This window comes from Miscanthus floridulus, chromosome 1 (assembly GCF_019320115.1).
Source record: "Miscanthus floridulus cultivar M001 chromosome 1, ASM1932011v1, whole genome shotgun sequence".
NCBI classification, from domain to species: Eukaryota; Viridiplantae; Streptophyta; class Magnoliopsida; order Poales; family Poaceae; genus Miscanthus; species Miscanthus floridulus.
In genome coordinates, this window is record NC_089580.1 from 38,816,204 (window position 1) to 38,888,292 (window position 72,089).

Genomic DNA, 72,089 nt, shown 5'->3' on the forward strand with positions numbered 1-72,089 from the left:
TAGTCGCCCAGTATTCAACACCGGGCGAACCTCAGCAGAATGGAGTAGCTGAAAGGCGTAACCGTACCCTGATGGATATGGTGCGTAGTATGATAAGTTACTCCACTTTACCCATGAGTCTGTGGATGGAGGCGTTAAAAACCGCCATTCATATTCTCAATAGAGTACCAAGTAAGTCGGTGCCCAAAACACCGTATGAGTTGTGGACAGGAAGAGTACCCTCACTTAACCACTTGCGTGTGTGGGGGAGCCCTGCTGAGGCTAAAGTTTTTAACCCAAACATTGGGAAGCTAGATCCCAAAACAGTGAGTTGCCATTTCATTGGCTACCTAGAAAAGTCAAAAGGTTTTCGTTTCTACTGTCCTAACAGACATACGAAGTTTGTGGAAACGAGACACGCTGTCTTCCTAGAGGATGAAATGATTAGGGGGAGCATGGTAGCTCGAGAAATTGACCTTGAAGAGAAGCAGGTGTATGCACCCACTCCGATCATTCATGAGCCATTTTTCTCACTACCTACTATTGCTGCACCAACAGGACAAGACACTGTGGTGCCAGCACCTGTTGTTATCCCGCCTGTGGCAACAATGAATGAAGATGAGGAAACTGTGCCTCAAGATCCTATAGAACCTATTGCCACACATGAGGGGGAGCAACAACAGCCTCAAACAGAAAATGTGTCAATTGAGGAGGCCCCTAGAAGGTCTCAAAGAGTTAGAAAATCAGCTATTCCTGCTGATTATGAAGTATACAACACTGAAGAATTTCAAATGGAGGATGATCCCACCTCATTTGAAGAAGCCATGAAAAGTGATCATTCATCAAAGTGGCTTGAGGCCATGGAAGATGAGATGAGATCAATGAATGCAAATAAAGTTTGGGATTTAGAAATAATTCCTAAAGGAGCCAAAACAGTAGGCTGTAAATGGGTCTACAAAACAAAACTTGATTCTCAAGAGAATATAGAGAGATATAAAGCCCGACTTGTGGCAAAAGGCTTTACACAAAGAGAAGGGATTGATTACAACGAGACCTTTTCTCCAGTCTCATGTAAGGATTCTTTCAGAATCATAATGGCATTAGTGGCACATTACGATTTGGAATTACATCAGATGGATGTAAAAACGGCATTTCTCAACGGAGACTTAGATGAAAATGTTTACATGGCACAACCGAAAGGTTTTGTCATGGAAGGAAAAGAACGTTTGGGATGCCGCCTAAAGAAATCTATTTATGGATTAAAACAAGCTTCAAGACAGTGGTACTTGAAGTTTGATCAGACAATAAAGAATTTTGGGTTTAAAGATAATGTTGAGGACAATTGTGTCTACGCAAAGTTTAAGAATGGGAAGTTTATCTTCCTTGTCCTGTATATGGATGATATCTTACTTGCTAGTAGTGATGTCAGTCTACTACTGGAAACAAAGAAGTTTTTGTCCTCAAAGTTTGATATGAAAGATCTTGGTGAAGCTTTGTTCGTTCTAGGGATCGAGATTCACCGAGATAGAAGTAAAGGGGTATTAGGACTGTCACAAAAGACATACATAGAAAAAGTCTTAAAGAAATTCAGTATGCACAAATGTAGTCCCTCACCTGCTCCTATAGTCAAGGGCGACAGATATGGGGATTTTCAATGCCCTAGGAACCAATATGAGATCGATCAAATGAAAGTGGTTCCATATGCTTCAGCTGTCGGAAGCTTGCAATATGCTCAAGTATGTACGCGCCCTGACTTGGCATTTGTTACCGGGTTACTTGGCAGATTTCAGAGCAATCCTGGAATAGAACACTGGAAATTGGTAAAGAAAGTCTTGCGTTATTTGCAAGGAACGAAAGGCCTCATGATGACGTATAGAAGATCTGATTCACTCCATATAGTGGGATATTCAGATTCTGATTATGCGGGAGATAATAGAAAATCCACGTCTGGATATGTGTTTACTCTCGCAGGGGGAGCTATTTCATGGAAAAGCTCAAAACAAACCGTCACTACATCGTCCACAATATATGCCGAGTTTGTAGCGTGTTATGAGGCAACGGGGCAGGTGAACTGGCTAAAGAAGTTCATACCCGGTTTGAAGGTGGTTGACGACATCAATAGACCACTGAAATTATACTGCGATAATAATCCAGCAGTACAGTATGCTCACAACAATAGGTCAAGTGGTGCTGCCAAACACATTGACATAAAGTATTATGTTGTGAAGGATAAAGTCCGGGATCAGATGATAAGTCTTGAGCATATAAGTACCGAAAAGATGCTCGCGGATCCGCTTACAAAAGGCTTACCACCCAACGTGTTCAGAGAACATGTAGCCGGCATGGATTTAAGGGAAAGCCTATGATTCCTGGACTATAAAGGGCCCAAAAGTTAAAGTAACTATTTCAGATCAGAGACGTGCATTGTAGCTGTTAAATCTATCGGCGATTGACCGTGACGATGAGACATGCTCTATGCATCATCTGTGAAGAAATGAGTAAGGATAAAAGGATTGAAGTTTTAAAGTTTAAAGATAAAAGTAATAGTGAGATCAAGGGGGAGAATGTTAGATTGATCTCATGACCAATAAGCCCAACGGCCTATTGAGCCTTGGTCTTGCGCCCTGATCGGGGGCGCCCAACCCTACATGGTTGGTGGGCCCCCGTCGCACTGCGCTATATAGAGAGGTGGGGGCCGGCGGCTCAAAGTACGAGGTTCGCCGTGAGCCGCAAACCCACCGACAAAACCCTAGACCGATCTAAGAGGGCGCGCAGCCAGCGACGGGAAGCTCCGCTGATCCTCGCCGTCGTCACTGCTACGCCCGACCGCACTGCATCGACGTCCGTGCAACCTCTACTCCACCCGTCGCTGCCCGTGTGCTGCCTCCATCACCGAACCCACGATGGCCAGCACAACCGCGACATCATCTGGAGGCTCAGGTTCATCACCAGCCCCTCTCTCCCCTATCTCCCTCTCGGTGTAGTGTTCTAGGTCTAAACGTGCATGTGTTTCATGGATCTATGAGTTCATCCGCCTAGATCTACCCTAGTCGATCCAAAGAAAGTTGACAAAGGCTAGTCAGGCTGCAGCGCAACCGCCGAGCGAGAAGGCGCAGCCCCACTCCCAGCGTGATGCTACGCCTCCTCGTCCCCTCCGTTAATTGGGGTTGATGGATGGCGGAGAGGTACCTTTGTGCTGCTAGTCATTGAGGAGCTTCTACAGAAATGTTGGAGTTAGAGTTGGTCAATGTTGGAGTTTTCAGTGGGATCTGGATCTGTCCTGGTTCCCATTTTATTTGGAAATAAGCTCCACAACAATCATTCACCAACCACCTCAACCACGCTACCGCGACAGCTGCAACACCGCTTGCCTCAGCAGCGCTGCTCGGACGGACCTATTCTACTACGAATTGTTAGACAGGCCGGTTGGACAAATCAGTAGTTAACCCGACTCAAGACGAATAGAATTCGATATGTAAGATGGGTTGATCAATCGTCATAATAATCTTTTTAATGTATTGGTTTTCTTTATTTTTAAAATAATAAGTACAGCTGGTCATATAAATACATTCCTGAAGTTGTCTTAAATTAAACTTTTTACACATTGACCAAATTTATAGAAAAAAAACGTTAAGATTCATGTATCAAATTAGTATCATTATATTTACCATAGAATATATTTTTATAAAATGCTCATTTTATAACATAGATGTTGTTACTTTTTTCTATATAAAGTTAGCCAAATTTAAAAAAGCTTGACTAGCACATATATTTTTATTTATATATGTTTTTTTATGGAGATACAATTTTTGAAATCAGAATTCAGCCAAACGATTTTCTAAGGTGATTCAGTTGAGAAACGTTTCAATCCCTACTAACAGGTCCTTAAGGTGAACTATGTTTTTCTTTTCTGCCCAATCAATTCAAGCTTCATTACAATTCATAATTTTAACACCTAAAGGATACTAATTACGATCATATTTTTAAAACGTAAAGGCAATTGATTGCTATTGCTATATTCCGCGCGTGTTCGTGTTTATATTATACCCATACTGACTTCCGCTACGAGGGTTCGTCGGTGTGCCACCTTGGCCTGAAGTGGGGGCAGAGTAACAGGTTACGAGTGACACTTCAATTCTTTGCAGAGGCCGGTTCCTGTGACTGTTCGTGGGGTCCCGTGGACTGCATGAACATTCGGCGTGTTCGCTAGTTGGTTTCTGGGCTGACTAGTGCTGGTTTGTTGTGAGAGAAAAACACTGTTGGCTGGTTGAATAAGCCTGGCTGAAACCAACAAGCGAACAGGGTGATTGTTCTGGTGGACCCTTTATAGATATCCATGAATTATTCGTCGGACACTACGAAGACATGATTGCAAAACTAGTTATTTATAACTGAACCAATTGTGTCTTCCTACAGTGTTCGACGAGTAGTTCAAGGATATCCATAGACGGTCCATCAGAACAATGTTCATACGACGATGTTGAGAGGCGGCAGTTGGCATTGTAGCTCTCTTGATTCAATAGACAGCTCTCTTGATTCAATAGATATGAGAATCTGAATTGAAAATGCATGGCAGACACTATATGATGGTGCTGAGAGGCGGCGGTTGGTTCGAGAGAGAGAACATGGCCGGAGATAAAAGAGGAAGGAGACAATGTGAGAATAATTTGTGCCCCGTGATTTTTCCTTTTTTTTACTTTTTTCTAAGTGGTTTGCCATCAGCTTGTTCGTTTCGGCTGGATTGGCTTATAAACCATGGCTGAAAGTACCGCTGTCTAGTTTGGTGTAAGAGAAAAATAATATTTAAGCCATGGATTATAAGCCAGATACAAATAATCCAGTCGAAACGAACAAGCTCATGTCTTCTCCATGTGCGCTTAGGCGCGTGCCAAAAGCCCAAAACTACTATACATCTGTTATCTGTTACCACTTAAAAAATACCAATCACTTTCGTCAAAAAAACTTTTCGTGCGCGCGCCCCAAATCATCCTATGCCGATTCGGAAAACTAGAAGCCACGCTAGGAACGTGAGAGCCAGCTGTGCAGCCCGTTGTTGCTGAGCGCCAGGAACGTGAGAGCCCTGACGCGGGTGAGGGTGGACGGGACGCCGCCGGTGAGTTTGTTGGAACTGAGGTCCAGCCTCTGCACCACCGGGAACGTCATCGTGTCCTTGCACGTCGGGTTGGGCAGCACCCCCGGACTCCATGACGCGGAGCAGCGTCTCCCGCTCGGCGGGGTCCATGGCTGCGGCCGCCACGGCGACCTACGGGAACAAGGCGAGGAGGGAGAGGAGATACAGGACGGCGGGGGTGCCGCCGTTATTGGCACCGGGAGTAGTCTCGGGCCTGCAATCGAGCCCCGGCCACGGTGAGCTGCAGGGGTCGTCGCCGGCGGCCTCACGCCAGTGGCGATCTGTCGACGAAATATGGTCGGCAGTCCACCGAGGGGGGTGCCCGTGGTGGTAGATTATTGGTAGACGGTGCGTGTAATCAGAAACCAGATGGTTACAGAGGCACAAGACACAAGATTTATATAGGTTCGGCCACCGTGTTGGCGTAATACCTACGTCCTGTGTCTCATTATTCTGTATTGATTGAGTTTAGATGGATTGTCCCCTTTGAGGGGGACCCCTACCTCTCCTTATATAGTCGGGAGGAGGAGGGTTACAAGTAAAGTATCATATTTGGTACTATTACAATATCTAGTACAACTTGTAATCTTGCTGTGCACGCCTCGATCTTACGGGCCGGGCCACCTCAGATGGTGCGGCCCATGTACCATCTTGTGGTACCCGGGGTATATCCCCCACATGGTCGGCGAAGACGGACTCCATGACAGGAAGCAACGTCTCTATTAGATCTTGCTCGCTGCTGTGAGGATCTAGCTAGAGAACAACTACTTTCTACCAGAGTTGAGGGAGAGGGGCAACGTCTGCCGGCAAGGTGCCGGGGAGAGGAAAGTAGATAACAGAGTAGATTGTTTTGGTTTTGCTTACATACTCGATCCTTCTCTCCACTACTTATCCTCGCTGCCACTCTTCTTCACTGAGCAGGCCGAGCAAGTCCACTCCGGCCTAGTAACTCTTACGTTGGCCCGCCTGGCCCGCCTTCCTCTTCTAGGCTTCGGTATCACCTAGGGATCCCCTGGATGGCTAGATGGGGAGTGCTGACGCCCCCCCTCTGGCTTGTCCCCAAGCCAGAGTGGCTGGGAAGTGCTGCTTGATGAAGTCTACATCTTCCCAGGTCGCAAGCTCGGCGTCAAGTCCTGTCCACTTGATCAACAGTTGTGGAACCACTTGTGTACCACGCAGATGAAGACGGCGCTGCAAGATCTTCTCTGGAACCTAGAAGGCATCGTCAGGTTCTGGAAGCTCGGTGGAGACGGACGTAGATGAAGGAGGCGTCGACTTGAGCAACAAAACATGGAAAACTAGATGGATTGACGAAGAGGGAGGCACCTCCAGCTTGTAAGCGACGGTCCCGATCTTGTCGATGATCTTGAATGGGCCGAAGTACTTGAAACATAGTTTATAGTGGGAGGATTAGACATATGGCTGGAGGCGAAGGAAGACGATGTCGCCCACCTGGAAGGTATGCTCTGAGCGATTCTTGTCGGTCTGATGCTTCATGCGCTATTGCGCGCGCAGCAGGTGTTGGTGCACATCACCCAACATAGTTTTGTGCTCGGCCATCATGGAAGCAACATTAGGGATAGGAGAAATAGCTTCGTTAGTAATGTCGAAATGTTTGGGAGCATGACCGTAGGGTACCTCAAAGGGGATTTGCCCAAAGCCGAGTGGAGACTGGTCTTATACCAATATTCAGCCAATGAAATCCATCGTAGCCACTGACGGGGACAAGAGTGTAAGAAGCAACGGAGATAAGTCTCAAGGCATTGATTTACTCTTTCCCGTCAGACTGTGGATGGTAAGCTGAGCTTAAACACAGCTAAACCTAAGCCAAACGAAAGAGTTCCTTTCAAAATAGACTTGTAAATATAGGATCTCTATAAGATATTATGTGAGTGGGCATGCCATGCAACCGGTAAACAGAATCTAGGAAGACTTTGTTATGACTGTAGGATCAACTAGGCATAGATCTAGCGGATACAACTTGACTAAAACATGATGAACAAACCCTAGAACATGAACTATAGGATCTAGATGAAGGAGAAGGGAGAGGGGCAGTGGTCTCTGACCGTCAGAGGGCTTGGCGGAGGAGCTGCTGGAGCCGTCCATGGTGATGGTGGTGGTACGGTCCGAGTCGGTGAAGGCGGTGGCGATGTAGCAGTGAAGTCCGGTGAGGCAGCCTGGTGGCGGCGAGGCAATGGAGCTTCACGTCACTGGCTGCGCAACCTCTAGATCAGATTAGGGTCTGTTGGTAGGGCGACTGTGGCTGCCCACGGTGAACCTCGTGAAGAGAGCCGCCAGCCTCCACCTCTATTTTTATAGCATAGTGTGACGAGGACCCACCAACCATATAGGGTTGGGCGCCCCCGATCAAGGCGCGGATCCAAGGGCTCAATTGGTCGTTGGGGCAATTGGTGGAGATCATCTAACATTCTCCCCCTTGATCTCACCTTATTATTTAAACTCAACTTACTTACTTTATCTTGTTCCCATTTCATCAACTTACTTGCTATTAGATTAAACAGCTACAATACACATCTCTGTTTTAAAACAGATTCTTAACTAGGCCCTTATTGTCCAGAAATCATAGGCTTTCCCTTAAACCCATGCTGGCTAAGTGTTCTCAGAATACGTTGGGTGGTAAGCCTTTTGTAAGGCAGAGGGTTGTCAAGTTGAAGCTTTTTTCTTCTAAGGATAGAATGTCTCTCCTTATGCTTTCAGCCCCCATTTTGCCAATCGTTGCTCATACTGAAGCTTTTTCTGATCTTGCTTCTATTCCTGTGATCTGTGAGTTTCTAGATATATTTCCTAAAGATCTACCTAGGTTATCTCCAGATAGGGATGTGGAGTTTTCCATTGAACTAGAACCTGGTACTGCTCCTATTTCACAGCGTCCCTATCGCATGGCTCCAAAGGAAGTAGCTGAGATAAAGAAATAGTTGGAAGAATTATTGGAGAAGGGGTTCATCTATCCTAGTTCTTCTCCATGGGGTTGTCCAGCTATTTTTGTGAAGAAGAAGGACATCACTCTTCGGATGTGTATGGATTATCGCCCTCTCAATGCAGTAACCATTAAGAATAAGTATCATTTACCTTGTATTGATACTTTGTTCGATCAGTTGGCTAGTGCAAAAGTGTTTTCAAAGATTGATCTTCGTTCTGGGTATCACCAAAATAAGATCTGGCCACAAGATATACCAAAGATAGTTTTCTCTACTAGGTATGGCCTTTATGAATACCTAGTCCTATCTTTTGGTCTCACTAATGCTCCTGCATTCTTCATGTACCTCGTGAACTCAGTCTTTATGTCGGACTTAGATAAGTTTCTAGTGGTGTTCAATGATGATATTTTGATATACTCCAAGAACAATGAAGAGCATGTACAACATCTTCGGATAGTATTGACTCGGTTAAGAGAACACAAGCTATATGTCAAATTCAGCAAGTGTGAGTTTTAGTTGGATCGAGTTCAGTTTTTGGGATATGTCCTAACACCTGAAGGCATCTCTGTGGATCCTGGCAAGGTGCATGACGTGTTAAATTGGAAATCTCCAAAGTCAGTGCATCAGATTCGTCAGTTCCTTGGTCTTGCTAGGTATTATCGGCACTTTATTCCTGATTTTTCTAAAATAGCTCAACTAATGACCAAGTGGCTCTAGAAGGATGTCAAGTTTGTATGGAGTCCGGCTTATGAAGAAGCTTTCTAAGCCCTGAAGAAGTTTCTCACCTCTGCTTCTATTCTTGCCCAACCAGATATTGATAGGTCGTTTAATGTATATTGTGATGCCTCTAGGACTAGACTAGGATGTGTGCTTATGCAAGGCGGACGTGTGATCGCTTATTCTTCATGTCAGGTGAAAAAGCACGAGTTGAATTATCCCATCCATGATTTAGAGCTGGCTGCAATGGTGCACGCTCTAAAAATCTAGAGACATTACCTGTTGGAAAATAAAGTACACATTTTTATAGATCACAAGAGCCTCAAATATATTTTCACTCAATCTGAGTTGAATATGAAGCAACGGAGGTTGCTTGAGTTAATCAAAGATTATAACTTAGAAGTTCATTATCACCCTGAAAAAGCTAATATGGTAGTTGATGCCTTAAGTCGAAAGTCGTAACAAGTTGAAGAAGAATCTTTGTCTCTTAACTATTCTGAGGTGTTAGCCCATATTGCTCTAGTCTCGAATTTACTTGAGCGAATTATTATAGAGCAAAGGCAAGATGCTTTTGAAATTCTGCATATCAAGAAGTTAATTGCCAAAGGGCAGTGGTCCTTATTTCAGTGTTGATGATCAAGGTATGGTGAAGTTCAAGAACCGTTTGGTGGTTCCCTCAAGTGATGAGCTTAGGAGAAAAATTTTGGATGAAGCTCACAATTCCAAATTATCCATTCATCTGGGAAGTAACAAGATGTATCATGATTTGCGTCACTTGTATTGGTGGCCAAATATAAAATAGGATATTACCAAATACATCTCAGAATGTGATATTTGTGGAAGGGTTAAGGCGGACCATATGCGTATGCCTAGATTTCTACAGCCCTTGCCTGTCCCTGTTTGAAAAATGAGAGGATATTTCTATGGACTTTGTTGTGGGTTTGCCCCCACATAGCAAAAGGGTATGACTCTATTTGGGTTATTATGGATCACCTTACCAAGTTTGCTCATTTCCTCCTTGTGGATATAAGGTATTCAACCAAGAAGTATGCCAAGTTGTATTTTGGTCGGGTTGTGACCCTACATGGAGTTTCTCTTACCATTGTTTCTGATAGAGGGTCAATCTTTGTCTCTCGTTTTTGGGAGCAACTTCAGAAATGTCTTGATACTCGTCTCCTCAGAAGTTCAACTTATCATTCATAAATTGATGGACAGACAAAAAGAGTCAATCAAGTACTTGAAGACATGTTGAGAGCTTGTGTCATCTTTTTTTCAGAAAAGTGGGACGAATGCTTGACTTTAGCTGAGTTTTCCTATAACAATAGCTATTAAGAAAGCATTCGTATGGCACCTTTTGAGACCCTGTATGGCAAGAAATGTAGGACACCTCTTAACTGGGTTGAAGTGGGTGATCGTGGGTACTTTGGACCTAATTTTATCAAGGAAGCTTGAGAGCAAGTTAGTGTTATTCAGAGTCATTTGAAGACAGCTCAGAATCGTCAGAAAACTTATGCGGACAAGCAAAGAAAGCCCTTATAGTTTTAAGTTGGTGACCATGTGTACCTAAAGGTATCCCCAATCAGAGGTGTGCATCAGTTCGGAGTACATGGATATTTTGTCAGCAGTATATAATGTCTTTCATGTTTCCTAATTAAAGAAGTGTTTACGAGTTCCTAAGAAAGTGGTGGAAATTGAAGGACTTCCCTCTCCAACCTGATCTTTCTTATATTGAGCATCCTGTCAAAATCTTGGATGAAAAAGAGAGAGTTACTACGAACAAAGTGGTGAAATTTTATAAAGTTTAGCGGCAAAATCATTCAGCGGATGAAGCAACTTAGGAGCAGGAGAGTTATATTCTGGAGCATTATCCCCATCTTCTCCCCGGTGTGTCGAGGTAATAGTTTATGTTAAAAGCTCACTCTTACCCTTTTTCCTACACTAGGCACTCACATGAAATCTCAGGACGAAATTTTGTTTAAGGGGGGAAGAGTTGTAACACCCTTAGTGTTACACCCTAAATTATTTACAAAAAATATCACGAGCATCATGTTTATGTGTTAACACATGTGATAGAATGTGTAGATAAATTTTTTGTAACTTAAAATGACTAATAAAAATGTTAAACGAAAGTTGATTCAATAGGTCCATGTATATCAAGTAGGGTTGAAAACTAATTTTTATTGAACAAAAATGCTATAGAACATACATGTGACGCGTAAATAAAGTTTGAAGTATAAACTTTGTAGATGATAGTAAAATATTTGCTGTCGAAAAATGATATTACTAGCTAATATTTCCACTAGCTTAAAAATCATAAATTGAAATCAAATTCGGCTCAAACTTAGAAAGATTCCAAGTTGTCAACAACTAGACATTGCTATGTTTAGCAAATTATTTCAAGAGATTGGGTTAAGGGTGGTGTAGTGTTATAGCTCGATTGGGTAGTCTCATATGCCTTCTTCAGCATGGTGAAGATGGTTTGGTTCTTGGAGCAACCGTTTAGTCATTTTAGACGCTTTAAAATTCGTGCACGTCACAATCTCAAGATGGTTGGTGCCGTGCGTGCGGCCACTCAGCGCCGCGCACATGGCCGCGTCCCGTGCGGCCGCTTGGGCTTAGTCAAGGTCGGCCGCAGCGAGCCGCCTTTGGTGCCCTGCCCCACGCTGCCTCCTTTGGTGCTGCCATGGCCGCGCTGCACTGCTATCGCCTTGCCACAAAGTCGACCAGCCTCGCACCGTGACGCTGCCGCTACTGTCGCATCATCGTCACGTCTGCGCCTATCCACTGTACCCCTATGCCGCTGCTGGCCCAGTTCAAGACCGCCACTGCCGCGCGCACGTGGCCGAGCCACCGTCGCCTTGTCAATTAAGGCACTACGGCTGCGTGGGCCACGCCGGTCGGACACACGCACACCTTGTCTGTAGCGCTTGCGTGTGGGGGTCCTGATCGTGCCGCTCGCATTCTGCCAAGGCGAGGACGAGCCGAGCCCACCTGCCGTGCCCTATCTCTCTCTTTCTGGCTCAAGTCGATTCGTAGTGTTGCTGGCTTCATCACACAGCTACCTAGTTGCCCGCCCCCATCCCGCCTTTAATGGCACCCGGTCGAGCTTCAATTTTGGAGCTTTTCTCCGTCATTGTGCCGATAAGGCCGAGCCCGCCCCTCATCGAGGGAAGCTCTCATCTGACCACCTTAGGCTAAATTGGTTGCACCGCTAGACTCGCCTTGAACCCCTCCTTGCCATGCACACCTAAGTCATACCTCTACTGCTGTCCCAACACTACTGGCGTGGTCGTGTTCGCCGCGGCTCATCGTCGAGCTCGCCGCGCGTACGTGGCCAGCCTTGCTCGAGGTGTCTCTGGCCAAACCATCACCTCGACCAGGTCCTTGGTGAGTCGTTGATGCTCACCCGCTACCTTTACTACTCCCTTAGAGTCGTGGCTCACCAGAACATCGTTGTTGCCACCATAGGTTGTCCGCCGACATGGAGAGGTCACCCTGCGTCGTCCTTGATCTCCAAATCACTGCCCATTGTTGCACGATGTCCCGTAGCTGAGCATCGATTCTCTAGATGGGTCGAGGGGGTCCATAGTTGGCCGGCGTAGCGGCCTAGTGCTGGTCAATGCCGCGCCAGCGAGCGTGGAGGCGTCAGGGACCTCTTCGATGTGAAGACAGGGTTATTATGAGAGTCTTCTTGAAAAACGTTGTCTGTAGAAATAGTGCACATAGTCGTCGTGTTAATAGAGGATAGTGCGGGGGCATTTCTGCAAAAGCATCGGCGCGCGTGGGCTTCCTCATCAGCGGGCCGCCTCGCGTGCGTGGGCCGATGTCGCGTGGGTCACACCGTGGGCCGCCGCGTCGCGTGGGCCACGTGGGAGAATTCGATTTTCTTTTTCATAAGGAATTAGAAATAGTTTTCTAATATAATTTTTGAGCTGATCTTTGGTAAATCATATAAAATCATGTAGATATCCAAAAATCATGAAACAAATTTTGTTAAGTTCCTAAAATTACGCTCTATCTGTTAGTGTATTTAGTTCATACATATACATATTGATACTAGGAGCTATTAAATTATTTAAAAATATTTAATATTGTTAGGAGAATTATTGTAGGATTTTTATGGTAAATTGGATGATAGCTTTAGCTCTAAAAATTTTATAGCAGCATCGTGGTATTATTATGTGATTATTGTAATTTTTGTAGCTTTAGAATAGGCTAAACATTAGGATAGTTAGATGCTCTTTATTTAAATATACATTAAATCATTAGTAGAAATAAAGATATATTCTTCATTTGTAAAGCTAGGTGTTTGTTAATGAACCCAACACTTTGCTTGGTAAAAATGATAGTTAGCTTAGTACCTTAGTCATTAGAGCTAGCTTAGTAGCTTAGTATGCGTATTCTTATTTTAAGAGTTGCTGTTGCATAAATGCTAAGTGTTGCATCATCATCGCATGCATGTAGAGAACGGTTGGCGGAGATCGTGACCACCAGCGATCATGAGTTCGAGGAAATCGTCGAGGAGTACGAGGAGGAGATTCTCGTGCAGAAGGAGGTCCTAGAGCCGCCACTGACTGACTCAGCTGACACCGTGCTTGCCCAAAGCAAGCCCCGGTGCATAACCCTTATTTTTTATAATCACATATATATATATATATATATATATATATATATATATATATATATATATATATATATATATATATGTGTGTGTGTGTGTGTGTTGTGCATTTACGTTACAGAAATTTTATGAAAACCACCTGCATAGATATAACTATCATATGAGTCCTACTAGTACAGGTTCGAGTACCTGCTATGCTTAGATTTTCAGTAGCATGAGTAACCTGTCGTTACTCACAATAGGTGATTATTATAATTACTCTCGTGATAAAATGATGAAAGGAAAAATAGAGACAGGACAGGGATATGGTATGGATATTGGTGGGTGTAACAGGTTGTGTCTCGTGGCCAACGTAGCTTAGCTTGGTTACACTGTTTTACCTGTTCGTATCGATTAAGGACCGTCCGTTGCTGAGGATGGTAGTTAGGTCACAGACTTATTATTCCGAGCACATACTTGTTTATAGAAGCGGAAAGACTCGTTACGCTCTTGTCGTGGGTTCTGGTTCTTTTCGGACCGACTGATTGAAGATAGAAAAAGGTGGAGGTCGAAGCACCATACTAAGATCGGGTCTCAAGTGTGGAGGGCTTAGAGTCAAAGTTTGGACGAGGACCTAGACCCTGTGATAGGAGTGGAATGGGTTGGTCTTATTTGTGCCTAGGGTACAAACGGGCCGTGTGTTTCAGGGTACCCAACTGGGATACATTGGTTCACGAATTGTCATTTTCGTGAGACGGTACAGCTTGGCTATGGTCTAGCTCCGTAGTAAGAACTTGAAGATAAAAGATGGTAAAATGGTTCTGATGACTCAACTCTTGCTTGAAAGTAGAACATGTGCTTACCTAGAATGGTTAGCTAATGAAGTAATCATGACTACCAATAAAACTTTACTGTAAGAATGAAGTATTAGTAATGCTTTTCGCAAACAAAAAAAAACAACAAATCCATATTGCCTATCATACTCCTTGGAGTCAAGAAGCTATTCCTACTAGTCGGATAAGTCTTACGAGTACATTATGTACTTAGGGTTTATTTTACCTCTGTTGTAGGTGCAGCTTGAGGAGTAGCTCTTGTATAGGAGAATTCTTCTGGTAGGCACAGATAGATCCTTGTATCATTTTTGCTAGATGTTTATTTTTATTCGCTGTTTAATTATCGTACTCTGAACTCTAAGCATTGTAACAAATAATTTCTAAGAACTCTTGTTGTATGAAATGGACTAAATATTGTAAGCTTGTTATTGGATTCTAGATGTAAAATTTGGATTGTTTCGAGTTCTCTCTTGAGGTGTGCTCGACGGAACTGTCCGATATAGCTAACTTTCGGGGTGCTTAGTGTGTAGTAAAAGACAGGACGCCTCCGAAAGCGTGTTATTTCGGATGGTTCTGCCACAGTGAATAGGCCTATCAAAATAAACACTCAAATTTTTTTATCAAATTTACCCTGCGACACTGACGTTCTAGAGGGCGGTACTACCGGACTGTAGGCACTGTCGGACCAGAACAGCGGCACTGCCGCACCTACAGACAACTTCGAGTCATAGTTCAAAATCAGTGAATGAAAATTTAGATTGAAGAAATTTCTCAGCCTACCGCAGATATGATAGTCACAGACTAAAAGCTAAAAGTTGTAGAAACACCGCACATAAGTAGATCGATTAGAAGCCATAGAAATCACCTCAACCAATAATATGAAATGCAAGTAATGTAAATCAAGCACAAGTGACACAATAATTTATCCCGTAGTTCGGCTTGCCACCAAAGCTTGCCTACTTCCATGTTGTCGTGGTTAGCCACTAAGGCTTAGGGCTTTCCAACCCTTCCTTATTCTTAAGTCAAGAGACTTAACTCTTGAGATGAGTGATGAGTATACTAGCTTCAAGAAATGATTACAAACCTTTCGGGGGCTACCACACAAGTTGGCAAGCTCCACAGACGACACTCTAGCCGGCTAGGAGCTAAACTCTAAGAGTAACAAACACAACCGCCGGCCAAACGTGAACCAAGTGCTCTTTTGAGTTGAGGAATCAATGGAGCTGCTCTCTAATCGAGTTTTGGAACCTTTTCTCTCAAGGATTGATAGAAAAATCAATAGATTTTCTTGAAGGGCTCAAGGTCACTAATGGAAGGAGAGAGAGCTCCTTTTTTTATTTTGGACGAAGCTAGAATGAGCAGAAGGAAGAAGATAGTCGTTCGAGGAGGAAGAGGATGGGTATAAATACCCCCTTAGCTCCAACGGGTCACTTAAGTCATGGTATTATCGTGGCTTAAGTGCAGGTAGTGTCCTCTCTTGAAGTACGGCAGTGCCGCACCTAGTCAAGATAGGAATGATAAGAGTGAAAGTTTATGCTATCTCGGCTGTGAATCTGAGGATGCATGTGTATATTTGAGCACTTGGTAGCACATGTTAGCTTAAGCATTGTGTCCCACTTTATAGTACGGTTTTTTCTATACTCAAATTCAAAATATAAAAGAATTTAAATCTCCTTTGAGTTTCAAGCCATCAACATTTATAATTGGTGGCTCCTCCATTTCGTATAGTATCCTCGGATATAAATGTTCTCTTTGTAATCTCGACAAATCTCATTAGTTTTCTAATTGCATGATCATTATGACCAAACCCACCTATTAGGGCTTGATTGCACTTTCAGTGAACTTGAGAGTAGCATTCTGTTAAAATGAAGTCATGGGAGTGACGAAAGCCTTCGTCGCGCCTGTACGCGATGTTGTCGTAGATGCTCGTCGCGAACAGGAACGGCTCCTGCGGCACCCCACCACCACGTGCAACGCTCGTAGGTTGTGCTTGCACACGTCCTTGCCAGATAGGACTATAGGAGCACGCGCTAGGACATGGGCTCGTGGAACCGCTGCACCAGCGCTAGCAGGTTCCAGCGGCCAGAAGCACGCATCCTTACCTGAGTTAAAGAAGCACACGTCCCGTAGCAGGTTCCGGTGGCCAGAAGCAGCGCATCACCTTCGCCACCGCCGGAGCCATGGCCCTATCGATGGCTTGGACGAGACCGACGAGGCGCCGAGAATGACGCAACTGCCGAGGGTGGAGCCGAAGTCGGCCTTCCACTTTAGGAGCACGCCATCGTCAGTGCCAGCTCGATGTGGAGTCGCCACAGCTGAGCGGAGCACCTCAGAGCGCCAGGAGACGCTCGCCGCGGCGGGGGATAGGATCTGGTTGAGCGCGTGGCCATGCCGTCGACCAGGATGCGTGTGAAGTGCATGAACGCGCCACGCCCGCAAGCTAGCGCCTGGTGCGGCAGGGAGCCCGATACAGAGGAGGAGGAAGAGGGCGGCGGGTCGTTGGGATGACACAGTCAACGCGGACGAAGACTGAGTCGACGAGCAGTACGAGCGCGTGGAAGCGGCGCGAGATGAGGGCGCTCTTGCTGAACGCCTTGATGTCGCCGATGTGGTTGAGTATGTCACGCTGCAGGGCCCTCCTCCTCCTCCATCCCATGTAGGTTATATGCACACAGATTGGGATCGAGGAGAGGCGTCGGTGCGGGGCAGGACCGGATGGGGCGAGAGCCGGGACAGCAAGGACGTGCGCAAGCATGGGCGCTGCGGCACGTGGTGCCAGTGGTACAGCAGGAAATCGTTTCTGTTCGCGACGAGCGTCCACGAGAACAACCCGTAAGAGCGTGACGGCGTGATGGATGCTACTTTCAGTTCTGTCACTTGTGTCACTTTATTTTAATAGAGTGTTATTTTTATTCACGGTTTAATCTTTTAATGATATTTTATAAGAATAAACTTTCGATAATATTTAACGGAGATCGCAACCAATTTGCACAAAACACTGCAACCCTTTGCCATCCCACTCCAAAACCCTCGCAAAACCCCACCTCCGCCTCCGCTTCCGCTTCCGCTTCCGCCATTCTCTTCCCCCAATGCGGCAGTAGCTCCCCGCTGCACACGGCGAAGCGATGGCCCTCTCCGCCGCGCTCCGGCTCCCGCTCCCGCGCCTCCTCGGCCCCTCCGCCTCCATCCTCGGCGCTGCATCCCGCCGCCGCGCTGCCGCCACCACCGCGCCCGCGGCCGCCCTCCGCCTCCTCGCGGCCTCGTCCCCCAGTCCCGCGTCCTTCTCCTCGCGGCCCTCGCGCGGCCTCCGCTCGCGCCGCCGCAACCGTGGCGACGATGGGCGCGCGGCGGCGGCGGCGGCCGGCGGCGCGGAGGGCAGCGGAGGTGGAGTGGCGGTCAAGGAGCGGATTCTGCCCGTAGAACTGCACAAGGAGGCCACGCAGGCCTACATGTCGTACGCGATGTCCGTGCTGCTCGGCCGTGCGCTCCCCGACGTCCGTGACGGCCTCAAGCCCGTGCACCGCAGGATACTGTGAGCTCTCGCCTTCTCCTCTCCGCGTTCCTAGTTCCATGTGTTGCCTTTTGGGAGTAGGAAATACATAGGGAGTAGGAAATACATGTGGCAGATAAGCTATTTTGAGCTGTACAGACCGCATAGATGCTACATTGTGTTTGCTTGAAGAATGGAAAAGCTCGACAGTACATATGGTGACATGGATTTGGAATAGGGCGGCCAAGTAGTGTGCACAAATTGCTCTTAGGGAAGTATATTACAGTTACAGCCCATGCTGTTGCTTGTTGGATGGTTATGAAATATCTTAGTTGTTCAAGGTATTTACTAGTTATACATGGATACTGCTCACTTTGTATAAGAGATGCCCTTTTGGCTGATGTAGCGTTGCCAACTTGCCTATGCCTCATTTGGAACGTGGGAATTCCATGGGAACAGTATATTTTTCCTGTAAAAATCCTTATTTCCAAAATGCCTATTTGCCATGACCTGTTTTCAGCTTGGCAAATAACTACTAAATATGAAGTTTGTCTGGAAAGTCTTACCTGGTCTTACACTGCCCTTCTCAACGAAGCAGAGTTGTTGTTATGTGCTGCATTTGTTTTCTGGATGTAACCTTATCTGAAATATTCTCATGTTTATTTACCATCTGCGTGTCTTCCCTATTACTTATCGTTGTTATCTAAAGGACTTATTGTCAAGGAACTTCTAATTTCAAAGAATTTTTTGGGGGCATATACAACTCTATCCATATAACTGTCTATGTACATCATACTTCCCTTATATTCCTTTTACTGACCTTGCTCCATCCCATTTGGGTGATTTCTAAAATCTGTCTGCAGCTATGCCATGCATGAGATGGGCCTTGCGTCTCGTAGGCCATTCAGAAAATGTGCCAGAGTTGTTGGTGAGGTATGCAAGCAGGAACTTGTTTTAGTTAGCTATAAATTTGTTCAATGATACTGCAGCTTTGTGTGATACCATTCTTCCTATTTGGTATTTCATTGCCGATTTTTTCCCTAATTTTTCAGGTACTAGGTAAGTTTCATCCACATGGAGATACTGCTGTTTATGAAAGCTTGGTTAGAATGGCCCAGGTAAAAATATTTTGAATGTTATTTGATTAATGAGTCAGTACATTGTTATCTGGTTGCAAGAGAGACATCTAGCAAGGTCTGAACTAAATAAAAATTGTACACTGCTGTCAGCTCTTTGCATCAAGGCTCTTAGTATGCTTGTTGTCACCATATCAGTTAATTTGAAAATAACATTAACTGTTTACTCCATGCTCGACAGAGATTTACATGTGACAGTTGTACTAAAATATAACATTATATGTCTGCTAATCATTATTATTGGGGCAAACCGTTGTTTACTACATTTGCATCCCAGCTTCCCCTAAGGTCACCCTCAACAGTTGAGCTAATATGTTAGCTTATACTTTGCCACGTCATTTTAAGTTAGTACAAGAGATGAGCAGTCCAACAGTCTAGCTCTTAAATCATCATCATGGGTCCCACCTCCTTTCTTCCCCACCCACCTTCGTCCTCTTCCTCAGGCTGCCCTCACACTGCTGCTGCCGCCCTGCGTGCTCACGGCCTCGCGCTAGGCTGCCGTCGGGCTTTGTCTGTGCCAGAGCGCTGCCACCGCGCGTGCTCGCTTTGGGTCGCCGCCACGCGTCCTTCGCGCTGGAGCGCTGCCGCACGTTCTCTGCGCCAGGAGCTCTGCTGCGTGTACCGGGGCGCCGTCGCACGTGCTCGCACCGGGCCGCCGCCACGCCGGAGCTCTGCTACCGGGCAAGTCCACTGCCCTTCTCACGGACTACTCTCCGTGCGTCTTGCATCTTCAACAGAGAAACAAGAGCCATGGCCATGCGTGCGTGAAGAGTGAAGCAAGAAAGAGAAAAAGTGAGGAACAGAGATGGGCAGGCCCACACGAGCATCTCGTAACTTGTTCGAGCTAGGCGTAGAAACAAGAGCGAGCTCCTCTTTTTCTCCCTCTTCTCTCTCTTCCAAGTAAGCAAAATGCTGAGGTGGACTTCTATGAGCTAGCTGAGGTGGACTTGTTGGAGCTGCCCTAATGTTTGTTTGTGCTCAATTATTGTTAAATGTTCCTACTTGGCTTTTCACATATCCATTCTGCAGTTAAAGTTATGTCTGTTTTGCACATTTTCTGTAAACTACAAGTTTTTTTTTGTTATGTTCTTTCAGGATTTTTCCATGAGGTACCCGCTTGTTCAAGGACATGGAAACTTTGGCTCAGTAGATGCAGACCCTCCTGCTGCTATGCGATACACGGAGTGCCGCTTGGATGTAGGTTTGGTTCAGTCGAATTTATTAACTCATATACATCCGAAATATTTTATTTGCACAAAAATGTATGGAATATTTTGTTACTCCTTAATTAGGTAACTGCTAAGTTTGTTCATTATGTACATTCATCCCTACTGAACTCCATGTTGTGAAAGACACCCAAACCATTTATTGATTTCATACTGCATTCATCCCCTACTGAGCACAGTTTTTTTTGGAAGTCACGCTAAGCACTACACATTTTTTTATGGGAATAAACGCTACTTATTGTTCTTACTAACCTCTTAGCCTTTTAACCACTTGAAATAAATGAATCTCAATATATCAAAATGATATTTACACTGCCTATCTGTTAACTACGAATGGTTTACTGTTGAATGACATTCTTGTTGTGTTGCAGTCGTTAGCAGAAGCCATGTTCTTGACTGATCTGGAGCTGAACACAGTATATCTTTTCACTCACTTCTCAGATGTCATTCTCTTTATGTGGTTGTTGCACGAGTGCGATGTTGTTCCTTTTTCTCATCCTTTCCATGCTGTTGCTTGTTATTTGACAGGTTGACTTTGTGCCAAACTTTGATAACTCACAGAAAGAGCCATCTCTGCTTCCAGCTCGTGTCCCATCTTTGTTGTTGAATGGTTCTTCCGGGATTGCTGTATGAGCTCTTATTTATTTAATTAGTTTATTACACAAGCGATACTACTAATCTGGTATTTACTTATGTACAAAAATGAAATTCTTTCTAATGTTTAAACTCAGGTTGGAATGGCAACAAATATTCCACCTCATAATCTGGGGGAGCTTGTTGATGTGCTTTCTGTTATTATTCAAAACCCTGAAGCTACAGTGAGTAATATACCACTCCCTCCATTCGGTTCTCTATCTTTTAATATCATTATACTACATATATAATTATCTTATATTACCTACCCCTTTTTGTTTGCATGTGTTGTATGTGTGTCAAAATGTCTAAGCGCTCAGCTGATAATTTTTCCCTCAGATAATTATCAACAAATCCTATATGGAGCAAGGAAGAACAACTGCTTAGCATGTGCAAATGATCACTAGGAATTTGACGCTCCGTTGCAGAATCATCGGAATTATTTTGTTAACTGTTGAAGTAGATAGCAGAACAATAATCTCATCGTGTGGTTTGCTAGCTCCCTAGATGAGTGTCACCTGTCGAGATGAGTAGGCCATATGGAATATGATTAACGCAGCTGAGCTCGTCCAGTTGTGTTACTTAAAATAAATGAATTAGACATTGTCACTGTTAAGTTATTTTTTCTTCTGAGTCTGTAGATATCTCATAATCTTAACTTCACTTTTGTGTTCTGTTTCTTGCATTTGAAAGCTCCAAGAACTACTGGAATGCATGCCTGGTCCTGACTTCCCTACAGGAGGGACAATCCTAGGAAATCAAGGGTATTTAATCCCTTTTTTCTTTGGTCTTGTTGTTGTCTCTGACTTCTGCGCTAACTTGTGTACCCACCTCCACCTCACTACCTTTCCCTCTTAAATAGTATTTTGGAAGCATATAAATCTGGACGTGGCCGCATTGTTGTAAGGGGAAAGACTGACATCGAAACAATTGACGAGAAAAGCAAGCGCACAGCTATTATTATTAAAGAGGTATGACCGTATGAGTTACAGATTTTGTTTTTGGAGTAGTGGCTGACATCTCTACTGTTGTTTGGTCGAGGGCATGAACTTACTAATTTATACATTTCCGCACAGATTCCATACCAAACTAACAAAGCCACTCTTGTACAAAAGATAGCTGAGCTTGCTGAAGATAAGGTAAGTTTATTTGGAGCAGACTTAGTTGTCTGGTTGGTCTTAACCTGAGTCTATTCTGTGATAAGTTTGATATTTTGCTAGCGCCATGATGTAAACATTAAGAATTCCTACAATTGTTGTGTTCTTATGTGCAGGTATTGGAAGGTATTAGTGATATTAGGGATGAAAGTGACCGCACTGGAATGCGTGTAGTAATTGAGGTTCGCACCACCATCTTTTATTTCTATCTGGAGTCTAGGGATTTTAACTTTTGTTTTTTATGTGGAATACTTATTTTCCTTGTACACTGCTCCAGCTGAAAAGAAGTGCAGATCCTGCCATTGTCCTGAACAACCTGTATCGTCATACAGCTCTGCAGTCTAGCTTTAGCTGCAACATGGTGGCGTAAGTACGCTTAAAGCTTTAAACCATTTCTTTACAACAATAACAACAAAGCGTTTACAATCAAAGAAAACAACCAAGCGCCCTAAGTAAGTCGGGGTAGTCTCGAATGCTTAAGCCATTTCTACAATTTAGTATTTTCACTACATTTAGTTTTATGTTAAAAAAAAACATAAAATGCGGCCACGTCCATTGTTTCGATGTCAGTCTTTCCCCTCACAACAATGCGGCCACGTCCAGATTTATATGCTTCCAAAATACTATTTTATGTTTTAGAAGGGCGGGCCTGGTGCAAGCGGTAGAGTCTTACCGCCTGTGACCGGAAGGTCCCGGGTTCGAGTCGCGGTCTCTTCGCATTGCACAGGCGAGGGTAAGGCTTGCCACTGACACCCTTCCCCAGACCCCGCACAGAGCGGGAGCTCTCTGCACTGGGTACGCCCCCTTAGTTTTATGTTTTACAGCAAATAGGAAAACAAGTTACTCGTTTTCTTGATTCTTGATGTTACTCTTTTCCTCCCAAGAGGACATGGCAGTGAATAGAAAAGTCTCTTCTCATTTCGTTCGGCCGTGGTCTTTGATTTTGTTATCCTCTTTTCTATGAGATTAATATTATCACTCATGCTAGTTAAAGCTATAGTTCTTGAATCAACAACAACAACAACAACAAAGCCTTTAAGTCCCAAACAAGTTGGGGTAGGCTAAAAGCTATAGTTCTTGAATCACAGTATAAAACTATAAATCTCTTCTCTATTTCTCCTTCATCTTGTTTCTGAATTTGGAAGTAAGATTACTGTCCTAATGTAGAATGCTTGAAATAATATCTTGTCTTGTTTCTGAATTTGGAAGTAAGATTACTGTCCTATTGTAGAATGCTTGAAATAATACGGATGAAGGAACAACTAAATTTAGGTTGTGTTTGGATGGTGATGCTAGCTGGCTACCACTTTCATGAAGGGGTAGCTTGGCTGGCCAATTTTTTGGGGAGCTGGCCAAACTTCCGCCATAACAAAATAGTAACCAAATTTTCAGGGCATGGCCAAATTTTGTCTTGGCTTGGTAGTCACAATCCTACATGTTGTCAATACCATTCGAAATGGTGCTCTCTGAACAAAATAAAATTCTGGAGTTCAGTTGTTCGGAAATAGAAAATGTTTCGATGCTTTCATTTTGACTTATCAAGTGTTGGGAATACCAAAACCTCAGATATGCATCCCTGATGACACATGCAAAATATCTTAGATGCTGATCTGCATCTTTGAGCTGCTCATGATCTTGTAGTTGAAGTGATTGCATTAGTTAGATCTTACTTCCTCCATCCCAAAAAGAATGTAGATCTTGTTTCCCGAGGAGTCAAACAATCCTGAGTCTGATTAGATTTATAGGGAATATTATCAATATTATCTTTAGATTGGTTTATTATGAAAATATATTGCATAATTAATCTAGTGATACTTATTTGACATCATAAATATTAGTAATTTTTTTATATATTTGGTGAAACCTTGCAATTGTTTGACTCCTCGGCAAGCGAGAGTTCCATTCTTTTATGGACGGAGGGATGAGGGAGTATATTGTTAGCAGTGCAATATAGGACAAGAAAAAATTTGCATTTTTGAATCTCATGTCTGTTTTATTCTTGATCTGTTCAGTATACTTGATGGGCAGCCAAAATTGATGGGACTGAAAGAAATTCTTCAGGTGCTGTTGCGTCATTTATTTATTCTTATTATGTTTTGCACAAGCAAAATATTGATTTTAGAAGCTGCATGCTAATATGCTATATATCTGATATGATGCTTGTTTTTAACTGACTAAAGGACATAAAACATAAGATACTTTAAAACTAACTAGCACTGGGCATCCTTATATACATGGATTTGTCGAGAGCTCAAATTAGATGTTCAGGAGTCTTCTTTTATAAAGAAAATATTAGATGTTGCTAGCTATCACCAGTCTGTCGAGGAGTAATCTTGCTACTAAATTGTCTAGCAATAAGCCAATAATAGGTGTTTATGCCACTTCTTTTGGATGCATTTGTGGAGGGCTCAAGTAGCCATTTCCAATATTAACTACATTCTTAGATACCAGGCTTTCAACTGAGTATTAACTGCAAGGAATGTTTATCTGTCACCAGTATACTTAATAGCAAGGGCCACAGTACTGATGGAATCAAGCTGAGCCTCTATCAATATATAATTTCATGTTGCTGAGTGCTAACAAGACACTTTGATATATAATTTAGGTTGACATCTGCACACTAATGTCATAGCCCTTACCACTTTTGTGTGCATTTAATATTTTGTATCCTTAAGTTACATTTCCTTTATACAATGTCTATGATTACTTGTACAATGATGTTGGCTCTTTATGAACGTGAGATTTAATTTCCCATTCTAAACTCTGGTTCTGCTTCAGGCGTTCCTTGACTTCCGATTCTCTGTTATTGAAAGGCGTGCAAGATATAAGCTTTCACAAGCTCTAGAAAGGAAACACATCAGTGGAGGTAAATTGATTTAGGCTGGTTAGCTTCTTTGGATGTTGAAAGGTCGATGATTAATTTACTTCTTGCAGGGAATTGTTATTGGCCTCGACAATTTGGATGCCGTGATTCAAATAATACGAGAAACATCAAATCACACTGCAGCAACAGGAGCTCTAGTGAAGGGTAATATTTTGCAGTTCTATTATGACATGCTTTGTCTGATTTAGCTACTATGCTGATCATTACATGAAACAAGTGTAGAGACATTATGTTGTAATTTGGACCACCTTAATTCTATGCTTCTTACCCTAGTCCTGCACTTCTGGTTCATCTCCCTCCTAAATCACATTGACTTAGCATGTGAGTGACATAGTGCTATGGTACTTATCTTAAACTTTGCTCCAATGAAGCAAATTGTTTATAGATTCCTAAATCCTCGATATTCCATGATGGACTCGAGCAATGATTTCCTATAACTATGGACAATCTAAAGCTGCGCAGTTTGCCATACAATGTGCCTTGGACATTATATCTTGCCTCCATAAACAAAAACACAAACTTTATGAAACGGAGATTATTATAAAAATATTATTGTAAAGCAGATTTGTTTCATATGTTTACCCTGTTCATGTGCAGAATTTGATCTATCTGAGAAACAAGCTGAAGCTCTGTTGGATATCACACTAAAGAAGCTTACTTCCCTTGAGGTTTCTACATTTGAATTTTATTGTGTTGACAGCTATTTGATTAAACTCGATTCCTCTCTCCTTCCCGAAGGAGCTGAACGGACCTCTGCTTTTTGCAGCGGAAGAAATTTGTCGATGAAGCTAAAACCTTGTCAGAGGAAATTTCTAAGTTAAATGAGCTTCTGTCAAGCAAGGAACTTATCTTCCAGGTTCGACATTTCTTCATATTTACAGAATTTGCTGTATGTTCATAATTCATGTGACACTAGTTTAAGTTTTTTTTAGCATAAAATACAGCAGGGGAAACCCCCACTGACACTAGTTTAAGTTACTGTGCATATGGCATGCTCTGAACTGTATGAACTCCTTTCCTTAGAATTGGAGGATTGCAAATGATTTTACATGGGTCTATACTTTGTGCAATGTTGGTAAAGAATTGCTATAACTTGACAGGACATGGTACTTGGCAATAAAATTGGTTGTTTTCCCATTATCTCTGACTGTAGACTGTAACAGCAAGGCTCTGGATACATGGGCAGATCATGTTTGTCCCATCAAATCTTGTCCAAACTTTTAGCTTTCTCCTATTAGAATTCCTCTTCTGCACAAGGAGCATGTGACTTCATTGCTATACATTTGGGAAATGGGAATTAAATAAAAAAAGGACGTACCAGTGCAGAGAGCTCCCGCTCATCCGTTTTGTTTGAGATAATGCCGTCAATGTTATTAGTGCTTATTTCGTTTGCAATCCAAACAACAACAACAACATAGCCTTTCAGTCCCAAGCAAGTTGGGGTAGGCTAGAGTTGAAACCCACCAAGAGCCCCAAGTCACGGTTCAGGCACTTCAATAGCTGCTTTCCAAGCACTCCTATTCAAACATAGATCTCTAGGTATATCCCAAGCTTTTAAATCTCTTTTTATTGCCTCCCCCCATGTTAATTTCGGTCTTACTCTACCTCTCCTCATATTATTAGCTTGGCTTTGGACTCCACAATGCACTGGAGCCTCTGGAGGTCTCCTTTGGACGTGGTCAAACCACCTCAACCGATGTTGGACAAGCTTTTCTTCAATTGGTGCTACCTCTAGGCGATCACGTATATCATCGTTCCAAATTCGGTCCATTCTTGTGTGACCGCAAATCCATCGCAACATACGCATTTCTGCAACACTCAGTTTTTGAACATGTCGAATCTTTGTAGGCCAACATTCTGCTCCATACAACATAGCCGGTCTAATCGCCGTTCTATAGAACTTGCCTTTTAGCTTTTGTGGTACCCTTTTGTCACAGAGAATGCCAGAAGCTTGTCGCCACTTGATCCACCTTGCTTTGATTCTATGGCTAACGTCCGCATTAATATCTCCATCCCTCTGTAGCATCGATCCCAGATACCGAAAGGTATCCTTCTTAGGCACTACTTGACATTTCAAACTCACATCTCCCTCCTCCTGTACAACTCCGCCAAAGTCGCATCTCATGTATTCGGTTTTAGTTCTGCTCAATCTAAAACCTTTAAACTCAAGGGTCTGCCGCCATAACTCTAGTTTCCTATTTACTCCCGCCTGGCTTTCGTCCACTAACACTACATCATCAGCGAACAACATACATCAAGGGATATGCCCTTGTATGTTCCTGGTAACCTCATCCATTACCAAGGCAAAGAGATACGGGCTTAAGGTTGACCTTTGATGAAGTCCTAATTTTAATCGGGAAGTAATCTGTGTTACCATCGTTTGTTCGAACACTAGTCACAACATTGTTGTACACGTCCTTGATGAGGGTCACGTACTTTGATGGGACTTTATGTTTGTCCAAAGACCACCACATAACATTTCTTGGTATCTTGTCATAAGCCTTCTCCAAGTCAATGAAAACCAAGTGGAGGTCCTTCTTCTGCTCTCTAAACCGCTCCATAACCTGTCTTATTAAGAAGATTGCTTCTGTGGTTGACCTTCCGGGCATGAAACCAAATTGGTTTGTTGATATCTGCGTCGTTCCTCGCAGGCGCTGCTCGATGACTCTCTCCCATAACTTCATATTGTGGCTCATCAATTTAATTCCCCGATAATTATTACAACTTTGGATATCTCACTTGTTCTTGTAGATTGGTAACAATATGCTTCTTCTCCACTCCTTAGGCATCTTGTTCGATCGAAAGATATTGTTGAACATCTTGGTTAGCCATACTATAGCTATATCCCCGAGACATCTCCACACCTTGATTGGGATACCATCAGGGCCTATCGCTTTTCCCCCTTTCATCCTTTTCAAGGCTTCTCTGACCTCTGATTCTTGAATCCTCCGCACAAAGCGCCTGTTAGTGTCATCAAACGAGTCGTCCAGCTGAACGGTGTTGTTCTCGTTCTCACCATTGAACAATTTATCAAAATACTCTTGCCATCTATGTCTGATCTCATCCTCCATTCACCAAGAGCTGCTCCCTCTCATCCTTTATGCACTTGACTTGGTTGAAGTCCCTTGTCTTCCTATCGCGAGCCCTAGCCACCCAATAAATCCATCTTATGGTAATATGTTTCTTCCTCGCTTGGTATCACTGCAGTGCTTTTATAGAGAGGTGATGAACCAATGTTTCGCTGCTATGTCTTGAATGTATAGTTTTTTTTTCCTTATTGAATATATAGTTGGAGCACATCCGAGGATCTTGATGTCAACAATTTCCTAGTTTTTATGTTTAAGTTCTTGAAATCTCACACTTGTGATTAAAAGTTCTATGAGTATACCCGTGTTAGCTTCCTTTGCATTTCTTATCTTACTGCGCTGCCAGTTACTAATTGTTCCTTCTGACGTTTTAGCTTATACAACAAGAAGCTGCCGATTTGAAAAACAAGTTTTCTACACCGCGGCGTTCTTTGATAGATGATTCAGTAAGAAGTGAAGTTGATGACATTGATATTATCCCTAACGAGGAAATGCTTTTGGTGCGAGCAATTGTCTATTCCTACCTTCTAATTATCCAATATAGTTTTATCCTCACTCAGTTACCCCATTTTTTCTGCCTCTCTTCACATGCCTTTACATCTAGAAGATTCTTAGTGAGAGAGGCTATGCTAAGCGAATGAATCCCAACACATTCAGTTTACAACATCGGGGAACCATAGGAAAGTCTGTTGGAAAGATGCGGATAAATGACAGCACATCAGATTTCATTGTTTGCCAGACACATGATCATGTTCTTTATTTCAGGTATGTGAACCAGGAATGAGTAAATCTTTTAGCATCTTTGGAAGTTCTTTGCTTTTAAGAACTACATAAGCTACAGTAATCTGTCAACTTCCTCCAGGTCACAGATATTAGCCCATATAAGTTTATCCTAAGTCAAAATTTGACTAGCAATATTTATAAAAGGAGTAAAATGCACCGGAGGTCCATTAACTTTCGCTGGGGTGTCATCTAGGTCCATCAACTTTGAAACTGCATTTTTTGGTCCATGAACTTTTAAAATGGTTCATTGCAGGTTCATACCCATTTATTTAATCTTAAATCCAACTTACATTTGCAGAAAACCCCCTACCTTTCTTTATCTTCTACGCGCTCACCCTTCCTGCTCAACGGTCAATGCCACTCAGTCCGGCTGAGCCGTCGGCAACGACCGCGCCTTCGCGCGCGCGTTCTGCTTCGGCGAGCGTCGCGGGTCCTCCCCCAGTGACTGCTTGAAATGCCTTGCCGCTGTCGCCCAGGACGTCACCGACGGATGCCGTGGGGCGGTCTGGCGCGCCGGCTGCTTCCTATGGTACGTGGACACCAACGCGTCCACGGCCCGCGAGGACGCGTGGTGCGGCTGGTTCTACGACGACGACACGCTGACCGCGGCGCTGGGGACATGCGTGGCCAACCGCACCGCGGCGGAGTGCTCCCGGTGTCTGAACGAGTCGGCGCAAGTGGTTCCAGCGCTGAAGGAAGGGAGGCAGCTGTCGTTGGTCCACGGCGACGTGGTGGTGGTCGTCGGCTACTCTTGCTACCTGCGCGTCCCATTATCCCCTCCAAAGATACAGTGGCCGGTGTGGGTGAACTACGGTGAGATGAAGGCGCTGTGCGGCCAGGCCGCAGCGGCGCGACGCTCGACGAAGGCGAAGATGGGCTGGCAGAACACCTGGTACGCGTCGACGAGGTGCACGATGATGGCGACGTTGGCGACGTTGAGCAGCCAGAAGGGCTCGTAGAAGCCGAATCCCGTGAGGAGGTTGTCCGGCGTGGTGTCGCCGAACGCTGCGTACCCCATGCACCCGCACAGCATGTAGAAGATGGTCGTGGTCGCCACGCTGAGACGCGTCGCCTTCTGCATCACCTTCGACTCCGACGGTGGCGGGGCCTTGATCGTGTCCTGGAGAAACAGAGCAACGTTGATTAGGAACAGAGCAATCTCTGGGTGATGGAAACAGAGGAGAGCTCTATAGAGGTCTTGATGCTTACTTGGATTTCGATGAGGATGTTGGAGAAGGAGTAGGCGAAGGCGATATTGCCGAAGGCCTGCAGGCTGTGCCAGACCTTCTGTGTGGAGGTGACGCTGGCACCGATGCTGATGCCGGTCAGGCTTCCGTTGAACCCACCATTAGCTGCAACAGTTGAAACAACCGTTTAGTAACTGAACTGAGCAACGAAATGACATCATGAATTAATATTTCTTGACAAGCTGGATTGAAGGAATGAAGGACTTACAGATGGTCTGTGCGATGCCGAGGGAGAGTCCGATGGAAGAATAGGTGAAGGACATGACGGCAGCGACGATGGAGAGCCACGAAATCTAATCGAAGTCCGGTATCTGCAAGAAGACGATCTGCACGGCGCCAAAGACGATCATGTACGGGATGCTGGAGCTGCTACACGGTTCAGCATGCCGTGGGTGTGGAAGCATCCAGCCCTCCTGATGGCCTTCATGCTGATGGACGACGCGATGGTGTACCCAATGGCGACGCCGACGAGGTTGGCGTACTGGATCACGCCGTAGAACGTGACTTTCGCGCCGCCGAGGTTGGAGCGCACGGCGTCCATGTAGGTGTAGTTGCGCTTCCTCGTCTCCGGGTCGCCCGTGCGGTAGCACTCGGCGAGCAGCGTGGCCGTGTAGTAGGTGACGAAGGCGAAGAGCAGCATGGCGGCCGGGCCGGCCACCCAGCCGAGCTGCGCGATGGCCCAGGCCAGGGAGAGCACCCCGGAGCCGATGACGGCGGTGATGATGTGCGCGCTGGCCGTCCAGAACGTGCCGGCGCGCTGGGGCCGGCCGTCGTCGTCCAGCCACGCTGGCCTCCCCGGCGTTCCCGGCCTCCACGGTGACCTCCATCGGCGCCACGCGGTTGGTGCCTTCGTGTGCCGCCATGGATCAGCCCAACCGGTCGAGCTCCCTCTCTCAGAGCAGTGAGGACTGAGGAGGCTGGGTGGCTAGCTGTGAGGCATGTGGTAGGGGGTTTTCTGCAAATGTTCTTTGGATTTAAGGTTAAATAAATGGGTATGGACCTGCAGTGAACCATTTTAAAAGTTCATGGACCCAAAAATACAGTTTCAAAGTTGATGGACCTAAATGACACTCCCATGAAAGTTAATGGACCTCCGGTGCATTTTACTCTTATAAAAGTATATCATCTTAAATTAAAAAGATTATACTATGAAGGTATTATTCATAAGAAATCTAATAATTTCAATCTCATGCTGTCAATATATATAAATTTTTAATATGCTAATGGTCAAAGTGACTTAGGACTGACCTAGATGGACTTATATTTACTATGGAAGGAAGTAGAAAGCATGTTTGAACCTATACAAATACTCCTGGAATTTACTTGTTGCATTTGAAGCTGCCCGCTTGGACTTGTACTTACTGTGGGCATGTATTCACTGTTCTATTCTCATATAATGTAATGTAATGGTGTTTATTTTCAGTGACAAGGGAATTGTATACTCAGCACGTGCTTATAAGATACCAGAATGTACTAGAACTGCTACTGGGACTCCGTTGGTACAGGTGCAGTGATAAATGTTAACTTGGACTAATGAAGCGCAGCAGGCGATATGCTAACATTTGCTACTTCGTTCTTATTTTAGCTGCTATCTTTATCTGATGGAGAGCGGATAACCTCCATCATTCCTGTGAGTGAATTTGGTGAGGACCAATGTCTAGTGATGCTCACTGTTAATGGCTATATCAAGAAAGTACCTCTTAATGCCTTTTCATCAATCAGATCCACTGGTATCATATCAATTCAACTGGTATACCATCTCATTTGCTTGCGTTTCTTACACATACCATATCATCATTAAAATTTTATATACATCTTTTATTCAATAACTACTAAATGTTAGGTTCCTGGTGATGAGCTTAAGTGGGTCCGTCGTTGTGGCAATGATGACTTGGTTGCATTGGCTTCACAGAAAGGGAGGGTTATAGTCAACTCATGTGATAAGGTATGCTACAAACACACATCTTGGTATTGATATATTGATTCCTGTACTCTAGTCAATGGGAACTGCTAGCAGATTTTATATCGCAGTGTAGCTCCTGAGAATAAAACCATTGTCACAGAAGTACAATTTTGCCTTCATTTTACAAATGGTTTTGTTATAAATATTTTAACTATGTTTGGAGTTTCAGTAAGTTCAATTTTTTATACCATTCAAGTTTTGTTTGGTTGACTATATGTGTGAAAGAGCTTGCCATTTTGGGTTGCGGTACTTACATATATTTCCTTGTTCTTATATTCACGTTTCATCCAGCTTCGTGCCCTTGGAAGGAATACCAGGGGTCTATGTGCGATGAAGCTAAAAGAGGGTGATAAGATGGCAGCCATGGACATAATTCCAGCAACGGTGCACAAAATGCCTGAAAGATATAACAGCAGGTAATTTCATCTATAGTTTGGGAAGCTGGTTAGTAATTGGCACTGTGTAGTATGGGTTTGTAAAATAGGGCCCTGTTTGGATATGAGGTATTTTTGTAGTTTTGGATTGGAAAAATACTACAGTGATAGTCTCTGCACTCCAGCAATCCACATCTAAGGGATTGCGAAGATGAGCTCCTCCATATTATTGCTCTGTTTGTAGTAGCAACATGTCTTTGCTGTTTGCTCCTCCATCTTGCTATGTGAAGATGACAGCAAATCTATTGACAAAACTATGTACCTCCCAAATTCAGTGGTGCATCATAAAGGTCCTCTATACCAACTTGTCTTAATGCTTGCTTTACAGTGTTTATATACTACATAGTATATTATATATAATATTAAAAATCCTGATATATACAGGATGACTACTCGACTAGGACCGACTAGGGTCGACTAATCGACCTGGTTGGCGACCGATCATAACTAATTGGCTGGGCGATCCCATAGCAACTAGGGTTGATTAGATGATTTGATAACATGGCCATAGTTTTCTAAAACTGCTGCATCCAAACAGACCCTTAGTAGCTTTAGAAAACGTGATAAGAATTTGAGTATATTCGAAATACTGAAAATCCAGTGATAATAGATATTGTGCTTAAGTATAGGCACTGTATCCTTCTTATAAACAACTTTATTTCATATACTAATCCTGAAACCAACCTTTTGCTTCCCTCAGAATTGGTTTATTGTCCATGAAACTTCATTTGTACTATCCTGTTTCCAAGCCATATTAGTTAATGTATATCTTCTCAGTTTGGGTAGTCCCTGTACTCCAGTGCTGACCAATTTGTCTTTATGTTATGGACACTGCTCCAGGGTCAGAGATTTGAGTCCTCCATGGTTGCTTTTCATTGCTGAAAACGGTATTGGGAAACGGGTGCCCTTAAATGCTTTCCGGCAATCAAATTTCAATGCTGTAGGTTTGCAAGGCTACAAGGTATGATCAGTTTATGGTCATCAGTTTCTGCTACCAGACATTTATGTATTCTTCAGAAGTATTCTAAAATTCAGTGCTTTTGGCTTTAAAACTGAATTCTTAAAAGGATGCATTATGTACATGAAGGGCGGGCCTGGTGCAAGCGGTAGAGTCTTACCGCCTGTGACCAGGAAGGTCCCGGGTTCGAGTCGTGGTCTCCTCGCATTGCACAGGCGAGGGTAAGGCTTGCCACTGACACCCTTCCCCAGACCCCGCACAGAGCGGGAGCTCTCTGCACTGGGTACGCCCTTTTATGAATTATGTACATACAACAGACTTTAGGAACGTGTACTTTAAAACTTTGGGTGCATTTAACCTGTTTGATTTGGTGTATTCTATTTTGTTTTGCAGCTTCCAGAAGATTGTCGTTTAGCCGCTGTATTTGTTGCTGGTCATTCACTCAGTGGTACCATTTCTGAACTTGTTTCTTCTTTCTAACTTTTAATTTGTTGTATTCCATTATATTATATGCTGTTGCCTGTGAATTCAATGGCAGAAGATGGTGAAAGTGACGAGCAGGTTGTTTTAGTTAGCCAGAGTGGCACTGTAAACAGAATCAAAGTTAAAGATATATCTGTCCAGTCTCGGCGGTCGAGGTAAGCTAGGATTCAGTGCTTTAATAAAAGTGTGTACCTGGTTCCAATTCATTACCTTATCGTTTTCCTTAATCAACTTCTTCAACCATGCTCTATCTCTGTTGGGCAACCAGGGGAGTAATTCTGATGAGGCTGGAGCATGCTGGAAAGATCCAGTCAGCGTCACTGATATCCGCTGCGGCAGCAGAAGTAACAGAAGATTAGTCCTGCACCCAAGATGCAAGTAGTTTAGTCTGAATTGAATCCCTGGTGTACGCTGCATGCCAACTGCACATTGAGCATGCATTTTTGACTGGTTTCCTGTCGCTAATAAGCGTCAGGAATCATGTAAAATTCCACGCCAAGGAATAGTCCGTAGCTTATCATTTGGTGGGTAGATTTGCGGTTGCCATTGTTCTGTGCAGGTTGTGCGGTGCCCGCTGAACTCAGCGTAATGAGGAGGCTTGACATGTATTTATTCGTGTCCGGAGTGATGGATGTAAAATGGCACTGTGGCTTGCAAAATCCTTTTAGGGTTTTCGTCTTGTGTTGGCCCTGCCCCTGAGGTATCTAATGATTGCTAGGTGTTAATTTTGGCTTGTTTGTCTGCTTTTATTTTTTGAACGTATCTACTGTAACTAAATATTCACTCCTAACAGAAACCACTGGCCTCCTGGTCGAAATAAGTCAAAATTCCGGACATGGGCGCGACAGCAAGATTCAAGTACGTCGACGCGGCTGAAACAAACGTTAGCTAAAGCAGTGGCACGCAGTCATGCATTTCAATACCCCATCAGAAGTGCAGAATCCATGCCATTGTCGAAAACGCTATCATTCTGATGTGATTGTGTTGAACATATGGACCATGAAAGAATCTCGTAATGTAATGGCAACCAATTAACTCAACTGAACGCTTTTTAGCTGCTTGGTTCAGAAACATCTCAAGGTCCAAATTACATAAAACAATTTATGCCATGCATTTCAATACACCAGCAGAAGTGCAGAATCCATGCCATTGGCGAAAACGCTATCATTCTGATGTGATTCTGTTGAACATAAGGACCAAGAAAGAATCTCGGAATGTAATGGCAACCAATAACTCAACTGAACTCTTTTTAGCTGTTTGGTTCAGAAACATCTCAAGGCCCAAATTACATAAAACAATTTAACTGTGAAATCTTAAGCAGAGCTCAATAACTGTTGAGCTCAGGGCATACATCTTACATACGAAAATATCAACTCAACCCTAAATATCCAGCACCATCATCATCCAAAAGCTCCTAGATGATCCAAACCTCGCTTGAAAATTTAGGACTGCAAGGGTCGTCAAACAGTTAAGGTGAGTAATGAAACCAACAATTTCTGTGAAATTGAGGTCACAATCAAGTAGTGGAAATATTTGCAGTCATCATCTTTTTAAAAAGTGTCTAGCAAGAAGGTGAAATCATGGCATTGGTGAGCATACCTTGCTTGCAATGTTGCTGGACAGCCAGTCTAGGCCTTCATACAATCCCTCACCAGTTGTAGCACAAGTGCTTTGAATGTACCTGTCACCAAGATTTAATGACTCTTAAGCCTCCGGCTGACTGCTCGCTAAGTACTACATTATATTACCAAGCAGAAATATGACACTACTAAAGCAATGTAATAGCATACGAGGAAAGAAAAAATCTGTTGATAGTGTATGTTACCAATGACGCTGGCGAAGTGAATGCAGTCCAAGCTTATCAGTAATCTCAGCGGCATTCATAGCATTTGGAAGATCTTGCTTGTTAGCAAACACAAGCAAGACAGCATCACGTAACTCATCCTGCAACCGTTAACATCCATAGCTGTGAGCACAGCGCACAAAATTACATAATTACATACCAGGGAAAGGATTCTCATGGGCACAAGAATTTACCTCATTCAGCATTCGGTGAAGCTCATCCCTTGCTTCAACAACACGGTCCCTATCATTGCTGTCCACAACGAAGATGAGACCCTGTGTGTTCTGGAAGTAATGCCTCCACAGCGGCCTGATCTGTTTTCAGGCAATGGGGGGAGAAAAAATCACGGCACAGTTTGAACTAAAGACAAGTAAATTCAGAAATTGAACAGCAGGACGTAGAATAATATTTTTCGAAGTGTACAAGAGAGGCACTAAGCAATATAAAATCATCTATTGGAGAAGTGAGAAGCAGGATGTAGAACCAATGCCATATTATTAAAATGTTTAGACACAAAATTCGATCGTCGATCTTACCTTGTCCTGACCCCCGACATCCCAGACAGTGAAGCTGATGTTCTTGTACTCCACAGTTTCAACATTGAATCCTGTATTTGAAGGCAAGTCAACGCTGAGAACACACAATGTCGCAACTCGCAGGTAAAGGCAGAGGCATGTTTGTGCAAACCTACCTTGTAAACAAAACAGTTTGATTTTAAGTGAACAATTTCAAAATGGAATGTGGTGTTCAAGCTGCTTTGGCAAAAAATCCCATATGCCGTGTGAAGCAAGTATTCTTTTAACAGTCACTACCTCACTATCATTCTTCCCTTCATTGTATTTGACTATTTGATTAAATTTGCTGCTCCATATGCTTGCTAAAGAGGCTTTAAATTCAGTGGAAGAGGATGAACGTCCTATGAAGTATTAACAGAAACGCATTACGCTAGCTCATCATTCTTGTTGCTCCCAGGTATTTTTATTTTTAATTAGAAAAAAAAATGATCAAAATGGTGGATATTCACGTAGTCATGTAGACAGAATTTTCAATTATTAAACTAGGTGGCCGTGGAATTATCCAATAGCTTAATCCAAGTATATATATTCACAACGTGATGCTTATGAAGGCTGGTGCGCTCACCGATGGTGGGGATGGTGGTGACGATCTCGCCGAGCTTGAGCTTGTAGAGGATGGTGGTCTTTCCGGCGGCGTCGAGCCCCACCATGAGGATCCGCATCTCCTTCTTAGCGAACAGCCGGCTGAACAGCTTGGTGAACGTGAGCCCCATCTCTCCCCTCTCGCCTGCAACAAACAAACACCAAACCCAGGCCATCAGAACGCTGATCCATCACACGCCCGTCCCTCCCGCAGCCACACGCCGCTAGATCTACGCGCACAGCACCCAGATCCACCTCGGGATCGAGCTTCCACCGCGGCGCGGGGAACCTAAGACCGCGGTACGAGATCCGCAGGCGAGGGTATCGATCCACACGCAGCCCAGCACGCACGCGCGCGCGCGCAAACCGCCGACGAGAGCTTTCTGCCTAGACTAGATCCCAGGGCGCGGCGGAGCGATCCTCCACCGGGGGGTGGGGGGGGGGGGTCTGGCTCTCACCTTGTCGGCGGATCCGATTCGCGGTGGTGGGTTCGCCGGGGACGGAGAAGGCAACGGGCGGAGACCGGGAAGGAGAGGCTCTGGGGTGATGATGCTTTCTGGCGGTGGAGCGCGTCCTCGCCTATTTTATACGGAGTCGGAGACGGAGCCCACAGGAGGGAGCCGAGCGCTGCGGGGTCGCGTCAACCGAACGCGTCTCACCTCCACCGCGTGTGTACATTCGACTGCAGGCACCGAAGGAGAGGATCGCATTTGGTTCGTTGTGTGATGCAGGTAGCCAGGTAGTAGGGTGAAAATTTAGCAAAATCCTTCGTAACAGTACGGTAAGGTTCTCAGACAGCTATGTTTGCATGCCTGCGTATTGGTTTGACATTGAACTGTATAGAGGAAGCCTCAAAAAAAAATTTGAAGGGGGTGAACAAAAGAATAGAGACTTTTTTATCTTTTTTTAACCTTAACCCCTCCTACCTAATATATATATATAGGGAGAGGCTATTCAGTAGCCGGCTACAAAATAAGTTATTCTGTAGCCACCTCCATTTACTATAATTTTATATACTAATTTACCATAATGTCAATACATATTTACGATAGTTGGGTTACTATAACACATGGGGATATTTACCATAACGTTATATTAAACCACTTAGTAAGGAGTTACTATAATCTCGTAAATTAACATAGTAATTATCATAACTCAAAGTGGCTACAGAATAAGTTATTCTGTAGCCAGCTACAGGATAGTAGTTCTATATATATATATATATATATATATATATATATATATATATATATATATATATATATATATATATATATATTTAAAATTTTAAAAGAAGGCTTAGGAGAGCTCCACGTACCCATAATCGGTAGGGGGGCTAGAGCCCTCAGCCCCACCGCTGGCTCCGTTGTTGAATATATACTCTTGGTCCAATACACTTTTCCATGTGTATTTATAACCACCATTTTTAAGATATATTCTTAAAACCATAGTAAGATTTTGTATATTTTCATATAATATACATGTACGTTTATCCTTTCATTCAAAAATTAATAGTAGTTTAAATTTTTTTTATGTTCGTACTAAATTAATCTTGTCCTAGCCATGTTTTTTTCCTTTTTTTCTTTTTGCATGGGTGAGGGGAACTGATCTTGAGGTTTTTTTTTGTAATTTTATTTATTCCACAATGCCAGTAATTTTCTCCCTGCACGGCTGCACCGCCGTTCTACTTCCAATCCTATGGGTGTCAACTTCGGCGAGGGGGCTTCCACGATTCCCTGGTTAGAGGACACTATCAGCATGTTTGCTGGTTGGTTTCTGGGCTGATAAGTCCGACTGGTGCTGATTTATTATGAGAGGAAAAACACGATTGGCTGGCTGATAAGCCCTGGCTGAAACCAACAAGCGAATATGCTGCATAAATCGAATTCGCGGCCGCCTTTTTACGGCATGGTACACTGTTTCCTACTGCCTCCTCGCCGACAACGATGGTAGCACCGTCGCCGAGCTCGTCGTCATCATCCCCACCAACATCATAACACTGCTACAGCTACTGCAAGCTCCCCACCGCCACAGGAGGAAGTGCGGGCACTGCACACTGCATGCTGGCAGCTGCAATTTGAGAACCCAGTGATGATGAGTAGAATGAAAGTCAGGGGAAAATCCTTAACTTTGTGCATTCGGAGGCACCTTTTGATAGAACTGAAAATACTTATAGACATAGATCAGTGGGTAATACTTAGCTTAGATGGGATGACTTGTTGATATACCTCACCAAAAGGGCAGTCGTGGCCATGGCGTGGCCGACGAGGTAGCAGCGACGTGGAGGCGCGGGTCTAGTGGCGGCGGCGAAGGCGATGGCGCTTCCCATCGCTTACAGCGCGCTCTTCTAGATCGGATTAGGGCTAGGACATGGTGGGGCGCTGGCGGCTGCGGTGAACCTCGTATCTCGAGCCCCAGCCCCCACATCCTATTTATTGCGCTATGCGACAGGGGCCCATCAGCCAGTAGAAAGGCTGAGCGCCCCCGATCAGGGCACGGATCAAGGGCCCAATTGACCGTTGGGCCAATTGGTGGAGATCAACCTAACATTTCTCCCCCTTGATCTCACCTTATAACTTAAACTTAACTTCCTTTTTTCTCATTCCATCACAGATCAGTGCATAGAGCGTGTCTCATCGTCAGAATCAGTTGCCATTAGATTTAACAGCTACAATGCACCTATCTGTTTTGAAACAGATACTCAACTAGGACCCTTAGTATCTAGAAATCATAGGCTTTCCCGTAAACCCATGTCGACTGTGTGTTCTCTGAACGCACTGGGTGGTAAGCCTTTGGTAAGCGGATTCAGCAAGTACTTACTCGATACTTATGTGCTCAATGCTTTCAAATGATTCTGGATTTTCTACTTTACAACATATAATTTAGTGTCAATGAGTTTGGCAGCACACTTGACCTATTGTCTTAGAAGTTAACTTACTTTAAATGGTTATTGCTTGTTGTCTACCATTGCTAAATCCGGGTACTAGTTCCCTTAACCTTCTTTTGCCTTTTTCTTAAGCCTCATATCAAGCTATACTATGGTATGCATCACTGATGACACCACAACTGTTTCTTTGAAGTTTTTCCACAATAATACTCCAACTACGAGTGTTAGCAACTACTATGAATTTCACTACACATCTCGTCAAGACTTAACATTTGTACCCTCAACTATTTGAGAGTACTTAATCTTTCTTACTCAGCATGGGGCCTATGATACTTTGTAAAATTACAAGACATTCTCAACTCTATTCCAGTGATCTATATCTAGACTAGACTTCTACCAAAATATCCCGAATACGTAAACTACGTCAGGAATAAGTTCTTACTTGTACTTGTACACTCATTAAGCTTCCAACAGCTGAAGCATATGGAACCATGTTTATTTGATCGATCTCATATCGGTTCCTAAAACACTTAAAGTTCTCAAATCTATTACCCTTGACTATAGGAGCAGGCGTAGGTTTACTCACATGCATACTTTATTTCTTTAGAATCTTTTCCAAGTATGCCTTTACGATAGTTCTAATACCCTATTTTTCTATCTCGGTGAATTTTAATTTCTACAACCAATGATGCTTCACCAAGATCATTCACATTGAAACTTAAGAACAAAACTTCTTCTCCAATGACAGATCAATATCACTACTAGTGAGTAGAATGTCATCTATTCACAGGATGTGAAAAATAAATTTTCTATTCTTGAACTTCGCATAAACGCTATTGTCCTTCTCATTTTCTTTAAACCTCAAACTTTCTTATCGTTTCATCAACTTCAAATATTACTGTCTAAAGACTTACTTTTAACCCATAAATGAATTTCTACGGGCGGCATCCCATACATTTTTTTCGTCCACTGACAAAACCTTTGGGTTGTGCCATGTTAACGTTTTCATATAAATCCCTATTGATGAATGCTGTCTTTACATCCATCTGATGTAACTCTAAATCATAATGTGCCAATAACACCATTTTGATTCTAAAGAATTTTTGCATGAGTCTGGAGAGAAAACTCTCATCGTAATCTATTTATCCTCTTTGCGTAAAGCCTTTTGCTATAAGTCATGCTTTATATCTTTCTACATTCCCTTTGGAGTCATATTTTATCTTGTAGACCCATTTACCGTTTACTGTTTTGGCTCCATTAGGAATTTCATCTAAGTTCCAAACATCGTTGGTATTCATCGAATTCATTTCAACTTCCATAGCTTCTTGCCATTTAAACGAGTAAACGTTTCTCATGGCTTCTTCAAATGAGGTGGGATCATCCTCCATTTGAATTTCTTCACTAACATAGACTTCATAGTCATTAGAAAACTAGTTTACTAATTCTTCGAGACCTTCTGGGGCCTCAACTACTAGCACTTTCATATAGGGCTGTTGTTGCTCTTCATTGCCAAGAGGCAATTGATTCTACAAGCTCCTGTATAACAAGATCCTTGTTTATATTATTTATCTTCTTCGAAGAGCAAACAACATGTGTTGTATAAGTCATACAACATCAACAGGTATTGAGAAACTTGTTGCTTTTGAGTCACTGGAGTGGGCACACAGCTCCTCTTCTCTTCAAGTCTTAGGTCTCTACATACCTCTATATACCATGCTCTCTCAAATTTTTCCATCTTTTCTAAAGATAGTGTATCTTTAAATATCTTATTTTGGGTTTAATCTGTTAAAACCTCATATGGTGCTTTAAGCATAATCTTAACATTTTTTAGGCTGACTACTGTTGACACAAAATGTGACACACTGTGCCTCACACACAGCAAGCCGGAAAGCGTGGCTTCAATCGGGTTCCCGGGTGCTTCGTGATCCGGAAGCGTGCCAGTCAGTTTGACCTGAAAACTAACAAGGGATAAAATAATTAAATACCAAAACGGAACATGTCGGGTAAGACCGGACAGTTCCACATGTATGGCCCTGAAGCCACTTACAACGACATACAGCTATAGAGAGCTGTCTGCCAACAAGTTTATAAACCATTCAGCTAATCGTAAGATGAATACACGTAAAGACCTGATTGCCGAATGCATGTGCATGGGAAGACATGTTTGAACAAGTGAAATTAATTATGAGTTAATGCACGACCAAGCTCAGCAATCTAGCCGAGTTGGGTTCCATGAAGAAGGAACATGCAAATAAACATGATTAAACTAATCTAAAACCTGCATCTGCCGCACGACATCTGGTTTCGTTAAAGCTTAAACGTAATTAACATACATGAACCCGCGACATGTGACAATCTAGATTAAAATCATTCAGCCATTATGGGCATGTTATCTATTTGCAAAGGTAATATGAAAAGCAATTGTTGTTGAAACACGAATAAAACCATAAGAGAGAGAGAGCCGAACAATATCAATCTAGATTGGGCAGAAGTGTGTTACAAATATATAAAATATTTAAAAACATGCAACACTAGATAACTTAATGAATCTATTTAGATTTGCCATATCTAATAGAGCCGATAACTATCTTGCTTTCACTAAGCATATTAAGCAAACACCTGCCGCACGGTATCTACTCATAAACAAAGCATAAGCAAAGACTTCTTGGTTGTCAAGCAAAGATCCGCCGCACGACCATTGAAAACAAACAAAACTATTTGCATCACGTCTAAATCCACCGCATGATACTAAACATGATAACAAGGTTGTCGGAACTTACGGAGGTCGACGGATCGATGACTCCTCTCGAAGAACTCGACGACACGACAAAAGGACTCGAAAGTTGGCACGGGGCCGGTTGTATTGATTTGGTTGTGAACCCCTATTACAATGGTCGAGGGTCAATATTTATACCCTAGACAAAACACGAGTCCTAGAAGACTATGATTTACAAAGGAACTTTTAAACAAACTTGGAAACTTACGATTCCTTACTCTAAACTCTCAGAGTCCTTTATTATTACAACTTTCATCTTTTCGATCGGCCTCGCCTACCATCTTCTGCTTTCCCGAACGGAGTCACCGCCTTCTGGAGTAACCGACCGCACAAGTATTTAGCCGACCGCTTGTTTTGTTTGCCGAACACCCTTCTTCCCGCATGCGGGTCCACCTGTCATCCTCCAGAATCGACCAAAATCCAGTGTTAACACATGCCCCCTCAATTTTGGGATAAAAGTTGTTTTATTCTGAAATTGACCACAAGCTCCTTCTTCCTCCTAGGTCAGCACCGTTCATCACCGCAGCCGCTGCCCAAAAATTCAAGTTTTCAGCACAACCTCGGACCTACTTCGAATCTTCAATGGCGACCCAGGATGAAATCCCAGAGGTAAACTTTACTTATATTCGGCAATTTTCATTTGATCCTCCCGTTCCTCTTTTGGCTTATTCCTCTTTGATTTCAATCACCTTCTAAAGGAATACAAGAACCAGATTTTGATCCCCTATGCTGCCAATCCTGACTCCTATTTCCTCGGTCCAATGGAAAATCCTGACCCTTCCGAAATTATCGAGAAGGAAACCCAAAGAATCCCTTTTAAATCTGGGATCACCTCGCCAAACCGATGACCAAACACATTCAAGAATTGGCCATTTCCCCCAATCGCAGGATGGCGGAATTGGTACAGGAGAATGTTGGAGAAAAGCAGCAGCCACTGGGAAAGTCAAGACATCAGTCATTGTCTGGAATTATCCTTAGCAGAAACACCCAGAAATGATTCCCTTTTGATAGCAGCTTCCCATTTTTGGTCTGACACTATCAATGCCTTCATCTTTGGTCATGGCATGATGACCATCACTCTAGCCGACGTGTTCATGATGACTGGCTTGAACGTGTCACTGCTAGTATACCCCTATAAGTACAAGAGCAAAAGTAATCAAAGAGCCATCAGCTCTGGATGTGGATGGATCAAACACATCTAGAACTACATGAATGCATCTGGCACTGTCTCTAACAAAGAGTTGAAAGCCTTCATGAATATGTGGCTATGCAGATTCATCTTCTGTGGAAAATCCAATGAACCAACCCTGAATCACATGGTGATGGCTGAAGACTTAGCTGCAGGCATTCAGATCCCACTAGGCAAATATCTTTTAGGGTCTGTTTATCATATGATACATCAGATTACTCTTCAGATGCGCCAAGGTGGAGAAATCTCTTGTGTGAATGGTCCCTGGTGGCTAATTCAAATGTGGCTCCAGCTATATATGCATCAGATAACCTCTGTGAGCCTCTTCAATCTAAGTTTTCCTTCAGTTAACTATGCTGAAGGCAGTACAGCAAAGGTTAAGGCTTGTCAGACTTATGGAGAAGCAACATCATCTATAAGCATTGACATAGACGTCGGTCATTTCTTCAAGCTGTTTTTCAAAGGATTCGGCAATGTGCTCTGGTTTCCTTACAGAGAAAATGAAAATTTGACTTTGCCCTGCAAGTTCAGCTATGAAATTGGTTGTTCAGGTTAAGAATCCATGGAGATTTTCAACTCCTTTATCAAACCTTGCACTCTGCCAGCCGAATTTCATCATGGGAGGTTAGTGCAATCCACCTATGAATTCTATTACCCAAATATGGTGGCCAGACAATTAGGATGTGGCCAACTGCCTCCAAGATTCCTCTTCTCAACAATTATAAAGTCAAGGGAAGTAATAACAGAAAGAATGAAAGCCAAGAAAATCTTTGAATTAGGATAGGAGTTGCCAACATACGAACCATCTCTATTTGGGCTAATAGATGTTGCTCATCCCTTCTTTGTCTCTTGGTGGCAAGAATGGCATGCTCATATCTTCAATATATCAGTACATTCTTTATGCAAAAACTTGCAACCTGATTTTGCTTCTGATAGTGAGGTAATTTCATTATGCTCATCATTTCTTGCTCTTGAATCCACTTCTTATTTTAACATCTGGTTATGCATAGGATCTCGAGTTTACTCTCCAGCCAAAGCAATCCAGTACTATTCGGCTGGTCCCAAGCCTGCTCTAGGGTTTGATGCTCCAAACTTAAAGGAATTCATGAAAACCCCTGCAACTTTGGATTCAGCACCTTTAAAGGCATTCATGAGAACTCCTGCTACTTCAGCTGCTGCATCTCCATGAGGAAAAAGCAAAAGGAAAACACCTGAAAGTTTTCTTTTACCCAAGAAACCAAGGACCAAGAAAGCCAAATTATCTCTTAAGGTATTAACCTTTTATTCTCTATCAGATTACCAACCTCACTTAGTAGTAAACCTGACCACCTCTACATTCATTACTTCCATTACAGCCACAAGTCGAAATTCTCACACTAGGCAATACCTCAGCACCTGTAGAACCAACCCTTGAAGTTTCTACTAAAGATAAAGAAATCCATGATAGCGAAACTTCAGAGACTCATGAAACTGAAGGTTCAAAGGCTCATAAATCTGATGAGACTATAGGTAACATTGTTCAACCAATTCTCTTTTTCTCCTTTCTCTTTTTTTCTTTTTAATAACATCTATCTCTTATGCTCATTATCATTTACTTTATTGAGAATAGATGAAATCTTAGATGAACTGGCAAGGGAGACTTCTCCTGATCAAGCTCCAAACCCGTCCCTTCCGAACCTTCACCCAAGTTCTCCAGCAAGCCGGGGTATAACATATCCTGATGATCAATCAGCTCAGCAGGTGATGCCTTGTCTTACACTATATTTTAGCAAAATTACCCAATCAGCTAACACCTCCTTTCTTCTCTTTTCATTAGAAGAACATCACTAAACCGACCACCAGTTACTCCTTCTCTATTGAGGACTACATCATTGAGAAAGGTGAAGAGATCACTTCTCATCAAACCTTATCGCTGGAAAATCAGGCTCGGCTAGAAGAGGTGATCATTCTGCTGAACAAGGATACCATTAGTCTGGTTCAGGATGCAGACCAGATAAAAGACCTCCTTGAACTCATTGATCAAGATATCCCCTCTGCTCTCAAGGCCCCCTAGAATCTGCAGCCCATCTTGATGACCACTTTGCTATGGTGAGAAGGGCAACCAAGAACATATCTTCGAGGGCTACTCTGCAGAAGGATAGATCTTTGAAAAAACTGGAGATTAAAGATCTTCACTCTCATATCCAGACTACAAGAAATTCCTTGACAACCTTGGAGCCTGAACTGAAAGCCATGGAGGATGAAAAAAACATACTAGAAGCTCAACTAGCCGAACTGAATGCCAAAATTCAGTCTCACAGGGCCCATATAGCTAATTTGCCGAAGGACATAGAAGCAGCTTCACTAAAGATAACTTCGACCATCAAAGAAGACCAGCAAATCAAAACCAAGCTATCCAGCATCCAGAGTTCTGAAGATGAAGATCAAAAAGTGCTAGATAATGTTAGCCGAATCAGGACTGAAGCCATAGAGGCAATCAATCATCTTCTAAACAAGTAGACATTGGGTTTGTAATAAACTTAAGTGTGATATCCTCTTTCCCTTGATCAACCAACTTTATGTTTACTTATTTCTATTCATTCGACAAAAGCAATCGGCCATTTTCCCTTAAATTACTCGATTAGAATGTAGCCGATTGTCTCCATTCTTCCAATAGCCGAACGAATCCTAATTTAAATGTTGTGAGGGTATAGCCGAACAATGCTGGCTCCAACAAATCAGGGAGACAGTCGAGCGATGTCCGATTTAACCCATGCCTGGCCCAGCCCAGTAGCGGTCCAGCTGAAAGGGAAAAACTCTACTCCACCGCTCGGCATTCTCGCCCCATGATTCCGTAGAATTCGCCATGACTCTTCGCTCCGGCTTATAAATAGACCCTTCCGTTAGCCTTCATCGCTATCTTCGCTTTAGCGTTCTCACATCCATCTCCTCCACTTCCTTCGTCCGATTCATTCCAGATTTCCAGAAGAAAAACCCTAACCTCCACCAAAGCAAATGGCGAACAGTGGCGACCGTGGCAAGCGTCCTGCCGACGGGGAGGCTGAAGGAAGCAGAGCATCGCGCTGCCGGCGTCGTGGGTACGATTTGGCTTTTTGCCCCCTTGCAATTTTCTTGTTCATCTCTTAGTTTCGATTTTTCTTCCTCATTCATCAGGATAAGGGTCATCAGCTCTAGCCAATATCATCTCCTTCCCCTAGCAACAGCAGCTCAACCAGGAACTCCATCATCCGGCTCCTCCAGCTCTTTAAGCTCCTATCATTCCAATCCTTGGGGCCCGACGGAACCAGCAGATGCACACCATCCGTACTCTCACGAGGAGGCGCTCAAGTTTTGCCAGGAGAGGGACGAAGCCCAGGAGGAGCTAGGCGACGTCTCTAAGAAATTTGGCATCGATCAAGCCGAATGGGAGGACCAGCGGAAGCAACTCTACGACGCCATCACCGGTTTGATATCTTCATTTGGTTCTATCATTCTGGCTTCCCTTGCTTGCCGACCCATTTTTTTTTCTTTTCTACCCAGCTCTTTCTGCGGAGAATGACCGTCTGAAGGCGGCGGCGAACAAGATTGCTGACAAGGTGAATGCCCAGGGGGAGACATCCGAGGCACGCCTTGATGCTGTGGACGGCCGTATTGATCAGGCCGTCATCCAAGGTGTGCACCTTGGCGCTTCTCTCGGGCTGGCGGCAATGACCTCCCAAACCAACGAGGACTACTCCTTCTAGCCAGTTGGCTTCATTGGAGGACGCCCGGACGAGATCGACGACATCGATGAGCGTCTGGAGGCCTACGATGATCATGCCGCTGCCCTTGCCGAAATCACAAACCCCTAGTCCGTCCTCAACAAGTTATTTGAGAAGTAGTTTGTATTAGGATGGACTTTTATGAATAATCTCGTCTTTTGGAAGAATACTTATTTCTTTGATTTTTTTTTCGGTAAAATTCTGCCTGCGACTGTCAGAAAAATGCTGAAAACAACCCAGTCTTGAATAAACATTCTTGTGCTAGAGGCGATGCAAACTGCATTGGCTATTTTGTGCTAAAGGCGATATGAACAATATCGGCTATTCTCAGTCTTATATCTGATTTTTAGGCTAAAGGCGATTTTCTCTTTATCGGCTTTTCTGATCTACATTCATGAACCAACCTCAACACTAGGGTAGTATTTCTTAAGAAATCTTCCATTGATAGCTCTGGTAAACTCCTCCCCAAATAAAGTCTTCAATATGTATGCATTGCCAGATACACATTCTACTATTCGGAAAGGACCTTCCCAATTTGGAGACCATTTGCCGAACGCTCTATCCTTTGTTCCAACTGGCAATATAGTTTTCCAAACCAAATCTCCTTCTGCGAATTGCTTCAGCCTAACCCTTTTGTTATAATACTTGGCAATGTGTATTTTATTTTTCTCAATATTTTCCAACGCCTTGAGACAAATCAAATGTAAATCTTCTAATTCATCCATCATCAGATCCTTATAATCTTCTTCTACCAATTCTTTCTGTAACACAACTCGCCTTGAACCTGACCGTAATTCCCATGGTAATACAGCATGATGCCCATAAACCAGTTCATAGGGAGATGTTCGAGTGGACCCATGACAAGCCATTTGGTAAGCCCACAATGCTTCATTAAGAACCAAGTGCCATCTCCTTGGTCTTTCATCAATCTTCTTCTGGATGATTTTAATCATAATTTTATTTGATGCTTTTGCCTAACCATTAGCTTATGCATAATAAGGAGAAGAATTATACAACTTAATCCCCATATCTTTGGCAAAATCACAGAATTCCGAAGAAGTAAACTGAGTTCCTTGATCAGTTGTTATAGTTTGAGGAATCTCGAATCTGTGAATTATATGTTCCTTAACAAAACTGATCATATTTTCTGATGTTACTTTCTTCAAAGGGATAGCTTCAACCCACTTGGTGAAATAGTCCGTGGCCAAGAGTACAAATTTGTGTCCCTTACTAGAAGAAGGATTGATCTGACCAATTAAATCTATACCCCATCCTCTGAACGGCCATGGTTTGATTATGGGATTCATAGCAGATGCTGGAACTTTTTGAATATTACCGAATTTTTGACAATTGTGACACCCTTTGTAATATTCAAAACAATCCTCCAACATAGTCGGCCAAAAATAACCAGTTCTCCTAATTATCCACTTCATCCGATAAGCTGACTGGTGTGCACCACACAATCCTTCGTGAACCTCATACATCACTTTCTTGGCCTCTTCTTGACTTAAACATTTTAGCAATACTCCATCGATGGACTTGTAATATAATTGATCATCAAGAAACACAAATTTGAGAGCTTTGTACCTGAGTTTTCGGGAAACTTTTTGAGATAGACCTTTCAGATAATTGGCAATTTTGTGTCTCCAATCACCATCTACTTGATCAATATTTAAAACACCTTCTTCTATAGCAAAAACTTCCCGACTCTCTCGATATCCAGAAGCAGCTTGAGCTAACTTATTTGCTTCTTCATTGCACTCTCTAGGGATATGATGCAAGGTTACTACCAGAAAATTCTTCAAAAGTTCTCTACACTCCTCATAATATTTTCTTAACACATTGTTCTTGCATTCATACTGACCATTCAATTGATTAATCACCAACTCAGAATCCCCAAAGATTTCAATAGCAGCGGCCTTCACTTCTATAAGAAGCCGAAGCCCTCTAAGCAACGCTTCATACTCTGCCTGATTATTAGTAACATGAAATTCAATAGGAACCGCATACTCAAAAGTTTTTCCTTGTGGGGAAATCAAGAGAATACCAGCACCACCACCTTTGTTACAAGATGATCCATCGAAGAACAAGGCCCAAGGCACAATGCTTATCGCCTCAATAGAAAGATCCCGATGTTGGGTAATAAAATCGGCAATAATTTGACCCTTTACCGCATTTGCCGATTCGTACCTTAAATTAAATTCTGACAATGCTAAAATCCATTTGCCAATTCTTCCATTCAAAATTGGCATCGATAGCATATGTTTGATTACATCAAAACTAGAAACTACCACGCATTCGACATTCAACAAATAGTGCCGAGATTTGATACATGAGTAATACACATACAAGCAAAGTTTTTCTGTAGCCGAATACCTTGTTTCCGGGTCTAGCAGCTTTCGGCTAAGATAAGCTATGACTCTTTCTTTTTCTTCAAATTCTTGCATAAGGGCCGACCCTATCATTAGGCTATCGGCCGCCACATACAACTTAAAAGGCTTGTCAAGTTGTGGAGGTACCAGCACAGGTGGTGCCTTCATATATTGCTTGATCTCATCAAAAGCCTCTTGTTGTATGTTACCCCATACAAATTTTTGATCCTTCTTGAGCTTTAATAAAGGAGAAAAGGGTAAAACTCTCTCTGATAGATTGGATATGAATCTTCTTACAAAGTTGATTTTGCCTAACAATAATTATAATTCTGTGAGATTAGTTGGCGGCACAACTTTGTCTATTGCTTCCATGCTCTTTTTCCCAACTTCAATTCCTCCTTTATGAACTAAAAATCCCAAAAACTCACCAGCCGAAACTCCAAAGGCATATTTGTTTGGATTCATCTTCAAGCCATGCTTTCTTGTACACTCCAGAGTCTTTCTTAAATCGGCTAAATGTCTTTCATGATTTCTAGACTTGACTACTACATCATCGATGTAGATTTCTACAATCTTGCCGATCAGCTCGTGAAAAATATAATTCATAGCTCTTTGATAAGTTGCACCGGCATTCTTTAACCCAAACGTCATGACTATCCATTCAAACAAACCAATATGACCAGGACATCTGAAAGCTGTTTTTGAAATATCTTCCATTGCCATAAAAATTTGATTATAGCCAGCATTACCATCCATAAAACTAATGACTTCATAACCTGCTGCTGCATCTACTAGTAAATCGGCAACTGGCATTGGGTAACCATCCATGGGAGTTGCCTTATTAAGATTTCTGAAATCTATGCAAACTCTCATTTTTCCATTTTTCTTGTATACCAGTACTATATTTGAAATCCACTCTGCATACTTGCATGGCCGAATGAAGTTTGCTTCTATTAATCTTTCAACCTCCTTCTTCACATCGGCCAATACCTCCTCTTTGTATATCTTCTATGGAGGTTGTTTGTAAGGATGAAATCCAGGTTTAATGGGTAATCGATGTTCAACAATGGAACGATCCAATCCAGGCATTTTCGTGTAATCCCAAGCAAAACAATCTTTAAACTCTTTCAACAGATTTATCAACTTTGATTTATATTCTGGGTCTAAATTCACACTAATATACATCGGCCTTGGCTTAGAACCATCACCAACATCAATTTCTTCCAACTTATCAGCCGACATAAAACCACGTCCCAACTTTCCTTTGTTGCCATCGACAGGATTTCCCATTAAAAATTACTATGAGAGCCAACTGCTTGGATCGGCTGTTGGCCCTCGCTGAAAACATTTACAGGACCTTCTTTCCACACTTTTCCAAAGAAACAATCAACGCCTTCATATTCCCAGTAGGTAGACTCTGTGGCAGCAACACTTACCGAATCATCAGCATGTACAATTTCAACATCATCTCCAATCCATTGAATGAGAATTTGATGCATGGTTGAAGGAATGCAGCAATTAGCATGGATCCAATCTCTGCCCAAAAGTAGACTATATGCCCCCTTGCCATCAATGACAAAAAATGTAGTAATCAGAGTTTTTGACCTAATAGTCAGCTCGACATGGATAGCACCTCGGGTATCGGAAGGATTGCCAGCAAAGTCCCTAAGCACCATGTCAGTTTTCAACAATTCTTCATTAGCCATCCTAAGCTTTCTGAAGGTAGTATAAGGCATGATATTGATAGCAGCCCCTCCATCAACAAACATCTTGGTTAAAGGCTTGCCATTGACATATCCTTTTAAATAGAGTGGTCTCAAGTGACGATTCTTGATTGGTTTGTCAAAAACAGCCTGCTGCGTTAATACAAGCTGAGCCATCAAATCCTGACATTCACTTTCATCAAAATCAGAGTACACCTCTTCTTAGACATCTTGGCTTTCGGGAGCTATAAACTCTGATGGGAGGAAAAAAGCCATGCAAGCATCAGCTGAAGGACCACATCCATCAAGCTTCTTCTTAGGACGCCATATTTGCTTTGTCTCAGTAACTTCCTTTTCCAACTCCCTATTCCTCAGCCGTTGAACTCTTCTTTTCTGACTTTTCTTCAGGCCTGGAGGACACCACTGTTCTTTTTACCATACGTATCTATAGGAATCAGCTTCTTCATCATGCACCCTATCATGTATCCAACCTTGACTTGCAAATCTTTTCCTTTGCTAATTCTTAAAATCATCTATTTTTAGGTGCCGATCATCTTCAGGAACCTTCGTTCCAAGTCTTTCATAGACGGGACGGCGGTTGACTCGAGATTACCTATATTCGGAGTACTGAGCACTACACTCCGAACAATTATTTCTTACAGGCAACCTCAAGCCTTCATTCCAACAATGTCTAAAGAACGAACAACCCCAATGAGACTGCTCCTATTCTGTCATGTATTCTTCTTGCTCCCTTCGGTATACCTCTTCTTCATACCTCCGGCATTCTTCCATAAACCATTGCTTCTTATAGTATTCCTTCTCTTGCTCTCTCTGCCACTTGTTTAGCAAAATATGTGATGTAACTCTGGGTTTGAAAGTTTGACCTTTCTCGGTTTGGCTATTTTGAAACCGAACTCGTTGCTGCAGCTCTCTACTAGTGATTTGCCGATCTGGGTCAACAGCACCACTTTCCTTTGCTCTATCAGAAGTCAACACCTTCACCTTGCCTTTACCTTTGAGATCATTGGCAGAGACCATATTCATAGAGAAAGAAATCATATTTTGTGGAAAAGGCTGATCATCAATTTTCATCTTGCCATCAAACTTCAAATGTCCCTCTTGGATAGCTTTCTGGATTCGTATTCTAAACACTCGGCAATCATTGATAGAGTGAGAATTAGTGTTATGGAAGCCACAATACTTTTTGTCTTTCACTCCTTCAGGACGTAGCATGGGATGTCCTTCTGGCAGCTTGATGCGTCCTTCCTTCATCAATAATGCAAAAAGCCTGTCTGCCTTAGTAACATCAAAATCATAGGTTCCCTTTTGTTGTTTCAACCAACATTAACTAACTTGAGTAGGCTCCTTTGCCCAATTCAACTCAGCTGCAGCTATCTCATCTTCATTAATATACTCAGTCGCTTCATCCAGAAAACCTTGATACACCTCATTAGTGGCATTGTTCTTCTGAAAGCGGTTATCTCTCCTGAATCCTTGGGCCTGATTACTCATAGCTGCTAAATGCTGTGCAAGTTGGCCAAGATCATCAAACTCCATGCCGAACAACTTCTCCCTAATATTCGGTAGCATTCCTGCTATAGCTATTCCAGGTAGTTGATCATCTGGTAAATTCAGAGAATAACACATATTCTTGGTCTCCCTAAACCTGCAAAGATATTCCAATGGTGTCTCATTTGTTCTCATCCTCAGATTCATGAGGTCGACCAACTTCTTCTCATTAGTACCCGTGTAGAAATATGAATGAAACTTCTGCTCTAGCTCTGCCCACGTACCAATGGAATGAGCTGGTAAACACGTGAACCACGTGAAAGCTGGTCCTATAAGAGACAAAGGAAAATATCGAATCCTCCAAGCTTCATCTGAAGCAGCTTCTCCAAGCTGCATTAAGTACCGACTGACATGCTCTATGGTACTAGTATCATCTTGACCAGAAAACTTGGTCAAATCCGTTGGAGGCTTCACCCTTGGAGGTAACGCAACTCTGTTGTACCACTCTGGATAAGGAGACTTGTATGAATAGGATTGATTTTTTGGCTTCAAGCCGAACTGATTCTGCATCATATCAGCCATCCTGTGCATCAAAACATCAATATCTGAATCCTGATTTCCTTGTACTTGCACTCCAGAAGGCAATCCTGAAACACTCCTATACCCTGGATTTGGTACAGCATTGATAGTATTGTAATTAGTAAATTCTTGATACCCATCTCCATACATATTCTTCTGCAACCTGTTTGATGCTGGAGAAACTCTATAAGCTGAAGGTGGCACTTCTCCTGTGGTACCAAATGTCACCTGGCCATAGGTGGGATGTGATTGCTTTTTAGTGTGGGTCAATCCACCTATATTTGAAGTCGACGCTATTTCTTTTCCAATAGGCTTCTCTTGATGCTTTGGAACATTGAAAAGTGTCGGTCCGCTGAGTGGGCCAACATTTTCTTCAAAGTATTTATCAACCATTGGATCAAAAGTACTGATCATGATTGCCCGAAAGGTATTCAGAAAAGCTGTGTGATGGTTTGTCATGGTTTCTCCCATGGCTTTATAGACCAGGCTGCCATCTTCTGAGCATCCTCCTCTTCAGTGTAATCAGTCTGATGCGGAAGAAGAACCCTTGGCATTGACTGCTTTTGAAACACTTTATTGCTCTTGTTTTTCGAAAAAGACATCAAACACTTCCGTTGGTATTGCTCACATGCTTGTAGCACTAAATCCCTATAATTATCTGGCAATTCTGTCATGCTTACATCCAGAGCATGATCATTGTTGATCTCAGACGTCATCTTGAACTAACAGATGGTCCCACCGGGCGTGCCAAAAAGTGTGTTGACACAAAATGTGACACACTGTGCCTCACACACAGCAAGCCGGAAAGCGTGGCTTTAATCGGGTTCTCGGGTGCTTCGTGATCTGGAAGCGTGCCAGTCAGTTTGACCTGAAAACTAACAAGGGATAAAATAATTAAATGCCAAAACAGAACATGTCGGGTAAGACCGGACAGTTCCACATATACGGCCCTGAAGCCACTTACAACGACATACAGCTATAGAGAGCTGTCTGCCAACAAGTTTATAAACCATTCAGCTAATCGTAAGATGAATGCACGTAAAGACCTGATTGCCGAATGCATGTGCATGGGAAGACGTGTTTGAACAAGTGAAATTAATTATGAGTTAATGCACGACCAAGCTCAGCAATCCAGCCGAGTTGGGTTCCATGAAGAAGGAACATGCAAATAAACACGATTAAACTAATCTAAAATCTGCATCTGCCGCACGACACCTGGTTTCGTTAAAGCTTAAACGTAATTAACATACATGAACCCGTGACATGTGACAATCTAGATTAAAATCATTCAACCATTATGGGCATGTTATCTATTTGCAAAGGTAATATGAAAAGCAATTGTTGTTGAAACACGAATAAAACCATAAGAGAGAGAGAGCCGAACAATATCAATCAAGATTGGGCAGAAGTGTGTTACAAATATATAAAATATTTAAAAACATGCAACACTAGATAACTTAATGAATCTATTTAGATTTGCCATATCTAATAGAGCTGATAACTATCTTGCTTTCACTAAGCATATTGAGCAAACGCCTGCCGCACGGTATCTACTCATAAACAAAGCATAAGCAAAGACTTCTTGGTTGTCAAGCAAAGATTCGCCGCACGACCATTGAAAACAAACAAGACTACTTGCATCACGTCTAAATCCACCGCATGATACTAAACATGATAACAAGGTTGTCGGAACTTACGGAGGTCGACGGATCGATGACTCCTCTCGAAGAACTCCATGACACGACAAAAGGACTCAAAAGTTGGCACGGGGCCAGTTGTATTGATTTAGTTGTGAACCCCTATTACAATGGTCGAGGGTCAATATTTATACCCTAGACAAAACACGAGTTCTAGAAGATTACGATTTACAAAGGAACTTTTAAACAAACTTGGAAACTTACGATTCCTTACTCTAAACTCTTAGAGTCCTTTATTATTACAACTTTCATCTTTTCGATCGGCCTCGCCTACCATCTTCTGCTTTCCCGAATGGAGTCACCGCCTTCTGGAGTAACCGACCGCACAAGTATTTAGCCGACCGCTTGTTTTGTTTGCCGAACACCCTTCTTCCCGCATGCGGGTCCACCTGTCATCCTCCAGAATCGACCAAAATCCAGTGTTAACACTACGCTATCTTTCTGTCAGAACTATAAAAGGTCCAGGAATTTAGCTATTTATCTGCTTAGGGGTATCATTGTTGTGACCGTTGTACTCCTCCAACGGTTGGATTCATCTTAATTAATCTTTATCTCACTCTTAATGAAGAGTATCTTTCTTAATTGATCTTTATCTCACTCTTAATGAAGAGTATTTTTCTTAATTGATCTTAATATTCTTCCCCTCGAAATATGTCATGAACTTTACTGCCATAATTTCAAGAACTATTCAGAAAGCCTATGAACGAGGAGACACTTATAACTTACTTTATTCACATGATTATGTTATGTAAACAAAGTTATTTCTTGATCCGTTTAGGAGTACACTTTTCTTATTTCACTTCAAGAACTCAACGAGGTCTTTCATTAGCAGTACTTTTGTAAGTCACGCTTGCATCTTTTCTTATCTTTTGGTTAGCATTGACCATGACGATGTATTTCTATTATGCTACGGTCAATACTAGGACAACATAAGAGCTACCTAAACTTCTCTCGCTATGCGGGATACAAAACATGTGAATTATCACAAAACTTCTCCTGCCATGCAGGATTGACTAGCATAAGTACTATGCTAAAACTTCTTCCCATGCGGGATAAATCTATACAAAACTTAGTCATGACGACTAAAACATTTACTTATACTTTATTTTTCAATTAAATCTTTCTGTTGGTTCCAATTTAATCAGAAAATTAATAAACTAACAAAAAACAATCATGAACTGGCTTGACTCAAGCCTTTTCATTCACATAACTCAGCATTGCAGCCCATTAGCATGCAGCCGAGTGATTTCGTCGGTAAAATAAACAAGGTGCTTCTACATCAATTCTACATCACCGTTGGACAAAAAATAGAATTAATGCATAAAACTCATAAATCAACTTGAAATGCATATAACTACTCTTCAAAATTAAATTCTCCCGTTGGTTCGAATTTAATTAGAAGATAATCAACATCATTGCAGCGGATACTTGATAATGAAATACATTCTTTTAGTTCAGGAGCATTTCTTGGTCCTTATCTACTCTCTGAAAAATTGACCACGTTGGTGTAAAATTTATCAGAGATTTAAACTTCAAACTTAAATTCATTATAATATTGTCATCATCAACGTTGGTCAGAAAATGACAATACCATAATCTTAGTTAAACAAAATGGACTACTCCTCTAATTTAAATTTTCTCGTTGGTTCTAATTTAATTAGAGGATAAACATAATCATAATTTACTAAATATAACTGCTCTTTAAATTAAATTCTCCCGTTAATTCAAATTTAATTAGAAGATAATCAACATTAAACTTTGCAGCGAAAATATGAGAAATTTTTTTATCTACTTTTCAGAACCATTTTACTTTACTCATCTACTCTCTGAAAAAATTATCCCATTGGTTCAAATTTTGATAGAGATTTAAACCTTCAAAATTGACTAAAAATCATCTAAAATTGCTTCTAAAAATAATAAAATTAAATTAAAAAACTATTACTATTATTCTAGCCCGAAGGCCAGCTCACGCGACGCGGCCCATTCTTGCGCTTGTTCCCGCGGTGGCCCAATGGCAAATGTGGCCTGTGACTGGCCTCGCGCGCCCAAGCCGCAACCTAGGCCTGGGTTGGCAAAGTTGCTACCCGCCTAGGCCGTTTTCGGTCCACTTAGCGGTGACCATCGGATCTCATTCGACGGCTACACACATAGATCAGAGAAACAAAACCCTACCTCCACCGGTGCCTACCTTCTCCCCCGAACCCTAAACTCATTTACATTCGCCCTTTTCTCTCTCTTCATCGCGATGGCCGGCTCTCTCTCCCTTCTCTCTCTAGAACCTCGGTGGTCGGAGATGATGGCGTCGTCGCGGGGCTCCTTGCCGGTGAGCGCGCTCGCTCGAGGCTGAGCACACAACCATCAAGAGTCCTTGCGTCGTTGCCCTTGACCCCACATGGCTTTGCTCCCCGAAACCCTAACCACTTCTTCCTCTGCCTTCTCTTTCTTTGCCGCACACTTTTCCGAGCAAAAGAAGAAGAACAGCGCTAGCGCCACCGCCGTTGGTCCCCTCGCTGACGCGCACGCTCGCCCTAGGCTAAGTGTGCCACCGTTGAGCGGTCTGGGCGATGGTGCCCATGCTCGCCCTAAACCCTAGCTCCTCCCCTTTCTCCTCAGTGCAACAGACATCGGAGAAGAAGAGTGTGATGCCACCGAGGGTCCCCTCGCCGGAGCGCGTGCTCCCTAGTGGGTGAGCGCGCCACCATTGAGCGGTCCTATGTCGGCGCCCTGAGCCCATGCACCGGAGACCCAGCGTCGAGGGGTGGCTCGGCCTGTTCTACTCGCGCGATGGCGGGATTCTTCCCGCGCGACGACGGTGGTGACGGCGGTGGGAAGAATCGGGTAGGTCCTTCCCTTCTTTGTCTTTACTTTCTAGGGTTAGGGTTAGGGTTTTGGATTTGGGGTGGGAAGAACCGGGTAGGTCCTCCCCTTCTCCATCTTTACTTTCTACGGTTAGGGTTAGGGTTAGGGTTTTGGATTTGGGGTTTCAATCCGATTCGAATCACCTCTTTCTTGATTCCTTTTCTTTGTTCTACCCCAAACTAGATCTACACACTAGGACTAGCTCTGGTACCATTGATAGAACCAAAAGTACTTTTAGGCATAGATCAGTGGGTAATACTTAGCTTAGATGGGATGACTTGCTGATATACCTCACCAAAAGGGCAGTCGCGGCCGACGAGGTAGCAGCGACGTGGAGGCGCAGTCCAGTGGCGGCGGTGAAGGCGATGGTGCTTCCCGTCGCTTACAATGCGCCCTTCTAGATCAAACTAGGGCTAGGACATGGCGGAGCACTAGCAGCTACAATGAACCTCGTATCTCGAGCCCTAGCCCCCACCTCCTATTTATTGCGTAGTGCGACAGGGGCCCATTAGCTAGTAGAAAGGCTGAGCGTCCCTGATCAAGGCGTGGATCAAGGGCCTAGGCCAATTGGTGGAGATCAACCTAACACCTTTTACACTAGATCATATTATTGATATCACAGTAGAGAATATCATTGATGTTTTCTATCTGTGAGCATATCACTGATTTGTAAATTCGATAACAGAGTTGATAGGAAGCTCCTAAAAATCCTCGATTTGGGACTGAGCATCGTTGTTTGTTGTGCAAGTGTGTTTCAGTCTTTGACTTAGCAGAGGGCAACAGCCAGTAGGGATTGATGTGTATGTTGTTGTGTCTTACTTCCCTAGGCTCTTGTTTTTCGTATGGTTTCTATAGATTTACTTTGCATCTCAATTTTTGCAACAAGATGTTTACCCGCTGTGGGATATTGTAACACCTCTGGTGTTACGAGCTTGCTTAGCACCAAGATTTAGACCTAAGAGGATTTACCGAACAATTTTCTCGAATTTTAAGATTTAACTTATGTTTAAAAGTGTCATTTTTCTTCGAATTATATTGAACAATGGGTTAATTAGTTCCAGATGTTTTGGTTTCTACGAGTTAGTATGATGTATGGACTAGTGTATGAAATTACGTAGTGGTTGGAATTAATTTGGTTTAGGCATATTAAAAATTTCAGCAAAGGCTCTAAAGGTTGTTGGTTCTAGCTAAGTTATTATTCTCTCTAAGTCAGAAAAGAATTGTAGACAATGCCATTTTGGCATTTAAATTTCAATAAACTGGTTAGGCAATATATCTATGTTTTTGCATGACTGGTTGCGTCGAGATGTGTACTTGAACATGGTGTAGGTTGTGGTTGGTCTGGGAGTCACGACGCTCTCATAAAATTTCCTAATTACGCTTTGAACGTGTTAACCATGATAGTGGCGCTCTGTCCGTTAACTGACGTTCTGCGTGACCAGTCTATCTTGGTGCCTCTCTTTCCTTCTCGCTGGTCATCTTCTGGGCATATGGGTTGCTTCATGGGGAGATGGTAGTGTCAACTCTAGGGTAGTGCATGTTGGTTGGAACTGGGCGAGCTAATCCTTGGTTTTTGCGTCTCTTTTAAATTCGTGCGCATCACTACTCACCATCGAACGGCTCGGCCTGCGGTCGCCGCGTGCACTGCCTACCAACCGTCTGGCCAACGTGGTGCTCCGCTCACCGCACGACTGCATAACCACGGAGGAGCTGGCTGCCTTCGCGTCCCGCCAAGTTTGAGTCGTCCCGTCTATGCACTAGTTTGAGGAACGATGGGGCCATGTCATTTCCTCTCATGTACTTGGCCTCACCTTAACTAGCAGAGCACTCCACGCCTTCATCCCCTCGCCATGGTCCTACTTAGCTCTGGTCAGGCCGCTGTCTCTTTTCATGCTTCTTGTATCTTGAACTGGCCCACTGCGTAGGGGCGTCAGATAGGGGAGCACATGGTTTTGCCCCTGCCCACGCTGTGTCCTCTCACTTCCCTATGTGTGCACAGGCAAGCCACTACCGGCCACGCTACGCCATCCCACCCTATCCCCCTCCGCCTTATTGCGCTTATGTAGATGATGGCGAGCCGCACACGGCTCCTCGCACGCTCTCTCTCTCTCTCTCGCACGCCTGCTCTTCCTTGCCTCTGTCCGCTCCTCCTCTCTCTGCCGAGCAATAGCTAGGGTCACGCGCCGCCATGCTGCGCCTCCCGCTCGCCGTCACCCGGCCACCGCGCATGAGCGCGCCCGTGCCCCTCGGCCCTGCGCTGAACCCGCAGCTCCGGGCGACATCCTGCTGGCACCTACGGTCGCTCCCGTCGCCGGCCGTCGCACACACAAGTGTGCCTAGGTCTCGCGCCGCGTCTTCATCGTCATCGCGTCGTGCGCATGCGTCTAGGCCGCTGCGCCCTGCCTTGGCTTGAGCGGGGCCTAGCCTGGGGTGCGCCATATCCGTCGGTGCTGAGGAGCCTACCCTCGTCGACCGCCGTGCCCCGCAGCCACCCCGATGTGCCGTGGCCATGTGTGGCCACCGTGTCGAGCTCCACCTTGGTCCACGTCGTGGCTAGGCCGAGCCGTTCGTGGACCGCTCACCCCCCCTCATGTCGCTCCATCTCCGTCGCCACGCCCCGTAGCGCCCCCGCCACGACAGCACTGGCCGACGAAGTACCTCCCCTGCGATGCTATATTTTGAGGTAGAAGAGGGACTCAAGCACAAATAGAATTCTTTATCGTGTTCATTTTGTAAAAATGCTAGACTCATAGGTTTACAAATAGGGGCTTAGTTAATTTCAGGTAAACTCAGGGGCTTCTTTGCAAATGTACCGCCGTCGCCTTGCCTTGGCCGTGTGGGCCGGCTTGTTGGGCCGCGCTCGTCCGCGCTTGGGCCGGCCTACTCGCGCTGGGCTATGGTCCGCCTGCCGCCTAGGGCGCGCACGCCTGTGGGCTGAGTCGCGCTGCCGGCCTGCCGTCGCCATGCCTGGGCCGCTCACGCCCATGCCTGGGCCACGCGCTATGCGCCTGCGGGCAGAGCCGACTCATCGGTAGTGGGCCACACGGAGGCCACGCCTGCCGTGGGCTAGGTGGGCCACGGTGTTCTTTTCTTTTTCTAAGGAATTAGTAAAGATTTCCTAATATAAATTCTGAGCTAATTTTGTTATTTAAATATAAAATCATTTAGGAGTCCAAAAATTATGGAACTAATTTTGTTGAGTTCCTAAAATTATGATCTATCTATTAACGTAATTGGTTCATCTAGTTGGTGCTGTTTTTAGAGTTGCTCTAATTATTTTTAAAATGTTTAATATTGTTAAAATATGAACTTGTGGGAATTTTTGTGATGAAATGGTGATAGTTTTGACCCTAAAAATTTTACAGCAAATTCCTAATATTATTAGCGGCTCACTGTAATTTTTGTAGCTCCAGAATAATTAGTTTGCTAGATAGATAATGATGCCATATTTTGAATAAAGATCAAATCAATAGAATAGAATAAAGAAACATCTTGGAATTGTATAACTAAAACACTTGTTGGGAAATGGCATCTTTCTCGACGATGTTGATACGTAGATTAGTACGTTAGTTGTTATAACTAGCTCGTTAACTTGAAAGGCGTAAATCGTATTTTATGAGTCACGGTTACAGTTGATTAATTACGTCTTTGCATTGCATCGCATTGCATATTATAATAGGAATGGCGATGGGTCGTGGAGTCATCGGGGGTTGCTGGAGAAATGGTACTTTTGGAGATCGTGTCGCCATGATGGAAAGCTAACTTCTGATTAAATCTTACCCAAGCAAGCCCCGATGCATAACCCATATTTTTTCTGCACTTTAAATTATATTTGTGCATTAAGTTTTAAGGAGTTGAATGAAACCCACTTGTATATATAAATCTTTATCTTATGAGTCTTACTAGTATGATAGGATCATGTAGATTGCTATGCTACAGGACTCCGATAGAAGTCGAGTGATTACCTGTCACTCGCGAGAGATAGGAAATATATTATTATTGTTACTATATTTTTATCACTCATGATAAAATGGTGGAAAGAAAAAATAGAGACCGAACAGGGATATGGTATGGGTATTAGTGGGTGTAAGAGGTTGTGTCCTATGGCCAATAGGGCATAGCTTGGTTACACTTTTTCCCTGTCTGTGTCGGCTAAGGACCGGTCGTTGCATTGGGTTCTAGGCATGTCACAGACTTATTATTCCGAGCACATACTTGGGTATGGGCGCAGGGAAGACTTGTTACTCTCTTGCCATGGGTTCCGGCTCTTTCTGGACCGACTTTCAAGATGGTTTTGGGGTGGAGGTCCTTGCACCGCACTGAGTCCAGGACTCAGGGGCGAAGGCTTGGAGTCCAAGTTTGGACGGGAACTTGGACCCTATGACAAGAGGGTAGTGGGTTAGTCCTACTTGTGTCTGGGGTACAAGCGTGACGTGTGTTTTGGGGTACCCAGCTGGGCACATTGGTTCGCAAATCACCGGGCAATCCGGTACGGCTTATCTACAGTCTAGCAACGTAGTAAGAACTGGAAGATGAAGATGGTAAAAGGAAATCTGATTGCTTACCACCTGCTTGAAAGTAGCATATGTGCTTACATAGAATGGTTAGTTAATGAACTAATGACTACTGCTAATTAAATTGAATATAAGGACGCACGCTTAGTAATGATTCCTGCAGATGCTCTAAACCCACAGTCAGATAGCCTTGCATATCCTTGGAGTCTTTTCTTTCCTCCTGTTGGGTAAGTCTTGCTGAGTACGATCGAGTACTCAGGGTTTTATTTCCCCCTATTGCAGGTGACAGGCGAATGCTAGAGCTGATTCTTGGGTGTGGATTCCTTTTGGTAGGCTCAGAGAGAATTTCTTTACGCTGCGATCATAATTTTTACTTATAACTCTCACTAAATATTTTTTATAAATGGAAGTGTTATAATCGGTTGTCATAGTTTACATATCAATGCTTCATCATGTTATGAATAGATATTTATTTTCGCTATAATTCTGATCACATGTTTATATTTCCGCTGTTAAATTAAATTGTTCATAACTCTGATAACATGTTCATATTCTGCTATTAAAAATAATAAATATTATACTCTGAGGTTACATGGAAAGTGATGTAAGAAATGGCTAAAATATTGTAAGCTGTATTCTCTCATTTATGATCCTGATAGAAAAATGTGGATTTTCGGGTTCTCCCTTGGGGTGTGCTCGACGGAACTGCATAATTTGATATCCTCCCTTGAGTACTTAGTGTCTAATAAAAGACGAGTACTTCTGAGAGGCATTATATTAGACGATTCTGCCATAGATATCTCCACTATCCTAACAAGAAGCTTGGGCAGTTCTCTAGGGGGCAAATGCTTGACCTTCGGTTCAAAGAATTTTCCTTTTTCATGTTTCCTGGCAGGAAAAGTTTAGGACAGTACACAATACAACTGCTGATCCATGGGTGTCGCATATATTACAGATATTTTTATTTTTAGAAAAGAAAACCAAACTAGGCATATGAGAGCAGGGAAAAACATTTGCAATATATAATCGCTAATGCTCCACCACGGGTGTCTCTTCTGCGTCGATCAGTTCGGACGTGGCTAGTTGGGCTGTGGACCGACCCACAGGCCTGCTCCCCTCAATCAGCATACACGGTTTCTCCAAAAAAATAAAAAGAGTGACATCTCGCTCCACCGCACCGTTCACCCTTCGGTCGTGTATGCATGAGTGCCGCCGCCATCCGCATACGCACTAGCATCGAGCACCGCCGCTAGCCGCGTACGCATGAGCTCCATCGGTCGTGCTATGTCGCTCGCCCGTGGTTAGGGAGACCGCTGCCGCCTCCACCATGGGGCCAAACGTTGGTCGGTGGCCAGGAAGATCTCTGCCTCCGCTTGCCTTGCTTGCTGTGGCCGGGTGTGGAGCTTGCCCGCATGCAGCTCACGGTAGCCCGGGCGGAGCCTGCCACGCACATCTCGCGCCTGCCTACCCTGTTCACCTTGGCCACGGCAGAACTCGCCTACGTGCAGCACGCGACGGCCGGGATAGAATTCCACACGCCGACGAGGATCTATTCTCCCAAACAACAAGGAGATGTTTGCGCTGAAACTGCATGTTGCAAGCATCTATTTCAAGTGTTTCAAATGTTTTTGAGGTATGTTGCAAGTGTTTTATATCGATGTTGCAAAAGTAGAACGGAATGTTGCACAAGTTCGATGTGTTTTCAAGTGTATGTTCCAAATGTTTTATCTGTTTCAGATATATGTTGCAAGTGTTTCATCTAGATGTTGCAAAAGTATATCTGGATGTTGTATATATGTGCATGTTGCAAGCCTATGTTTTAAGTGTTTCAGATGTTTTCATACGTATGTTGCAAGTGTTTTATATGGATGTTGCATATGTTTTGCACTGGCTATAAACGTGTTTTTCTGGTGTTTCAGACGTATGTTGCACGTGTTTCAATTGTTTTGGACGTATGTTGCAAGTATTTCATCTACATGTTGCAAAAGTAGACCTTGGTGTTGCACATGGTGCAATAGGACCCATATGCAGCAGCCACCTGCTGTGGCTGCTGGAGCCCGCCTACATGCGCGTGGGTGTGGAGGGGGCGCCACGGTGTGGGCGCGGGACACGAAGCATCATAGGCCACGGTGCGGGCATGAGCCCCCACGTGAAGCAGGCGCAACAGGCGCGGGCACGGGCCACTGTGTGGGCGCAGGACATGAAGCAGCGCGGGCCACGGTGCAGGCGCGGGACCCCACATGAAGTAGGCGCAATAGGCGCAGGCGTCCGGACGCAAGCCCCGTTCGGACGTCTGGGCGCTAGATGTTTCGATATATAATAGATGGTATGAACCAATTGAAATTATAAGGAACATAGGAGAACAATATTTATTTACAGCATTTTCAACATTGGATGTGGAGGAGCAAATCAGATCTTATCGGATTAGATGGTCCTGCATGAACCAATAGAAATTAACGGAAGAACAATATTTACAGCATTTGCATAACAGTAAATGCATGGTGTGAACCAATATACATTTTTAGTCATCACCGAGTAAGATGTATATAGGTGTGGAGTAATAAAATCATACCTTACCAGATATGATACAATGAGGTTGTTAGGTTTATATATATAGGGACTCGTTCGGCTGGTGCAAAAACCAGCCGGAATTCATTGTTCATGGCTGAAATTTACTGTCCACGCTCTCACAAATTCCTCCAGATTCATTCAGATTCCTCCAAATTCTTCCAAGCGAACAGGGCCATAGTCTTATATAGAAATTTGACGGGAGAGCATAACATCTAAGATGGAACAACTCCCACCTATCAGTCTAGTGTTCTTCTAACCCGAGGCTTAGTATATTGAGGGTTTCAATGAACTTGAGCTTAGGAGGCGCCGGCTCATGGTTATAGCGAACGGGTTGGTATCCGCTGCGTACTCTATCAAAGGTCAATGCAAGTACTATTCCAATACGCTTGGACCTTCGTCTACACAAGAGTTTTTCTTTTGCACGGTTCCTGCCAAGAGCCCAAGAGCAGAGTTTAGGACAGGCACAACAGCTCGTTGGCACTCCTGCTGCAGGGGTGTACAATATGCTCGCTAGAGGATATATGCCATCGTAGCGTAGCAGCGTTGATCTCTTTCCGCGGGCATTGCATATATGATATATATATATATGGGGCTCTCGCCAGGACTTTACGATCCGGCCCCTTCCCAAGCAATTCGCGCTGTCCCGCGCGCGATACAATAGATCGTGCGCTGCTCGAATTCTTCGACCATCGGACGCCCGCCCGCGGCCCACGCCATGCTGATCATCAGCACGGCCGTCGACGACGCCGACCCCCTCGCGGCGGCCAATAGCGCCCGCGCTCCTCGACCGCCGGCGGCAAGCGACGACCCTGCTGCGGCATCGCTCTTCGACGTCGTCCACGGGACAACGGCGACTGGCAGACGTTGCTGCAGGCACTACGCCCTGGTGGAGCTCTCAGCCGCCTAAATTATGCGGCGTCGACGACAGCCACCAGCTTCGGCACGTACGACGCCTCCTCGTCGTTTCCGCCTCCGCCGTCGTTCCAAAGCCATGGCGACGATCTCGCCTGCTACGCCGGGTCCGTTATGGACACCTTGTTCCTGCAGCCGCCGGTGCCGCCGGTGCACATGCAGCCGCCATCGATGGCGGAGCTATCATACTTCTACTACACGCAGTCGCAGGGGTTCCCGTCATGCTTCGCCGCACCCTTGGCTCTTGAACCTACTACCATACGGCCGCAGCTACAGGTGCCCACGACGCAGCCGGCGAGCATGCCGCCGCCGTCGCACTACCCGCAAAGGCCAAGCGACAACGACCGGTTCAGCGTCAGTGGAAGAAGCTTCCGCTGCACTTGCAGACCCGCAGCAGGCTCAAGAAGACGACACTAGGCCCGCTCCTCGGCGTCGTGGTCGGCCTTCCAAACGCGCCCTGGCCGTGTCCGAGCCGCCGCCCGTCTCCAAGCCTACCAAGCGTGTCGCCGTTGGAAGGAACCGAGCCGCGTCGTCGTCGCAGAAGACAAGCTCTGCCGCCATCGGCTCGGCAACAATGTCGTCTGCCGGTCATGTCCCAGATCAGGCTGGAGCTACCAGTAGCACCGGAAGCACCTCCGGCCAGGCTGCTGCGTGCACAAGCACAAAAAGCCCAATGGCGTTGCTCTGTGAGGAACGATGCCAACTGCAGCCAGACTTCGGCAACGGCGCCTCAACAGGCGTATTAGAGGGTCATCAGCAAGCTGCGATCGCGCCGTCGGAGGCGATGGTGACAGGACCACAATACGCTGACACTTCGGCTGTCGGCGTCAGGTTTCACCCGACGGACCAGCAGCTCATCGGCTTCCTCAGGAGGAAGTACGCTCGGCAACAGATGCCCGTCAAATTCTTCAAGGATTTCGACGTCTACCAAGCACACCCCATGGCGATCAAAGGTCGTCGTCGTAGTCGTCCAACCTCGATCTCTAATTGCAATTGGAAGAAGAGAGATTAATTCGATCGCGAGCCAAGATATGAGCGCGCACATGCATCGATCGATGGACCAAAATCTCTGAAAGACCTCATTGTTGCTTGTTCGTTTGCAGGTGCCTGTGGGGAGAGCCAGGACGGGTGCTGGTACGCGTTCTCGCCGAGGGACCGTAAGTACAGGAACGGCAAGCGGCCGGCGAGGAGCGTCTTCGCGGAGGGCGGCGGCCAGCAGGTGGGCTTTTGGAAATCCAACAGCAGGCTGGGCGAGGTACGCGCCGGCGGCAGCAAAGATGGTGCGGTGATAGGGAGGATGACGTTGCTCACGTTCCAGCTCGGCCGGCAGCCCAGGGGGAAGCAGACGGGGTGGAAGATGAAGGAGTACACCATCCCGGAGAACCAGCACCAGCCTGACGGCTCAGCCATGCTGGTAAGCAACGCCCGGCCGGCACGCACTAGCTGCTATAGCTTCTTACTGAGGGGACGTTTGGCATGGCTCCTCCTAAGGGACTCCCCTTAGAGGAGCCAGAGCTGTTTTGGAGGCAGCTCGACTCCGACTCCTTTACTTTTTACTTAGAAAAACGGTTCTCTTAGGAAAACGCTTGGCAGGACTCCTCTTGCAGGAGTCAGAACCGGAGCGGCCAGACAAACAGGCTCTAATTCGTTCCATATATCAACTGCATGCATGCTCAACGAATTAACACGTACGGTAGCGAGATCATTTATTTAAGAAAAGGGGTTTGTGACATACTGACATGTGTGTTTTTTTTTTTTGTCTTGTCTTCCATGCTGCAGCTCAATGACTGGGTGGTTTGCAAGCTATTTTACAAAGAACGACCAGGATATACAAATACAGAGAGCAAAGCTGACGAGAATGCCACCTCTGTTGGGCAGGAACGACCTATCCATGGAAAGAGCAAAAAGGACAAGAATGCCATCCTGGTTGCTGTTGGGCAGGAAGATGGACCGGGCGAGGCCGCCGGTGAGAGCATGCAAGGTGAAGAAGATATGCAGCGGATAGTGCCTGCTGCTCACCAGGCTTCCGATTACTCTGAGCAAGACCTGTGTGTAGAGGACTACCTTGTATGTGATGTAGCATTTGCACAGCACAACGATGCTGCAAACTGTACCATTTAACATGTACGGGCAAGCGTAAACCTGCCCCCGTCATCATGAATATATGTAGCTACTAGGTTCCTGTAAGTATTAATTTAGGCATTGGGTATTAATTTAGGCATTGAACTGATATACCATAATCTTATTAGTTTAGATCCGTTTGTGTTATCCGTTTTGGGGTGATACTAAAGGCTTGTTTGAATTTTCTTCTCTAAACTATAGAACTCCATCTATATAATCTATAAAAACTTTAGAGCACTAGCTTACTTTTGAGGTCTAGAGGCTGTTTGGATTTTTTCCTCTACACTTTAGAGTAGTTTAGCTCAGTTTTGAGATCTAATGCTTTAATGTGAGGTGGGCTAAAGTTTAGAGCTAACTTTAGACCACATGTTTAGAGCTTTAACACTAAATTTAGAGATCTAAAGTTTAGAGGAGGTGATCCAAACAAGCCCTAAAGCTCTAATATGCAGTGGACTAAAGTTTAGAGCTAACTTATTTAAACCACGTGTTTGGAGACTTTAGCTCTACTAGAGCTCTAAAGTTTTAGAGCAGTGGATCTAAACAAGCCTTAACTTCCGTGTTTTACATTCGCTACCAATCCCTTTCAGGTCAGCTCATGCTCCGGCTTGAGCTGTGGCCCAGGATCACCACTGCTTCACGTCACCGGCCCTACACAAACATACCTACGGAAACACGGTGGGGATGTATGGCTTGTGGTCCATGAGGTATCTGATTTACCACTCATATGCTTAAAATAGTATCGTGGCCCATCTATCAGCTGCACAGTCCGCACGACGTCCTAGGTAAGATAGTCTTCACCGAATTGTTTTCCTTTCTTTCATGGCATCGCCTCCTGGGGAATTTTTCTTATGAGAAATCCCTTTTCATATCTTATTTTAAATACCTCCACTCATTTTTTTTTAATTTTTATGTCTAACTCTTTTGGCAACGATAACACGCTTGGCACAGTAAAATCATGTTACCCTGCCACATACATTAGTGCACCACATGCATTAGTGTCATGTCTCTATAGTACTGAGCCCTTGTTTAGTTCCACCTCAACTTTTAAAAAGTTGCTACAGTACCTGTCACATCGAATGTTTACGGCCCATGCATGGAGCATTAAATGTAGACGAAAAGAAAAAACTAATTGCACAGTTTGGTGGGAAATTGCGAGACGAACGTTTTGAGCTTAATTAGTCCATGTTTGAACACTATTTACCAAATAAAAACGAACGTGCTACAGTAGCCCTAAAATCCAAATTCCTGGAACTAAACAAGGGCTAATACTGCCGGTGTCGTGCCCCTCACGTCACCCGCACGAGATTTGAAGAATTACCAAAGTAATGCACGCAGACACGAAAAAGAAAAGCAGAGGCAAGATACATGTATTTTTGTTAGCTCTCCAGACTCTAGAGAGCTAACAAAAAAAGTCGCATGGTCATTAATTTAAGCGGTGCACTTGAAACCTGCATGGACAAGATAATACACTGCAGAATTTGCCACTTTAGATGAAGGTGATAATCCCTAGCTACGACTGCGACACTCGTTTAGGAAGGCAGGTTCGCTCATGTCCTCGCGCGCTCGTATGGTTGATCTAAGTGACTAAAAGATTACTACTCCCCTTTTAACCGCTTTTAACCCTGGAGAGATCTAAACATGAGGGCTAAAAGGGGCTAATCTTTAGTCCTCTATTAGTCCCTTTTCGTCATGTATCCAAACAGTTAAGGAACTAAACTTTAGTCCCTTCATTTTAAGAGCTAAACTTTAGACAAGGAGAACTAAACAGGATCTTAGTATAGTTTCTTTCTTAGTACTACTTATTGCACATGCTTTGGTTGTTGGCTTAATGACAGCCATTCAGTTTGTTAGGGGAAATATAAATCATGCGCACGGTGACTGAGCATGGATATGCATGGATGATTCCACAGAGAAAGAAAAGGTGGCGCACCACGAGAGAGGAGGAGGAAGAAGAAAAGGTTGACAAGTTTTAAATGTCCACTTCACACCGATGTTGATACCTACCACATTTTAAATATTGGCTTTGACGTGGTAGACTTTGACATAATCTAACATAATGCTAATGTAAAGACTTCAGCGTTTTATTATTTAACGCTGAGCTTTGGGTTCAATTTTTAGAAAAAGTTTTCCGGAAAGTCTATCTATAAAAAAACAGTTTTTAGAAAGAATTAAAATTTTTACGAGCTTGCACCGGGTGGTGGTTCTGGAACCTGGATGGGGAGAGCGTGAGCGAGAGAGGAAGGCGGCAGGTGGCGCAGATAGTAGCCCGTCCATGCGTGATCACGATCCGACGGCCTACATACTGTTGGGCTGGGCTTTTATAGTTTGTAAAAAAAAGAAAAAAAAAGAGAAGGAAACCAGCTTGCCCGTTCCGTTGCGAAACTTTCGTTTTCTTTGAACTGAGCGAGGAAAACCACCATCCGTTTTTGTGTCGGAGGGAGGGGGGTACGGGGTGCCAGTGGCTCCGAGTGCTGAAGCGTAAACCCAACACCCCCCGTCCTGCTGTCTGCCGCCCCACCTGCTTGCTCCAGGCTTCAACAAACCCTAGTGATAGAGGAAGGACAAGGAGAAACCGGTGGCGACAGCGGGGGCGGAGGTGTGGTACTGGCTGCTATCACCATGTGCCCGACAACCGGAAGGTCTTGATCTATGACTTGATCCTGAGAGCAATGGGAAAAACTCTAGGCACCTCCGGGACGCAGGTGAGCAAGCTGGTTAGTTACACATTTCTGCTAATTTTGCTTTTCCAATGCACAATTGCATTAGACCTGGAGGGGAATGGATCCATATATTGCCGTTTTATGTTGAAGATTTGTCTCGAATTTGTATATTTTGACTAGCTATTTCTACAAAGATGTGGTTTTCTTCATATTCTCCTAGTCAGGTGGTTTAATAGCACCGTACGGGCGTACGGCGTTTCTTTCAACAAATCATATACTCTTTGCTCAGGTTGTTTTTTTATGGCAAAATTAGCTATTGGATAGCAAAAGTAACCCTCTCTTTGCCAGTGGACATGCAAAATAGAGCAGTTTGCTGGTGGACACTCTCGTTGTTGTTAAAGTTGCCCCTGTGCACCGCGGCCAATAAAATATTCATTTCTAGGCTCTTGAGGAGAGAGAACAGCGGGGAATTGTCCTTTTTGCCCCTGGCTCCATTTTCTTCCCCATCTTGACCTCCGCAGTTGGGCAGAATGCTGCAGGACCTCAGTGCGCCGCGCTGTGTGCCTAGGCACTCTCGAGGGGCAGCACTGTGTCCGCGAGCTCGGCAACGGCGCGCGGTCCCTCCTACTCCCCGACCCGGCGACGGCGATGGCTGGGCCCCTCCCCAGTCGTGTGGCAGTTCTCGGCGTGCTCGCGGCGGACCCCGGTAGGCCCCTTTGGCGGGCACCGGGGGGGTGCACGACGACGCACGAGAGGCCGTCGAGGCTTGGCAACATGTGGCGCGTGCAACGCCTGTTCTACATGCTCGGCGAGCTCGCCTCCTTCTCAGGGCGACGCCAACCACTGCCTGGCCGCGCACGGGCTGCACACGGGCTGCACACACGAGCTCTAGGGGACCAAGGTAGAGATCTAGGGTTCAAAGTCTAGCTTAGGGAGGTAGGCGTGAAGCGCGGCCACGTGTATGGTGATGCCATGACGAGCTCAAGGTAGCGGTGCTCAGCGTTCTACTAGCCAGCGGCGAAGGCCATGGCCAATGGCCAACGGCGCGGGACTCCAGCGACCTAGGGCATCACCAAAATGAGAAAGGAGGAGAGCGGAGGGAGACAGAGGTGCGCTGGCCATGCGCGAGCTCTGCTCGATGGCGCCGATGGCGGGCGCGACGGTGGCAATGGCTCGCCCGACCTTTACCTATGGAGAGCGGCGGTGCAGCTTGGTGGGAGGGAGGGAGGAGGTCATGGAGCTGCTGCGGGGGAGTGGAATTAGAGTATGGCGCAGCAACGGCGGTGGAGGTGGTGTTGGCGGCGGTATGCTTCTCCCTAGG

At 44.2% G+C, this 72,089-nt stretch overlaps 2 protein-coding genes and 1 pseudogene across 3 annotated transcripts; 1 reads left to right on the forward strand and 2 right to left on the reverse strand.

Annotated features, from left to right (window-relative positions):
• Positions 1 to 17,215: 17,215 nt before the first annotated feature.
• LOC136487739 (probable DNA gyrase subunit A, chloroplastic/mitochondrial) lies at positions 17,216 to 34,770 on the forward strand. Its single transcript, XM_066484870.1, has 27 exons — positions 17,216 to 17,731; positions 18,553 to 18,622; positions 18,742 to 18,807; positions 19,921 to 20,022; positions 20,423 to 20,467; positions 20,580 to 20,678; positions 20,783 to 20,869; positions 21,378 to 21,448; positions 21,547 to 21,655; positions 21,761 to 21,823; positions 21,958 to 22,023; positions 22,119 to 22,207; positions 23,854 to 23,902; positions 24,620 to 24,697; positions 24,767 to 24,869; positions 25,323 to 25,393; positions 25,492 to 25,581; positions 28,186 to 28,311; positions 28,416 to 28,576; positions 31,265 to 31,346; positions 31,427 to 31,591; positions 31,685 to 31,786; positions 32,096 to 32,220; positions 33,079 to 33,199; positions 33,590 to 33,644; positions 33,735 to 33,834; positions 33,948 to 34,770. The coding sequence occupies exons 1-27, from the start codon at positions 17,325 to 17,327 to the stop codon at positions 34,036 to 34,038; spliced, it is 2,793 nt and encodes a 930-aa protein (XP_066340967.1). The 5' UTR covers positions 17,216 to 17,324; the 3' UTR covers positions 34,039 to 34,770.
• Positions 28,694 to 31,212, reverse strand: LOC136510311 (amino acid permease 3-like; annotated as a pseudogene).
• A 139-nt stretch (positions 34,771 to 34,909) lies between the features above and the next one.
• Positions 34,910 to 37,295, reverse strand: LOC136487571 (ADP-ribosylation factor). 2 transcript variants are annotated; one of them, XM_066484772.1, is made up of 7 exons: positions 37,138 to 37,295; positions 36,663 to 36,824; positions 36,059 to 36,129; positions 35,717 to 35,836; positions 35,505 to 35,623; positions 35,279 to 35,360; positions 34,910 to 35,127 (listed from the first exon to the last, which is right to left on the reverse strand). In XM_066484772.1, the coding sequence occupies exons 2-7, from the start codon at positions 36,808 to 36,810 to the stop codon at positions 35,122 to 35,124; spliced, it is 546 nt and encodes a 181-aa protein (XP_066340869.1). In that variant the 5' UTR covers positions 36,811 to 36,824; positions 37,138 to 37,295; the 3' UTR covers positions 34,910 to 35,121. The 2 variants fall into 2 exon arrangements, with proteins under 2 accessions (XP_066340869.1, XP_066340821.1); XM_066484724.1 differs by having other exon boundaries at positions 36,059 to 36,213.
• Between the last annotated feature and the right edge of the window lie 34,794 nt (positions 37,296 to 72,089).

Excerpts from the sequence above, each read along its gene's own strand:
- LOC136487739 (XM_066484870.1), top strand. The coding sequence starts at position 17,325 with ATGGCCCTCTCCGCCGCGCTCCGGCTCCCGCTCCCGCGCCTCCTCGGC. Across the intron at positions 31,347-31,426 it reads CTGGGACTCCGTTGGTACAG|CTGCTATCTTTATCTGATGG; the intron begins GTGCAGTGATAA and ends TTCTTATTTTAG. Across the intron at positions 31,787-32,095 it reads TAGTCAACTCATGTGATAAG|CTTCGTGCCCTTGGAAGGAA; the intron begins GTATGCTACAAA and ends CGTTTCATCCAG.
- LOC136487571 (XM_066484724.1), bottom strand. The coding sequence starts at position 36,810 with ATGGGGCTCACGTTCACCAAGCTGTTCAGCCGGCTGTTCGCTAAGAAG. Across the intron at positions 35,837-36,058 it reads ATGTCGGGGGTCAGGACAAG|ATCAGGCCGCTGTGGAGGCA; the intron begins GTAAGATCGACG and ends GCCTGAAAACAG. Across the intron at positions 35,624-35,716 it reads TTCACCGAATGCTGAATGAG|GATGAGTTACGTGATGCTGT; the intron begins GTAAATTCTTGT and ends TAACGGTTGCAG.